At 39.4% G+C, this 72,089-nt stretch overlaps 1 protein-coding gene across 1 annotated transcript; it reads right to left on the reverse strand.

Moving 5' to 3' along the window:
- Positions 1 to 13,485: 13,485 nt before the first annotated feature.
- Positions 13,486 to 60,277, reverse strand: LOC311081634 (protein NLRC3-like). Its single transcript, XM_084112221.1, has 9 exons — positions 60,189 to 60,277; positions 40,973 to 41,257; positions 40,773 to 40,865; positions 38,194 to 40,009; positions 37,773 to 37,946; positions 37,496 to 37,669; positions 33,279 to 33,452; positions 14,658 to 14,704; positions 13,486 to 14,148 (listed from the first exon to the last, which is right to left on the reverse strand). Exons 2-9 carry the CDS (start codon positions 41,235 to 41,237, stop codon positions 13,613 to 13,615), a joined length of 3,279 nt encoding a protein of 1,092 aa, XP_083968347.1. The 5' UTR covers positions 41,238 to 41,257; positions 60,189 to 60,277; the 3' UTR covers positions 13,486 to 13,612.
- Positions 60,278 to 72,089: the final 11,812 nt, after the last annotated feature.

Genomic DNA, 72,089 nt, shown 5'->3' on the forward strand with positions numbered 1-72,089 from the left:
GAAGCTGGTACCCGGGCGTGGCAGGGGGGCTCAACAGCGCCCCCTTGGACACGGTCTGAAAACTTGGTCCATATATCAAACACGCTTGCATGAATTAATATGAAACTCGGTACACATATAGATCTCATCGGGCCGAACAACTTCCGCACTCTAAGTTTTTAGCTCCGCCCAACAGGAAGTCGGCTATTATGGGTTGTTTGAAAAACGCATGCTGTGGAATTTAATGTACTCATCCTAGAGAATTCATCCAATCGCCTCCAATCTCGGTCAGCATGAAGTCAAGACATTGAGGATTATAAATTCCGGACGGATTTTTGATATCTCGAACGGTTTGGCCGTGGCGAGGAAACAATGGCGAGAAAAGAGAAACACGAAGTAATATAACTTCTGCATACGTTAACTGATCTTGATGAAACTTCAGCAGTGTGTTCGTGGTAAGAGGCCGATCAGATGGATGTAACTATTGTGAGTCAAAGTTATAGCGCCACCAACTGGCATATATATATATATATATATCCCTTGTGTGGTGTTCACAACCCAATTACTCCTGTGGTGTTCCCGGTCAAAAATGACCGGACTATAAAAAATAGCTTATAAATCACTTGTTATGCAATATTATCACCCAATATTGGATTCAATCTTTGTGTCCACTTGTTCTCTTTCGGTTAGGACTGGTTTTATATTTCTATTTGCATCTGATTAATTGTAGGCCTCATTTATTTGATAGTAGGCATCTCATTTTTTGAGTAAAAAAAACATTATTTTTGAATAATTTTGGAAATATTAAATGAAATCTAAAGAAAATTGGCACTGTTGATCACACTAGTCTACTTTAATATTTCACCAGGAATTTTGTTTTGAAAAACTTTTATTTTGTACAAAATGGCACATTGTCACTCTTGTGGTGTTCCCGGTCAAAAATGATCGGACTACAAAAAATAGCTTATAAATCACTCATTATGCAATATTATCACCCAATATTGGATTCAATCTTTTTGTCCACTTGTTCTCTTTCAGTTAGGACAGGTTTTATATTTCTATTTGCATCTGATTAATTGTAGGCCTCATTTATTTGATAGTAGGCATCTCATTTTTTGAGTAAAAAAAACATTATTTTTGAATAATTTTGGAAATATTAAACGAAATCTGAAGAAAATTGGCACTGTTGATCACACCAGTCTACTTTAATATTTCACCAGGAATTTTGTTTTGAAAAACTTTTATTTTGTACAAAATGGCACATTGTCACTCTTGTGGTGTTCCCGGTCAAAAATGACCGGACTACAAAAAATAGCTTATAAATCACTCATTATGCAATATTATCACCCAATATTGGATTCAATCTTTTTGTCCACTTGTTCTCTTTCAGTTAGGACTGGTTTTATATTTCTATTTGCATCTGATTAATTGTAGGCCTCATTTATTTGATAGTAGGCATCTCATTTTATGAGTACATTTTTTTTTATTTTTGAATAATTTTGGAAATATTGAAGAAAATCTGAAGAAAATTGGCACTGTTGATCACACTAGTCTACTTTAATTTTTCACCAGGAATTTTGTTTTGAAAGACTTTTATTTTGTACAAAATGGCACATTGTCACTCTTGTGGTGTTCCCGGTCAAAAATGACCGGACTACAAAAAATAGCTTATAAATCACTCATTATGCAATATTATCACCCAATATTGGATTCAATCTTTTTGTCCACTTGTTCTCTTCCAATTAGGACTGGTTTTATATTTCTATTTGCATCTGATTAATTGTAGGCCTAATTTATTTGAGAGTAGGCATCTCATTTTTTGAGTAAAAAAACATTATTTTTTAAATAATTTTGGAAAAATAAAATAAAATCTGAAGAAAATTGGCACTGATGATCACACTAGTCTACTTTAATTTTTCACCAGGAATTTTGTTTTGAAAAACTTTTATTTTGTACAAAATGCCACAGAGTTACACTTGTGGTGTTCCACTGGGCCATTGAGGGCCACTGTTTCAATTGGCCATTGAAAGTGAATGGGAGAGACATGTGTTAGAAGTCCATGAGGAATATCTTTACATCTGAGTGATGGATTATGGTGAGTTTGGGCTCTTTTTAATCTTAACAATCTCCTGTAAATAATGATGTGCCATTTTCCACAATTTATGCATGCTTCATTGAGTTATGAGTTAAAACGCGACATAAGTGCTACAATTATATTCAAGGCTCTGTGAGCGCATGTGGGGGTTTGTGTGTTACAACTCAATTAGGAATATCTTTAGATCTGAGTGATGGATTATGCTGAGTTTGGGCTCTTTTTAATAGTGATAGTCTGCTGAAAATAATGATGTACAGTTTTCTACGAACTGTGCATGCTTCGTGAAGTTATGAGCGAAAACCAAACGCGAGTGCTTCATGAGTATATACTTGGCTAGGTGCGTCTGTGGTATTTTCTGTGTTAGAACGCCATGAGGAATATCTTTAGATCTGATTGATGGAATATATTGAGCTTGGGCTCTTTTTAATCGTGAGCTCCTGCTGTAAATAACGATGTGCTATTTTTCATGATCGATATAATTTTCATGAAGATACAAGTAAAAAGGCCAAGTCTAAGCTACCTTGATTGGCTACGTGAGTCTGTGCGTCTGTGATATTTTGTTGTGTTAGAACTCCATGAGGAATATCTTTAGTTCTGAGTGATGGATTATGTTGAGTTTGGACTCATTTTAATTGTAAGCATCTGCTGTAAATAATGATGTGTCATTTTCCACAATCGGAGCATGTTTCATGAAGTTACGAGCGGAAATGTGTCTAAAATTAAGCATCCATACATGGTTTACACATGGGTCTCTTGAAGGGCTTCTTTTAGAAAAACCTTGCTCAAGTTTAGTAAAAAAGCCTGAAACAATTATGCTTGTTGTATTCTACTCATTGAGACCTTTCAAATGACATATGACACAGGACTATCAGAGCTGTATGATGTATTTGACATATTGCTGAATGTAATACAAAAAAGTAGTTTATAAATTATGATTTTTTTTATTTTTATTTATCAGCAAATAACTCAGCACTACTTAGGAGTTTATCAAATTGGCTACATTCATTGTAAATTTCAGACTCTAAGCTTTCAAATGACACCTATTTTAAGTTGATCAAGGTAATAGTTTTGAAAAATATTATGATTATTTATTTCGCAGCTAGGTGGCGCCTGCGGGGGGTACACTCAGTTTTAGAGTGATAACTCAGCAGATGTTAGGAGTTGATCAAAGTGATTAGATCCATTAAAAAGCTGAGATTCTAAGCTTTAAAATGATACATATTTTGTGTTGTTCCATTCATTGGTTGCATTGGTCTCTCCCATTCACTTTCAATGGCCCATTGAAACAATGGCCCACAATGGCCCTCAATGGCCCAGTGGAACACCACAAGTGTAACTCTATGCCATATTGTACAAAATAAAAGTTTTTCAAAACACAATTCCTGGTGAAAAATTAAAGTAGACTAGTGTGATTAACAGTGGCAATTTTCTTCAGATTTTTTTTTTATTTTTCCTAAATTATTCAAAAATAATGTTTTTTTTACTCAAAAATTGAGATGCCTTCTCTCAAATAAATGAGGCCTACAATTAATCAGATGCAAATAGAAATATAAAACCAGTCCTAATTGAAAGAGAACAAGTGGACAAAAAGATTGAATCCAATATTGGGTGATAATATTGCATAATGAGTGATTTATAAGCTATTTATTGTAGTCCGGTCATTTTTGACCGGGAACACCACAAGTGTAACAATGTGCCATTTTGTACAAAATAAAAGTTTTTCAAAACAAAATTCCTGGTGAAATATTAAAGTAGACTAGTGTGATCAACAGTGGCAATTTTCTTCAGAATTTATTTAAAATTTCCAAAATTATTCAAAAATAATGTTTTTTTTACTCAAAAAATTAGATGCCTACTCTCAAATAAATGAGGCCTACGATTAATCAGATGCAAATAGAAATATAAAACCAGTCCTAATTGAAAGAGAACAAGTTGACAAAAAGATTGAATCCAATATCGGGTGATAACAACTGATTTATAAGCTATTTTTTGTAGTCCGGTCATTTTTGACCGGGAACACCACAAGAGTGACAAGGTGACAAAACTCCCCCTAAAAAATTAAGAAAATTGTCACAAAACATTTCAGAAGTAGTTATACCATTTGTGAATAAAGTAACTAAGTTTCAGTACAAAGCGATAACATTAACTAGTATTTTTCGGGAAAAAGAAAATCTTCTCCGGGTCAAAATGACCCGAACACCACATGAGGGATATATATATATATATATATAAATATAGCTGCGAGCAGCGATGGAGGGCCCAAGCCGGTGACACCGCCACCCCGGTGGCTTTAGTGTAACTAAAGGCACCAGGGTGGCGGTGCCACCGGCTTGGGCCCGCAATCGCTGCTCGCAGCTATATTTAGGGCCCAAGCCCTGAAAGGGCGGAGGCCCTATTGTTTTCGTAAGGATTATTTTTTTTAATTTTTTTTTTTATTTTTCTTTTTCTTCATTATTTTTTTTTTTGCCTTTTTGCCACTTTTGGGGCCCTTAACATGCTCAAAAACTCTTGAAACTTTGCACACAGGTCAGAACCCGCGGCCATCAGGGCCGGACTGAAGCTGGTACCCGGGCGTGGCAGGGGGGCTCGACAGCGCCCCCTGGAATGGGGTCCGAAATCTTGGTCCATATATCAAACACGCTTGCATGTAATAATATGAAACTCAGTACACATATAGATCTCATCGGGCCGCACAACTTTCGTGCTCTAAGTTTTACAAAAGCCCAACAGGAAGTCGGTTATTATACGTTGTTTGGAAAACGCATACAATGGAATGTGAAATACTCCTCCTAGGGAATTCATCCGATCGCCACCAAACTCGGTGTGAATGAAGTCAAGACATTGAGGATGAATTCTTGCGAACAGATTTTTGATATCTCGAACGGTTTGGCCGTGGCGAGGAAACGAATTTATGGCGAATAATGGGACACAGGAAGTGTGTTATAACTTCTGCATACATTATCTGATCTTGCTGAAACTTCAGCAGTGTGTTCGTTGTAAGAGGCCGATCACATGGATGTGACCTTTGTGAGTCAAAGTTATAGCGCCACCAACTGGCAACAGGAAGTGTGTCACTTTCAAAATGCTTTGAAATCACTTTCTTATTTTTACCCGATTTGCTTAAAACTTTATGTGTATAATGTAGACACACGGCAGATGTAGACCTGTGAAAGGATTATTGATATCTTAGATACTGTTGCCGTGGCAACGCATCAAACTTTAATATTCTTTTCGGATGCTTTTGAGACTCTTCACATGCTTGAAAATGCATGAAACTCGACAGACACATCACATTTATTATACAGTAGACATGTGCAAAGTTTCAGAAATGGGCGTGGTGGAATGGCTCAGTAGCGCCACCTTTAGTCAAAAATGGGGGCTTAGTTTTTCCTAGAATCACAAAACTTGGTAGGTGTATTGTTCTCATCAAGCAGGACACCTTTCTAATTTACAGTCATTACCTCAGATCCACAGGAAGTCAGATATTTTGGTTTGAATGTGGATTTTCTGGAGAATTTTCTCTCTCTCTCTGTGTGTCTGTGTGTGTGTGTTTGGGGGGCGGGGGATTTGTCTATTCCATTTAATCTTTGTTCTTCAAGGTTTCAGGGGCTTTTGGGGCCCTTAATGTGCTCAAAAACTCTTGAAACTTTCCACACAGGTCAGAACCCACAGTCATCAGAGCCGGGCTGAAGCTGGTACCCGGGCGTGGCAGGGGGGCTCAACAGCGCCCCCTTGGACACGGTCTAAAAACTTGGTCCATATATCAAACACGCTTGCATGAATTAATATGAAACTCGGTACACATATAGATCTCATCGGGCCGAACAACTTCCGCACTCTAAGTTATTAGCTCCGCCCAACAGGAAGTCGGCTATTATGGGTTGTTTGAAAAACGCATGCTGTGGAATTTGATGTACTCATCCTAGAGAATTCATCCAATCGCCTCCAAACTCGGTCAGCATGAAGTCAAGACATTGAGGATGATAAATTCCGGACGGATTTTTGATATCTCGAATGGTTTGGCCGTGGCGAGGAAACAATGGCGAGAAAAGAGAAACACAAAGTAATATAACTTCTGCATACGTTAACTGATCTTGATGAAACTTCAGCAGTGTGTTCGTGGTAAGAGGCCGATCAGATGGATGTAACTATTGGGAGTCAAAGTTATAGCGCCACCAACTGGCATATATACATATACATATACATATATATATATATATATACAGTGAGGAAAATAAGTATTTGAACACCCTGCTATTTTGCAAGTTCTCCCACTTAGAAATCATGGAGGGGTCTGAAATTGTCATCGTAGGTGTATGTCCACTGTGAGAGACATAATCTAAAAAAAAAAATCCAGAAATCACAATGTATGATTTTTTAACTATTTATTTGTATGATACAGCTGCAAATAAGTATTTGAACACCTGAGAAAATCAATGTTAATATTTGGTACAGTAGCCTTTGTTTGCAATTACAGAGGTCAAACGTTTCCTGTAGTTTTTCACCAGGTTTGCACACACTGCAGGAGGGATTTTGGCCCACTCCTCCACACAGATCTTCTCTAGATCAGTCAGGTTTCTGGGCTGTCGCTGAGAAACACGGAGTTTGAGCTCCCTCCAAAGATTGTCTATTGGGTTTAGGTCTGGAGACTGGCTAGGCCACGCCAGAACCTTGATATGCTTCTTACAGAGCCACTCCTTGGTTATCCTGGCTGTGTGCTTCGGGTCATTGTCATGTTGGAAGACCCAGCTTCGACCCATCTTCAATGCTCTAACTGAGGGAAGGAGGTTGTTCCCCAAAATCTCGCAATACATGGCCCCGGTCATCCTCTCCTTAATACAGTGCAGTCGCCCTGTCCCATGTGCAGAAAAACACCCCCAAAGCATGATGCTACCACCCCCATGCTTCACAGTAGGGATGGTGTTCTTGGGATGGTACTCATCATTCTTCTTCCTCCAAACACGTTTAGTGGAATTATGACCAAAAAGTTCTATTTTGGTCTCATCTGACCACATGACTTTCTCCCATGACTCCTCTGGATCATCCAAATCGTCAGTGGCAAACTTAAGACGGGCCTTGACATGTGCTGGTTTAAGCAGGGGAACCTTCCGTGCCATGCATGATTTCAAACCATGACGTCTTAGTGTATTACCAACAGTAACCTTGGAAACGGTGGTCCCAGCTCTTTTCAGGTCATTGACCAGCTCCTCCCGTGTAGTTCTGGGCTGATTTCTCACCTTTCTTAGGATCATTGAGACCCCACGAGGTGAGATCTTGCATGGAGCCCCAGTCCGAGGGAGATTGACAGTCATGTTTAGCTTCTTCCATTTTCTAATGATTGCTCCAACAGTGGACCTTTTTTCACCAAGCTGCTTGGCAATTTCCCCGTAGCCCTTTCCAGCCTTGTGGAGGTGTACAATTTTGTCTCTAGTGTCTTTGGACAGCTCTTTGGTCTTGGCCATGTTAGTAGTTGGATTCTTACTGATTGTATGGGGTGGACAGGTGTCTTTATGCAGCTAACGACCTCAAACAGGTGCATCTAATTTAGGATAATAAATGGAGTGGAGGTGGACATTTTAAAGGCAGACTAACAGGTCTTTGAGGGTCAGAATTCTAGCTGATAGACAGGTGTTCAAATACTTATTTGCAGCTGTATCATACAAATAAATAGTTAAAAAATCATATATTGTGATTTCTGGATTTTTTTTTTTTAGATTATGTCTCTCACAGTGGACATGCACCTACGATGACAATTTCAGACCCCTCCATGATTTCCAAGTGGGAGAACTTGCAAAATAGCAGGGTGTTCAAATACTTATTTTCCTCACTGTATATAAATATAGCTGCGAGCAGCGTTGGAGGGCCCAAGCCGGTGACACCGCCACCCCAGTGGCTTTAGTGTAACTAAAGGCACCAGGGTGGCGGTGCCACCGGCTTGGGCCCGCAATCGCTGCTCGCAGCTATATTTTTTTTTTTTTTTTTATTTTTTTTCTTCATTATTTTTTTTTTGTGCCTTTTTGCCACTTTTGGGGCCCTTAACATGCTCAAAAACTCTTGAAACTTTGCACACAGGTCAGAACCCGCGGCCATCAGGGCCGGACTGAAGCTGGTACCCGGGCGTGGCAGGGGGGCTCGACAGCGCCCCCTGGAATGGGGTCCGAAATCTTGGTCCATATATCAAACATGCTTGCATGTAATAATATGAAACTCAGTACACATATAGATCTCATCGGGCCGCACAACTTTCGTGCTCTAAGTTTTACAAAAGCCCAACAGGAAGTCGGTTATTATACGTTGTTTGGAAAACGCATACAATGGAATGTGAAATACTCCTCCTAGGGAATTCATCCGATCGCCGCCAAACTCGGTGTGAATGAAGTCAAGACATTGAGCATGAATTCTTGCGAACAGATTTTTGATATCTCGAACGGTTTGGCCGTGGCGAGGAAACGAATTTATGGCGAATAATGGGACACAGGAAGTGTGTTATAACTTCTGCATACATTAACTGATCTTGATGAAACTTCAGCAGTGTGTTCGTTGTAAGAGGCCGATCACATGGATGTGACCTTTGTGAGTCAAAGTTATAGCGCCACCAACTGGCAACAGGAAGTGTGTCACTTTCAAAATGCTTTGAAATCACTTTCTTATTTTTACCCGATTTGCTTCAAACTTTATGTGTATAATGTAGACACACGGCAGATGTAGACCTGTGAAAGGATTATTGATATCTTAGATACTGTTGCCGTGGCAACGCATCAAACTTTAATATTCTTTTCGGATGCTTTTGAGACTCTTCACATGCTTGAAAATGCATGAAACTCGACAGACACATCACATTCAGGCACGTGCACACATAGACATCAAAGGGGGCTTGAGCACCTGCCCTTTTTATTCCTGGAGAGAAAGTGCCCTTTTTTCTGGGGTGCTTTTTTTAAATTTTTGAAAAATAATATATATTCCTGTTAATAATATATATCCCAAATAAATCTACCAAATAAATAATTAATTTGACACAAAAAATTAATTTAATAGGGAGTTTATTGATTTAAACCCGATTGTATTGCTTCCGCTAAAGAAAATAGTACGCTCCGTCTCTACGGTTAGAAGAATCCTGTGAGTCCATAGCAACGCTCTGTTTTTCATGGCTGTTACTGTGTGTTCACGTGCGTTCACACCAAGGTTATTATAGTTTAGCATTTTTAAATTAGTTTTTTATTTTAATATTATTTTCAAATTTCCTATAAATTTCAGTTTAGTTTTAGTTAGTTTCATTAATGGTTTTGTTAGTTTTAGTTTAGTTTTTATTTTGTGAATGCATTTCTATTTAGTTTTTATATATTTAGTTTTAGTTTTAGTAATTATAGTTTAGCAGAGTTAACAGAACACTTCCAGTTAAACTTTAAGCAAAGTTTAATGTTTGCAGTTTACAGTTAACTCTTGTGAAAACCTCTTAATAATAAAAATAAAATAATTGTTTGAGGATGAACAAAGAACCAAACAAATGCAACTGAAAAGTAAAAAATACTCATTAAAAATGAAATCTTGTTAAACGTGGTGTATAAGAAAAAGATATGCGTATGATTATTCTGATTATTCTTTAAGGTTATTTCTGATTAATCCTTTCAAACAACATTCTTGTATTGATCCATTTATGCTTTTTGTCTATTGCATCGTTTAAAATCATATACTCATAGTTATACTCGTATTCAAATGTTCTATTCAGACCAGACATCTAGTATACTTCTAATCTGATCTATTTCTGGGCTCTAGACATGCTATTTGTTTTTTCCGTTTTCTGCTCAGTGTGGTCTCTTGTCTAATATGTGTGGTATTTTGTTTAGTTTCACATGAGATGGTTATATTACCTGGAATTAATGTACAGTTATTTTTGCATAAGGTCTAGACATGATGGAAACACTTATTTGGCCATTTCTGCTTCTTAGGGCTGGTTCACACAGAAAGCGGTTTTGCTTTGAAAAACGGAAAAAAGACGCGGGCAGAGGAATGGGGAAAAAGCTCAAGGTCTCGATACACGTCTTTTAAAAGTTGAACTTATTTTAACTTGAGTGCCGCGTTTTTAGAACGTTGTGTCTTGCTCGTGATGCTGCAAAAGACGAGACTCGAGCACAACGGTCATTGAAAAGTAAAGTAGCGCAGTGGAATGGAAAAAAGTGATTTTCCGGTACAGGATGAGAGCTTATTAATTACGAAAACGATTATTTATTTTTACTAATTATTATTTTGTTTCAGTTAGTTTTTCAGTAACTGTTGTTAGTTTCGTTTAGTTTTAGCTTTTCATTTATGTTGAAATTTTTATTTTATTTCAGTTTACGAAAATGTTTTTGACCAATAGTTTTAGTCTTAGTTTCAGTTTTCGTTTACGAAAATAACCTTGGTTCACACCGCCGCCGACTTGAGCTTCCAAAGTTACCGGAAGTCATTAATTTTCAATGGAAGCTGGCTTCTCTAAGCTGCAAGGAGCGTCAAATTCCTCGGCGTCGCGTTTTGGGCGTTTTGAGCATCAATCTGAAAGTTGAGAGAAGCTCAACTTTATGGTAATGAGCTATGACGCGGTTCAGCGGCAAGCAGCGGCAAAACGCCAGCAACCAATCGGAATATAGACGTCCTTCGCGCTGGCTGATTCCGGAGAAACATACGATGTAAACTTTCGTTCCTACCAAAACATTAGTTCCGAGAAAAAAATATTAATTGCAGAGTTTAACCATCATAGAGTGAAAGTGTATCATTTGCATGTGTTTTAAAGTCCTGTCAGCTTGACAGGGCATAAGAACGAGCAGAGAGAGAGAGAACCCCGGCCGCGCGCGCGCACTCACCCGAGCGCTGTCTTGAATGCAAGACTCTTGCTCTCTCTCTCCCTCGCGCATATTAATCAAAATCAATTGATACGATGGTGTCGAAAAAAAACTCTCCAGGGATGAAATGTTTTCTGTGTTGAAAAATCTTGCGCGATATCCTAAATTGCCGAATGCATTGTTTTTTCTGTTTACATTTCATGGTGTGACACTTCTCTTCTCCCATGATCGAACACAGAATGCTGCTACGTCAGAGCGGCCAAAGCGTCAACAAGCTTCCCCGTACTTTTTGACAAGCGTCTTTGACTGGGCGGCCAGAGCTTCTTTGCAGCTCAAGTCGGCGGCGGTGTGAACGTACAGTTATACTCCGCACAGCGGTCTGTTATCAAGAAATAACCTTTACAGTCTATGGAAATAACAGACCGCATTCTACATTGGAATTCAACCAAGCCAAGTAATAAAATAAGCATATATCACCACCAGGTGACATGCTTTAGTTATTTTGTTTATCCTATTTACCTGCATTGTCCTGTCAATTAGATGCAAGTGTGCGCATTTTAACTAGTTGACGCCTAATTTGCATACAGAACGTCCCCAGTAATGACTTACATCAAAAGTCTTTCCCCCTGAAATTTAGAAATCTAAATTGGTGAATTTAGAAGAAATCTACAGATGCAAACAGATGGAGGATACACTCTAAAAAATGTAGTAAATCTGAGTAACTGCATCTGGTACATTAATAAATAAAACTGAGTAGAAATAAGTTAACATTAAACATTAAAAATAACAATATTTATAAATTAACTTTTTATTTATGAGTAATTAATAAATTAGCAGATTTTGCTATCTGTAACAAAATAGCAGCAACAGCCCTCTTCAGTTTAGAGTGAATATTTGTGTTGATTTTAAAGTGTTATGTATTCTGATAACACCAAAATAATTAAAATGATGTAGTGCCTTGTGCAAAAATAAACAAATTATTAGTAAAACACGCCCCTCTGCTTGATGCAGTTATTTAGGTTATTCTAAATATATACTTGAAACTAGTAGCATAGAAAATGTTTTCAAAACATGCACATTGCGGAATGGTTTCCTTTGCTGCTCTATAAACCTAGTGAATACTAAGTAGACCATGGTTTCTGTGTGAACTGATTAACTTTTTAAATTATTTTTTTAAAAAGGAAGTCAGAGTTGCGTTAATATATATACTTTTTTGTTTAAAAAAAACAAAAAAAAACGTAATTATGAGAAGTGCCCTTTATTTCACTTGAGCCCCTGCCCCTCAAAATTTCTGTGCACGTCCCTGATCACATTTATTATACAGTAGACATGTGCAAAGTTTCAGAAATGGGCGTGGTGGAATGGCTCAGTAGCGCCACCTTTAGTCAAAAATGGGGGCTTAGTTTTTCCTAGAATCACAAAACTTGGTAGGTGTATTGTTCTCATCAAGCAGGACACCTTTCTAATTTACAGTCATTACCTCAGACCCACAGGAAGTCAGATATTTTGGTTTGAATGTGGATTTTCTGGAGAATTTTCTCTCTCTCTCTGTGTGTCTATGTGTGTGTGGGGGGGGGGGATTTGTCTATTCCATTTAATCTTTGTTCTTCAAGGTTTCAGGGGCTTTTGGGGCCCTTAACGTGCTCAAAAACTCTTGAAACTTTCCACACAGGTCAGAACCCACAGTCATCAGAGCCGGGCTGAAGCTGGTACCCGGGCGTGGCAGGGGGGCTCAACAGCGCCCCCTTGGACACGGTCTAAAAACTTGGTCCATATATCAAACACGCTTGCATGAATTAATATGAAACTCGGTACACATATAGATCCCATCGGGCCGAACAACTTCCGCACTCTAAGTTATTAGCTCCGCCCAACAGGAAGTCGGCTATTATGGGTTGTTTGAAAAACGCATGCTGTGGAATTTGATGTACTCATCCTAGAGAATTCATCCAATCGCCTCCAAACTCGGTCAGCATGAAGTCAAGACATTGAGGATTCTAAATTGCGGATGGATTTTTGATATCTCGAACGGTTTGGCCATGGCGAGGAAACGAATTTATGGCGAGAAAAGAGAAACACGAAGTGTTATAACTTCTGCATACATTAACTGATCTTGATGAAACTTCAGCAGTGTGTTCGTGGTAAGAGGCCGGTCAGATGGATGTAACTATTGTGAGTCAAAGTTATAGCGCCACCAAATGGTAGCAGGAAGTGTGTCACTTTCAAAATGCTTTTGACAAAAGTGGGGGGGTTACTTTTACCCACAGTTACAAAAATCAGTACGCATATTGGTCTCATCGAGCCGGACAACTTTCTAATTTACAGTCATTAGCTCCGAGCAACAGGAAGTCAGATATTTTGGTTTGAATGTGGATTTTTTGGATATGTCAGACTCTGAGTTTTTAGTTACTCCTCCTAAGTGGTTTATTTTATTCACACCAAACTTTTTCAACATGATAAAAATACATTAAAGAGATATATATATATATATATATATATATATATATATATATATATATATATATATATATATATATATATATGAGCAGCGATGAAGGGCCAAAGCCGGCGGCACCGCCACCCCGGTGCCTTTAGGTAACTAAAGGCATCGGGGTTGCGGTGCCACTGGCTTGGGCCCGTAATCGCTGCTCGCAGCTATATTTATATATATATTTTATTTATTGAATTTTCACAGAATCTCTCATCAGTCTATTCTCATTCATCAACACAGTTTCACTGATGATCCTTTATAAAGCCTAAACCCAGGATAGAGTGTGTGTGTGAATGTGGTCTGGACTGTGTGTATGAGGCTCAGTGTGTCAGAGACGCTGTAGAAGGACAGAGTTCCTGCACTGTGATCCACACACACTCCTGTTCTACACACTCCTGTTCTCCTGCTGATGGGCTTTACAGGGAGTTCAGTCTCTATGTTATTGTGCCAGAATGTGTAACTGGAGGGAGTGCAGTCCAAACTCCAGGACTGATCATTATATCCAAAACCACACTCATGACCCAATCCCTTCCTGCTGATGCTCTTATATGACACTGATATACAAACACCACCAGTCCACTCAATCTCCCAGTAACAGCGTCCACACACACTCTCTCTACACAACACCTGAGGATTATATTCATCAAATCTGTCTGGATGATCAGGATACGGCTGGACTGTGTAAGTGCGAGTAATCTCTCTGTTCTCCTCAGACAGACGGAGGTGTTTATTCACAGTGTTCGGATCCAGAGTGAACTGATGAGAATCTGATGGAGAGAAAACACACATCAGTGAATTACAGAAACTTTCTATCTTGAGTCTTCATTTCAGATCTGACTCGTTCATTTAGGATTGTAAGCAACCAATGATAATAAAGCACTAAAGAAATATCATTCTGTTACAGCTTTTGTCCTGAATGAGGTTCTGACTGAAATCGCCATGGTTACCAAACAGAAAACATAGGATTCTTATGTTCAAATATTTCTGTAATCAGGAATTATGAAACTGTCTGATCTTTTACAGTTTTTTTTAATTGCTTTGCCACAATTTTCACAAGCATTACATTTTCAAAACTCTTCGTACTAATATCACAACATCATCAGAAGTGCACTTTCCCCAAATATTCCAGCGTGTGTGTGTGTGTGAGAGAGAGAGAGTGATTGAGTGTGTATGTGTGGGTGTGTGTGTGAGAGAGAGAGAGTGTGAGTGTGTGTGTGTGTGTGCGTGTGTGAGAGACAGAGGGAGTGTGTGTGTGTGTGTGTGTGTGTAGACGTACATTTGTGTAGTCCTGCTGTAATCCAGATCTCTCCTCCATGATCCACACTACAAAACACACACAGTGACAATTAATCAGTAACACTCACACACACACTCTCAGACACACACACACACATTCATAAACACACAAACTCACTCACTCTCACGCACGCACGCACACACACACACACACTCTCTCTCTCTCTCTCTCTCTCACACACTCACACACACACACACACACACACACACACACACACACACACACACACACACACACACACAATGGCCCTCATTTATCATTCTTGCGTAGAAACGGGCGTATATATTGGCGTAAGATTATGCTTACACTCCTCTCATCGCCTGATTTATGAAGCTGTGCGTACCTTTGAAATCCAGGTGTATGCAATACCTGCCCTTGATAAATGCCGCGGCTGAAAACGATCGTCATTAGAATAACACGCCCCTATATATTCAAGTCTCCGCTTCCCCCACGCCCTCATTTTACGCCATGGACACACGGAAGACGGCAAAGAAGAGAAACTTCTTTGAGAAAGAGAAAGCGAAACCAGGGAAGTGGAAAGAAACAAAATTGATTTCTAGATTTTTATTATTAATGACGCTTATTGTTATTTAGAAGAAGAATGTCGTTATTATTATTATTTGTATTATTATTATTATTATTAAATATTATTTAAAAGAAGAAGAATGTCATTTTTATTATTTTGTCAGTCTGAATTATTTTTTTGGTCATTGAATGCCTTTCATTACTAAACCCAGTCCGTGCACATCTGCCGGGCCTAACCCTGCCTAACCATCGTTTCAAAGAATAGTACAACGGCGAGCGCGTCGAGTATAAACGCCTCGTCCGTTTGGGGAGGTGCGCGCGCAGTCTGCGGAGACTCGCGCTGCGGAGCCAGGCGAAAGTATAAACAAGGCTTGAAACGTCAGGTAAAGCGCACAGGCTCGCAACTTAAGGAATACATATGCCTACAAATCAAATGCTTTGGTAAAATCACACAAATTAAACATTGAAGTCCATGTTGCACAAAAATAAACACTGAAGTTTATAATTACTATGTTCTTGTTTTTTTTACAGTGGGTCATAATATATTATATCTTTTAGTTTGTCAGTGCGTTTTGTGGTGTTAGGAATTGTTTTTCTGCGCATTCCCGCACTCAAAACGTGCGTACACCACCTCCTGAGCTGGCGTAGGATTTGAGCGTGCCGTACGCCAACGTCCATATTGATAAATCTCAAAGTCACCGTGGTTTTGGGTGTACGCCAGGTGTACGCTGGAAATTTGGTGTAAGCACTTTTGATAAATGAGGGCCAATATCTCTCACACACATACACACACTCTCTCTCTCTCACCCATACACTCACACACACTCTCTCTCTCTCTCACCCATACACTCACACACACTCTCTCTCACACACATTCACACACACTCTCTCTCACACACACACACACTCGTGAATCAAAGAGGACACAATAAACAGCGTTTTGTCTCTTGTAAATGTGACAGATCGCTGTAGCGTCTCAGTTCAAACGGCACGTGAACCGATCATCTCTTCTTTACTACTATTACTAGTTACAGTTTTTCTGAATTGCTAAAACACATTTCCTGAAACCATCACTCACTTTCTCAAAACCTTAAACACAAAACCACATTTTCAAGCCACATTAAGAGAACCTCTGACTCTCCCGGCAAAATCACACAATCGCCTCAAAACCATTTTATCTGCTTAAAATCACACAATGCTCTCAGATCATACACACATCAGTCAATATTATAAACACTACAGATCATTCATTAGACTCTACAGAGAGAAATGGAGAACACACAATCCAGAGCATGCAGTTACAGGAAAAAAGAATATTGTAACAAAACACATTTTGCAATTATGTAAAAAAGTAAAGACAATGTACAGTAGTACGGTGAATAAATACTGTGTGCACTGCAATTACAGTATTGTGCTAAATGTGGTATAGCACTGAATGTCTGTATATTAGTTTTTCTCAATTGCTTGAACACATTTCTTGAAACTATGCCTCGTATTCTCAAAACTGTAAACACATCCATAACGTCTCACCCAATTCCCCAAACATCCTATTTTCAGGTCAAAATGAAGCTCTACACTCAAAACCATTCACTTTTGCTGAAAAACCAAACTTTGCCCTCACACACACACACAAGCCCTCACAAACACACACACTACAACATAGTTTTACACACTGGTGCAATACATTCAAAACAACATTTCCAAAACTGTTAAGTTATGTTGCTTGTGGTTCCCCGGAAGTCTCTTGATTTCCTTTTTTAAACACAACCTATCAAAATGCCACACTAATACATCAGTGCCTCACACACACTCCTCACCAGTGTTGTGCAAGTTACTTCCAAACTGTAATACATTACTGTTATTTAAAAGTAATTCTTTACCTAACAATATTACTGTCTCAAAATTGTAATGCGTTACGTTACTCCTGTATTACTTTTGAGTTACTTTCACCAAAATAACTACAGAAGTAGAACTTACAGTTTTTCTCGATTGTTTACACACATTTTCTGAAAGCATGCCTCATATTCTCAGAACTCTACACACAAATCAAAAAACACACACACAATGGGCAAAACCCCTCAATTATCCTGCAAAATGAAACTTTACATTCAAAACAATGTTATTTCTTCTCAAAATGATATTTTGTTTTCAAATGACACACACAAACCATCATATGAATAGACATTTATAAGAACCAGTTGAACACTGATGTGCTCAGTGTAAAACACTATGAAGAATGGAAAACACTTCTTCTCCATTCATCATAATGACTTTGGCCTTTTTTTGGTTCAGTGTTACACTTTCTACAGACAGTACATACATAAGTGTGTTGTAAAATATTTGAGAATATTGTTTTTATACTCAGAACGCACAAATACACGGTAACAAATATATTTTATTTTTCTCACAAAAACAATGTACATAGTGTACATCCCAACCAACACAAAGTTGTACATTCAGTGTGCATATTTGAATGGCAGTGTGTTCCTTGTGAAAACAAGAGATTTTCTGCATGAAAATTGTGCCAAAAGCAGAGAATTGTGTGTAGTGTTTTGAAAAAAGTGTGTTTTAGAACTGCAATTTGAGTGTAAAGCAGGAATTGTGCTTGTAGTTTAGTAGAATTGGTTCAGGGGGTTGGTGAATGAGTTACATGTTGTGGTCATTGTGTCTCAAGTACCAGTATTTGTGTGTAAACAATTGAGAAAAACTGTAACATTCTAAAATGACTAGGGCTGTATCGATATGCGATAAATGAAACCGAAATCGCGACACCTGTGTGAGAAGGCAGAATCGCGACACGTCCCTTCTAACCCCCAGATTTATCCTTCCCGTCCAGATCCAATGCTACCACATCTTTAAATTACTATTAGTATTATTTGAAACATTGTATTATTATAAAATACGTAGACCTACACCACAAAACTAGTTGAGGATAAATTATTTAAAATTGGGCAATTCCAGCGTTATGCACGTGACATTTGCAGTAAAAACTTCTCAGAAAATGCATTTAATACCAATATATTGAAATTTCTGTTTATATATCCATAGGCTACTCCCTTAATAAAGGAGTCCAGACATTAGAAAAATATCAGTCTACACATGCATTTTATATTTAATATGAGGGAAATAGACATGCATGCATGCGTGACACAAAAAATCTTTAACTTTTAGGTAGCAAAATATTTTTTAGTAATTCTGTAAATTACACTAAGCAAACCAAAAGTAATACTACCCACTAAATGAAGAAGGGTTGGCTCTCCACAGAACCTAAAATATTCATTTTATTTTATTTTTCGTGTTCGCATTTATGAGGAAAAAACAATGTTACGGACGTGTCAGTTCTCAGTTACGGACGTGAGCGCTCTGAAAGCGACACTAAAAGACTGCTTTTTAAAACTTTCACAGAGACCTCAAACAGAAAGCACAAAGCCTTTCTTTAAAGTGAATTTCGTTTTGTATTAATTGTATCTTAATTTTAAGCAATGTTTCATCAACCAATTGCCTGGATTTAATAAGAAGTAAATATAGTAGGCCTAGACAAGAGATAATCAGGACACGGAGGTGCTGGCGCGTGATCTGGAGCTCGTCTCATAAATGAACCGAAACTCAGCGCCTACTTGCCTCACAGACATGTCTACTTTTAAGCAGAACAATTCAAAACGAAAGAAAACAGACTGCTCTCTGCTTATGTAATCCGTATGAAATGTGCATTTCTCTCTGGCGCGTTCACTACTGCGATGATCATGAGCCAGCATCGTCAACTTCATCTTTGCAGCCGACACTGACACAGAAAACACTTGTTTATTAATAAACAATTAAAATGTCTCCTTGCTATATTTGACATATTCATAATCATAACTTTTGCCAGTTCTTTGTGACAGCTTTTAGGTGCTTTTATTGGCAGCGCCACACTTAAATTTACATGAACGCGTCACCACCGCATCAAAAACATGATTGCGTGATGAAAACATGATGAAAAACACCACCTAAACATAGCCTAACTAGTTAGAAAGAAAACACAGAACAAACAGAGTAATGCGCATACGTCCATCTCGCGAATGTACAGTCTTCTTCTACCGTATTCTCCCATTAGCCGCTTTTCCACTGGCCAGCGCGAGCACAGAGACCGAAATCATGCCTCGCTGCACTCCTGTAAAACCTGCCCAAAACACGCCTTTACTGGACTATGTCACACAATACAAAGGTACACCAGCAAGAGGGAGATGAATGAAATAAATCGCCATACAAATATATCAGAAGCTGTTATTTAGTCTTTATTTACAAACTTGGACACCACACGCGGCTATTGACTGACCACGAACAGGTAATAACTTGCATTTTTCATTCGTTAATGTCTCGCGGTCTTGCTGTTTTCCCCCCGTTTTTTTTTTTTAACAATTACATTTTGGGCTAAAAGTGTGTTGTAACGCAAGCGTTACTGAACATGTACCGAGTCAAATATTACTGAAAATTGATTAGTAATGCCTTACACTACTGCGTTACAGCAAAAAGTAATATGTCACTGCATTTCTTTTGTAACGCGTAACTCCCAACACTGCTCCTCACACACACACTCACACACACTCCTCACATGTGCAAACACTCATTGCTTTACAGAACACCCACCAATCAAGGCTTTAGAATAGGCCTATAAAAGGTTAAAGGTTGATTTATACTGTAGGACTGTGTAATTCTGTATTCACAACCACAGTTTTTTTACAGTAAAAATGTTTATTGTTTGGTTTCAATCTTACTTTTGTATTTACCGTGAATTTTTCAACATCTCTCAGCCAATTACTTTCAATGTTGTACAGAAATGTACATTGAAGCTCATGAAAGAAGAGCTTTAGGTTTTGAATAACTGTGTGTATATGATATATCCAAAATATAATATTATGGCAAAGGTGTTTGCAACGTAAGACAAATGTTTGCTTTTGAGATGTTTGATATTTTGAATGCAGTGCTTCATTTTGCAGGAGATGTGAGGCATTTAGCATTTTGTGTGTGCAATTCTTGGATTTGTGTGTAAAGTTTTGAAAAAAAGAGGCAACGTTTGAAAATGTGTGTAAGCAGTTGAAAAAAACTGTAAGATGTGTGTGAGCATCATATGGCAGTAAGAGACCACACACAAACCTTATTCTAATATGTAATAGTATTGGAGTGGTAAAGAGTGTTGGTCGTGACAGGAGGGCCTTGAGTGTAAAGCAGGAATTGACATTGATCTACCACAATTAACAAAAAGTGAATCTGAACAAATGAGTCAGCGAATAACACTTGAGGAGCTGTGTGCAGCATTAAACATTAAAAACAGCAAAGAAGGGGAAATCACCTGGGCCGGATGGGATCCCACAGAATTAATCTTACATTTTTGGACATATTAGGACCAATTACGCATGCTGCAATAAACACAGCAATGCAAAAGGGACACTTTTGAAAAACAACTGAATATAGCTCTTATCTCTTTAATTCCAAAAAAAGAAAAGGATCTTACTAAATGCTCAAATTTTAGGGTTTTAGGGTCTTAGCTTTATGTCTTGGAAAATATATCTGCAAATTAGTTCATAGTGATCAATCTGGCTTTATTCCACATCATTCGGCTGCAGAAAATATAAGTCGGTTTCTACATGTAATTAATGAAAGTAAAAATAAAAATGACCCCTGTGCAGTTTTATCCTTAAGCCTGGGACACACAAATGACATTTCATAAATGTTTAATAAATTATGTGTTACATTTTCTGTATGTTTTGCTCACATCAGGTGCACAGTGGTTAAAGACTCCATGTGTTTCAGAGAAGACAGCCGTCTATACCCTCACCAGTCAGCACTTACACTGCAGTGCACACTACACACTACACACTACAGAAGACAGCTGTCTATACCCTCACCAGTCAGCACTTACACTGCAGTGCACACTACACACTACACTACACTACACACTACACTACACACTACAGAAGACAGCTGTCTATACCCTCACCAGTCAGCACTTACACTGCAGTACACACTACACTCTACACTACACACTACAGAAGACAGCTGTCTATACCCTCACCAGTCAGCACTTACACTGCAGTACACACTACACACTACACTACACTACACACTACAGAAGACAGCTTTCTATACCCTAACCAGTCAGCACTTACACTGCAGTACACACTACAGTGTTCAACACCTGTTATAGATGATGTGTAAACGCATGAATAAATCATTTATAACACTTTCTGCATCCCCTAATCGAAAGTGTAAACTATTCATCCCTTCTAAATGTGTTACACATCATTTGTAGATCTTTCGGACATGTTACAAATGATCTGTACGTGCATAAAAGGCATTTACAACACTTTCTGCACCCTCTAATTGCTACACACATACAAAAAAATGTAACATAATTTATTAAACATTTATGAAATGCATATTCATGTTTTGTAAATGATTAGTTAATGTTATTGTGCCCGGAATTTTACAAACAGTCCCAGTTGTTTTAGCATGCAATATTGTATGTGGCCCCAATTGAAAAAAATAAATAAAAAAATCATTTTTTTTTTACAGTTTTTTTCTTCTATACTCTCTAATCTTGATAGTCATCACATAGTTATAGGGGGAGATTTTAATTTGGTTCAAAATAGAGGTCAAGGTTTCCAACTAGTAAAGTCTTATCTTTCTTTTCGCATGTTCACCGCTCATACTCGCAGATTGATTTTTTGCTTTTGGATGATAGAATGATACACTGTCAATTCCTGCGACTATCATAGTATAGTCATGGTGCGTTCAAGATCGTATTTAAAGAAAATCCCGAGCTTCCTACTCGTATTTACGACATTGTGGTGGCATCCGTGTGTTGTGAATTTGGTCCTTTTCCTTACTTTTACTTTTTTTCCCCCTATATATATTTGTACTACATATCCCACAATTCCAAGTAAACTACACTACTAAATCTATTTCACTACATTACCCATACACCCCCTGGTTAAGCTCTATAAGTAGACCTCAATTCCTTCCTTTGTTTCTTTTGCATTGGTGAGGTGTGGGTGTTTGAATGGACACCCAACCATGTCCTTTGAGTCCTTTCCTTAGGATGCATTAAGTAAGTTTGTTTTGCCAATTGTATTGTTTGAATTTGTTTATTTGAATTGTTTGGATTGAGTATATACATGTTATGTTTATCGATGAATTATACGAGTTTGATTTCCTTTATTGTATCGTTTGTAGTGACTTCAAGACCATCTTGTACATCCTGTTCATCCTGTCCATCCAATAACTCCTGTCCATTTACATCGTGTGAATCTGCTCCATGTGAATCAATGAATTTCAAGTTATGTGAATTACCCAAGACTTAATCATCCTGAACTTAAATAAAAGAGAGCAAAGGACTGGTATTTGTTATGTGTTTTAATCAGACACGCCATCAAGTTTCTGCAGCTCCAAAGAACTTGGGATATAATTAACAGCTGATATCCAACACCGTGTGCGTTCAACTCTTAAGCACCGATATTTACGAGTTGTGGGCGTGTCAGTGAGAAACATGGTGGAATACCACAATACTTAAAGGTATTTAGCAGTGATATTGTCAAGCTTTTCTATTTACAGCGAAGTAAGCTAATTGCCTGCACAGAATATGATTATAATATAACAGTGTAATATGTAACGATAAAGTTTTTTAGTGGCTTCATAAATTAATTAAAAACATAAAAATAATAGAAATAGAGTTTAAGAATTAATTAAGAGAAAGTACACTGCCATCTTACTCCGAGGAAAGTGACTTGAACGCAGTGCCGTAGTAAACACGAACTTCCCACTTCGTAAGTACATACTTAAGAGGACTTGAACGCATCATCTCCGATCATGACCCCACCTCTTTGGATTTAAGGTTTACACAAGCCAGAACTTATTCTAAACAATGGAGATTTAGTTCACATTTACTTTCTGATAACAACTTCAAATATTTCCTCATATCTCATTTAAATATATATTTTGAAATAAATTACAATATTTCTATTAGCAGCATCACACTGTGGGAGGCATTCAAAGCCTACATCCATGGACAAATAATAATTGTATGTGTGTCAGTTGAGGAGATCTGAGAATGCCAGGATGGCATCTGTCCAACTTTCTAAACTGCACCTCCGATATTCTCTGACCCCATCACCCACAAGGCCTGTGTCTACCACAGAAGTACAAGAGGCAATTCATTCACTTCAGAATGGCAAATCTCCTGGCCCTGATGCCTTTACCATTGTATTTTATAAGACTTTCTCCTCCGTTTTAACCCCAATTCTACAAATATAAAATAAGGCCTTTCTTTCAGGCCGGCTCCCAACAACCATGTCTGAGGCATCCATTTCATTGTTCCTTAAGAAAGCAAGCTATTGCTATTGGGAAACTCTTGAGTTTTTGGTTTCAGAACAGCTGAAATGAGTTAGTTCAATCAACTCTGAGTTGACCGACTCTGAGTTAAGCGCATGCACCACAACTATAAAAAGCCATTATCAATGGAGCGCAGATATTATGAGTCACCATGGCAACAGCGCCAGACAAAATGGGTGTAATTAATTACCAAGTAATCTAAATATTGTAATTTAATTAAAGGGCTTACTCTTAATTCTTCTGTAATTTAAAGTAAAATCTGATGTAAATGCATTAGACTATAGAACAATTCTGTATATTTAACATACATTTTTAAAAGGTATATTTTTATTGTAACCTTCTCCCTCTACACACTTTGGTCAATTCAAGAATAATTCATGCAATTGTATATTGTTTATTTGAAAGCATTAAAAGTGCAGTTTCTTGTCTCTCCTTGTTCAAGTGGTTGAGGTTGATATGGGATTTAGTAATTAGTAATAAGTAGACCAATACTTTCTAAAGATAGTCATTATTACATTAATATAATTCAGGGGTGCCCAATCCTGCTCCCGCCGATCAACTGTCCTGCACAGTTCATCTCCAACCCTAATCAAACACACCTGCCATTAATTTTCAAGTGATCCTGAAGACCTTAATCGACCTTAAAGACAGTCGATCGGCAGGAGCAGGATTGGGCACACCTGATCTAATTACACTGTTGAAGATGTAATTTGTAGTTAGCAATTAATAACTATTTTAGAGTAACTTACCCAACTGTTATAATATCAGAGGTGAAACTGGAAGAACAGTATGTTATTCAACCTAATTTTAATTTTCATGTAGGTGCAATCCTGCAGGTATTAGAAGAACATGGCAGCAGCTGAAAATTAAATGTAAAAACATAATTCAATCAAGTAAGGCTTGAGCATATCTCAAGCCTTACTTGAGGTGGTAGGTGTAGGCTACCTGACTTTACAAACAGTGTCTAGCAGTGTCTACCCTAACCCTAACCCATTCCTGGAGGGACTTCATCAGAGCCAGTCACTCCTGAAGAACCAAGGGCCTTCATAAAATGTAAGAGGTTTACATATGTGTTATTTTTTATATAGGCTATTTTTGATATTTCCATTTATTTTACATTGGGTTGGGTTTTTTTGTTGGCCCCAACAGATTCTGATGGTAATATCTGTCTTTTGGAGCCTCCTGTCCCAACAGAACCCCAGGCAGTTGTAAGTAGCCTACTCAATACACCAGAAATGATGACAAATAGTGTTATAAAGTGTACTCAACCAAATGCTCATCTTCACAGGACGATGGGGATAAAGAGTTTCTGCTGCCACAGAGAGGCCTACAGAGGTAATGTTAATATTATGTGTCTACACATCAAACAATCTACACATTCAGATTTTTTCACATTTTTATGTGGGGTAGCCTATAGAATCTAAGTTTAAATCTAAGTATAAACAGGTATTCTTATCTCTTCCCCCGCCCCCAGAGTGTGGAAGAACAGCAAGAGAAGGGTCCCATCAACTTCTGTTGCACAGATGAACACAGTTCAGTGATTTTCAGTAAATGCCACAGTTTAATTCTGTAGAATTTGTTTAGAACTACATTATGTAACTCTAATCTACTACTATATTTTCAGTTGCCAGTTAAGGAGTTATATAGACTTCATCTTATTAAAAAAAATAGAAAAAACAGCAGTAAAAACAGCAATGAATAAATTTACTGAAAGAAAGAATGAGCTGTTTTAACACCGCTTCCTCTTTAAAAAAGGGGAGGAGACCGAAAGAAACTCTGGGTTGACCAGGTTAGGTTCACAGAGTTAGTTAACATGGTAACTGACTGAGTATAAGTTACCTCTCTTTCAGAAATGGGCTTGACTTACTCTACTTTCTCAGGTTTGACATACCTCCCATTCTGAAACAGAAAACCCAGAATTCTCTAACGAGAGGTTCTTTCATATTGCGTAAGTTGCTTACGCTATGGGTAAAGTCATCTTTTCTCGAGATATGAAGCCAAAAAATTATCCTTAATTTTGTATTTATTGTCAACGCAGTGCAGCAGCTAGCAGACCTAGGCTGCCCTGCGGCAACTGCAGCAGCCTACCACTGAGCCCCGCGTGACGTCGCGCCCTCACGCATCAAAGCCCGCCAGAATGGGAGTGGCTTAGCGTATATAAGGAAGGGCTCGGGGGCTGCTTCCTTGATTTTCATCTCTTCAGCGAAGCTCTACGCATCGCTGGATCCTGAGAGAAGCCGCCGCCATTGAATTAAGCGACTAGCAAGCAGAGGAAAGCGTCTGAAGAAGCCGGTTGCCTTCGCCGCCTTCAGCCATCCGTGCCTGCCGCGCTATCCGGCGACAAGTATCCTTTTTTGCTCTGCTGTGTGTGTTCGCCGCTGCGACACACACTTTTCTGTCTAAAAGAGCGCAAGGCGTTTTTCTAAAAATGCCTCGCACTTCCTGTGGCTCTTGCCGAGCCCCGCTCAGCGCCGGAGACCACCACGTGATCTGTGCTCTCTGCCTGGGTCGAGACCACGCAGCCCTCGCTCTCTCCTCGGGAGGCTGCGTCCATTGCGAAGAACTTTCAGTGTCGACCCTGCGGGCTAAGTGTTCGACGCCGAAGCTGTCACGCCGCCCGTCTCTGCTGGACCGCGCAAGAAGAAGCGCCGCTCCCAGAGGCCACCGGAGTCTGATGCGGCATTCAAGAGCTCGCCGGATCCCTTCCCCCGAGCCTCTCTCTCTCTCCTTCTATAATAGAGGCGAAAGGGGGCAACCTTGGCGTGTGCCTCGATGAAGGGGAAAGGCTTTAGAAAGTGTAGCATTGCTCTGCACAGATGCTACAGGGGAGGAGTATAGTAATCGAATCCATGATAAAAAATTGGAGCTGAAACCAAATTTATTTAAACTAAAAAACAAATACTCCCACTCTACCCTGTCGAATGCCTTCTCAGCATCAAGAGTGGTATTAAAAAGTCTTCTGGTATTATAAAATGAGTCTCCCAGTCATGAAACCTGTCTGGTCAGGGGAAATAACAGCAGGCAACACTTGCTGAAGGCGAAGGGCAAGAACCTTAGACAGAATTTTAAAGAATATAAAGGATAAATATTCTGAATGTTCTGATCCAATCTGACTTCTGGGTCCTGTTTCAGAAAGGAGGTTAACCCCCTGAGGTCGACGGTATCGCCGGCGATACCAGCTCGCTTTTTTTTTATCAGTGTAAAAGAAACTCATGAATACTCTGTTGACTTTGATTTTCCATAGGAGTTCCATACATCAATCGATTCTGTTAAATGTGTATTATTTTTGTGTATACTCACAATAAAAACATAGTGTTGTGCTTTTCGACAAATAAAGAAAAATAAACACGAAGCGAGTTCTGCCTTCTCTCTGTCCGTGTAGTCCATTCTGAAACGCGTCCGAAAATGAACCATAACTCAGTGAATACTTCTCACACATACACGTGATATATGTCTTTATGAAGCTTGAAATCTCTTCTTTTAAATGAAGTAATTTATATAAAAAACAAATATTCTCATCTTGTGAAATCTGTATTAAAAGAGAGCGATTCCAGTCGACCTAATTAGAGCTAATTCAAATGTAATGTGACTCCGCCCACGGAGAGCGCACGCTATTCAAACGCAAATGGCTGAGGTAATCCGCGCAATCCTATGAACGCCCCCGTATCAGCTCGAGAAAACCAAAACACAAGTTTATTCAGAACATTACTTGCTTACACCGTCTCGCAGCGCTGTGAGGAATAATGAGGAATACAAGGAATACGAGCTGAGGAATACTAGTAAGTTTTTCCTTCTCGGGTATCTGTTTATTGACGAATGAACGGCATAGATGCGCGCTGTTTACCACAGCTGGCAAAAAACATATTACGTGACAGTTCTCCATTATGGACGCGAGCTCTAAAAAAAAAAACACTAAAAGACTTTCAAACTTTCACAGAGACCTCAAAACAGAAAGTACAAATCCTTTCTTTAAAACGAATTTCGTTTTGTATCAATTGTATCTTAATTTTAATAATATTTTCATTAACAAATTTCCTGGATTTAAAGTAAATAAGCCTATCGTCAACGAATGATGATGTTTTAGCAAACTGTATTGCTATACTGAGATGAGTAAAAATCGACTGAAATATGCAAATTAACATTTATATGCCCTAATATTTCATGAAAACAACTTTACAGTCAGGCGAAATATGAAAGACAACATTTTGTTTAGTAGATTTGGGTACAGTTTTTACTGTAGAATATACTGCCTCGTCAAATAAGCTTTTGTTTAGCAATTTCTATATATAAAATAGCCTAATATTTTTGTCAAAAATAAAGTCATCAACTAAGATGTTAGCTGTTCCAATGTTGGCTATATTCAAAGTAATGAATACATAGATAAAATGTAGGCCTATAATCTTTCTTTTTTTTTTTTATAAAGAAAGAGTACACTTGAAATATTGTTGAAATTGTAATTATTGTTGTAATTGTAACCTTTTTAATAAAATAGCACAACATATGTACAAGATAGATGTAAGCAAAATCTTAAATGGTCAATATAAGTCTTCTAAATATCTTTTGTCCTTTGTGGCTCAGCCAGTTTCACACCTGTGTGAATGGCTCATCATTATGCAGAGTGGGTGGTAATTCAGGTGAAAACCACTCCTCGTTCACGCCCCCTCGCATATTGGCTTTCCAAGCAAAACCTGTTTTACATCAATTTAAATCAATGTATGATTTTATTTGAACGATAAAGCAAGACTATTTTCACATAATTTTGAAGAAAAAACTATAGGCGAGGACATCCATTGGTCAAAAGTCTTATTGACCCATATTTACTATGTGTTTTGTGGCCTTATTTCAGAATTTTTAGTTTTTAGTTTTTTCAATATCCACGCATAAACATTATTCTCTCAAAAATTAAAACATGTACATACACGTGGCTCACATATTATGGTAGCCCTGTTTGTGCTTTATAGAGTGAATTTACACCTTTGCCATTAATATGTTTATAAGCAACTGAAAAAAGCACAAATGTCAGGGCATGTCAGAACATCTCAAGGGCCCAGAAAACCGCTCAGACTCCAGAGGGTTAAATGAAAACTCTGAGTGAAAACCCTGAAATGAGGGAAACGTACTCGGTTACCTAATGTAACCTTGGTTCTCTCTAGAAGAGGGAACAAGTATTGCGTAAGTTGCTTATGCTACAGGTAAAGTCATCTTTTCTCGAGATATGAAGCCAAAAAATGATCCTTAATTTTGTATTTATTGTCAATGCAGTGCAGCAGCTAGCAGACCTAAAGCGAGCTGTCTAGCGCGCTCATTGGCTGCCCTGCGGCAACTGCAGCAGCCTACCACTGAGCCCCGCGTGACGTCGCGCCCTCACGCATCAAAGCCCGCCAGAATGGGAGTGGCTTAGCGTATAAGGAAGGGCTCGGGGGCTGCTTCCCTGGTTTTCATCAACTGAAGTGAAATCAGCTTGTGGCACGAGCACGGCAGGTTATGCAATACTCGTTCCCTCTCCTAGAGAGAACCGAGGTTACATTAGGTAACCGAGTACGTTCTCTTACGAGAGGTTCTCTCGTATTGCGTAAGTTGCTTACGCTACGGGAACCCCTTGTCAACGCCGTGCGCGCCAAGCATCCACTACATGAGTCCCAGGGGAAGCCCAGGGAACACAGATAAGTGGGAATCAGGCGGCCAGCAACGCGGGCTGGCGCATGTACATAAGCACACCGTAGGGGGATACAGAGCGGCGCTGCCGGTCTATATTAAAGAATATCAAACCTTATAGTGCAGCTCAACCAGGAGAGCTAAAGTCATGTGAGAGTAGCCTGCACACGAACAATCTGGGCAGAACATACACACCGCTTAGACTGACAAAAGTTTAGCCTGCAAGGCGGGATCTTCCAGGTTATAAAACCTAACAAATGTAGAGGGGGAGGCCCAGCCTGCCGCCATACAAATGTCATGAATAGAAATCCCGCTGGACCAAGCCCACGATGAGGCCATGCCTCTAGTGGAATGAGCCCTGATGCCCAGAGGGCACTGCAGGTGTTTAGACGCATAAGCTGCTGCGATAGCGTCCACTATCCATCTGGACAGGCTACGTTTTGAGGCAGCGAGACCCTTGGTGCGCCCACCAAACGAAACAAAGAGCTGCTCCAAGCGCCTGAAGGCGGTGGAGCACGTAATGTAAACTCTCAGCGCCCTGACAGGGCAGAGGAGGTTATTATCGCCCTCGCTACCGGATGCTGGCAGAGCCGATAGAGAGATGACCTGCGCTCTGAAGGGAGTGCCAATTACCTTGGGGACATAACCATGTCTTGGTTTGAGGATGACTTTAGAGTCATTTGGTCCAAACTCGAGACACGCGGCGCTAACAGACAGTGCGTGTAGATCCCCCACACGTTTGACTGATGACAGGGCTATCAGAAAAACGGTTTTGAGTGAGAGGTATTTTAGATCCACGGAATCTAATGGTTCAAAGGGATGTGATTTCAGGGCCTCTAGGACCAAAGAAAGATCCCAAATAGGAACCAATGGGGGCCGCGGGGGAATTCATCCTCCTGGCTCCTCTAAGGAAGCGGATGATGAGCTCGTTCCTTCCTATTGACTGGCCGCGCGTCGACTCTGTGAACGCTGCAATAGACGCAACATACACTTTGAGCGTGGAGGGGGACCTGCCCTCGTCCAACAGCTCTTGAAGGAAGCAAAGCACCCACGAGACCCCACCAGTTCGTGGGTCTAGATTTTTGTCGGCGCACCATGAGGAGAACACAGACCATTTAGACGCGTATAGCCTTCTCGTAGAAGGAGCTCTAGACTGCGTGATCGTGTTCACAACCCCTTCTGGCAAGGCAACGGATATCCTTTGATTATCCATGCATGCAGAGACCAGCGCTCTGGATGGGGATGCCAAATTGAGCCGCCGGCTTGAGATAGAAGATCTCTCCTCACCGGAATCGGCCATGGGGCCACGTGTGACAGCCGCATCAGCTCTGGGAACCAGGTTTGGTTCTCCCATCGCGGGGCTATGAGGAGCACCGAGTGGCACGCTTCCCTGATTCTCTTGATTACCTGTGGTAACAGCGAGATCGGAGGGAAAACATACAGCGGGCGGCTGGGTCAGGTTTGGGCCTGACCCAGGCGTTGACAAGGGCCAACCACGGCGTTGACAAGGGGTTCCCGTAGCGTAAGCAACTTACGCAATACGAGAGAACCTCTCGTAAGAGAACGTACTCGGTTACCTAATGTAACCTCGGTTCTCTCTAGGAGAGGGAACGAGTATTGCATAACCTGCCGTGCTCGTGCCACAAGCTGATTTCACTTCAGTTGATGAAAACCAGGGAAGCAGCCCCCGAGCCCTTCCTTATACGCTAAGCCACTCCCATTCTGGCGGGCTTTGATGCGTGAGGGCGCGACGTCACGCGGGGCTCAGTGGTAGGCTGCTGCAGTTGCCGCAGGGCAGCCAATGAGCACGCTAGACAGCTCGCTTTAGGTCTGCTAGCTGCTGCACTGCATTGACAATAAATACAAAATTAAGGATCATTTTTTGGCTTCATATCTCGAGAAAAGATGACTTTACCTGTAGCATAAGCAACTTACGCAATACTTGTTCCCTCTTCTAGAGAGAACCAAGGTTACATTAGGTAACCGAGTACGTTTCCCTCATTTCATGGTTTTCACTCAGAGTTTTCATTTAACCTCCTTTCTGAAACAGGACCCAGAAGTCAGATTGGATCAGAACATTCAGAATATTTATCCTTTATATTCTTTAAAATTCTGTCTAAGGTTCTTGCCCTTCGCCTTCAGCAAGTGTTGCCTGCTGTTATTTCCCCTGACCAGACAGGTTTCATGACTGGGAGACTCATTTTATAATACCAGAAGACTTTTTAATACCACTCTTGATGCTGAGAAGGCATTCGACAGGGTAGAGTGGGAGTATTTGTTTTTTAGTTTAAATAAATTTGGTTTCAGCTCCAATTTTTTATCATGGATTCGATTACTATACTCCTCCCCTGTAGCATCTGTGCAGAGCAATGCTACACTTTCTAAAGCCTTTCCCCTTCATCGAGGCACACGCCAAGGTTGCCCCCTTTCGCCTCTATTATTTGCCTTGGCTATTGAGCCACTGACCATTTGGTTGCGAAGTGAGGAAAAGTTTGAGGGCATTACCTGGTTTTGAACCTCTTATAAACTGTCCAGTTATGCAGATGACCTTCTTTTATATATAATTATCCCAATTTCATCATTACCGCCAAGATTACCGTTACCACGTTACCGTTCCTCAAGATTTTTGAATAATTTGGCAAACTCTGGTTAAAAATTGTATCTTCAAAAGAGCTAATTGTTCCCTATCAATTTAGCAGCTGTGACACTTTCCCAACATAATTTCCCCTATAAGTGGGCTCAGGAAGGATTCAGATATCTAGGCGTATTCATCACTAAAAACACACAGATATCTTTAGAATGTTTTTTAATTCTTTAATTGATGTTTATAAGGCAGTATAGAGAAGTGGTCCTCTCTTCCTATTTCGTTAATTCTAGGGGTCTCAGTATCATCAAGGACCTTTATGATAAAGGATTATTTTTATCCTTTTCAGAATTGTCAGAAAAGTTTGATCTTCCTAAAACACATCTCTTTTTTTGCTTTGTTAGATCAGACATTTTGTACAAAATCAGTTTCCCCAGTTTTCTAACCTTCCTCCTGATTATAAAATGGACACCCTTACTCTTAGTTAGACAGAAAAGGGCTAATCTCTGTAATTTATGAATTAATAGATTGATTAAATCTTGACCCCTCTATTTCACTTAAAAATACTTGGGAACAAGAGCTGGGGTTCACTATACTTGAAATAGAGTGGGATTATAAAATAGATTTAGTACATTCTTCCTCTATATGCGCCCGGCACAGTTTGATGCAAAGCAAGATTCTTCTTAGAATACATTACACCAATGCCAGACTACACTATTTCACTAAACTATTGGCCAGGAGGCTCATTCTCTTTAAGGGGCTGTTTACACCTGGCCACTTCATGCATTTTCTGTGATCGAATAGCTATCCGATCGTGAAAAGACCAGGTGTAAATGCCGTCCGAAACGCATTCGAGACGGATTTGAATACGATTGCTCAAACCACATCAGGAGGTGGACTGGGCCCAAAACCCAAAAACATCATCATTAAAAGTAAAGAAACGAAATGATCTTACCAGGGCTGTTGCCGCTCTCTCTTATTGCGGTCTTTGATTTTGAAATTTTAGCTGATGATCAATAAAATACAGCTCATATCTGTTGCTTTCGGTGACGTGCAGATTAAATCTGCATATAGCGCAGGAATTGAAGATCGGATTTATATCCATTTTGCAAAAACACATATGTGACCAGGTGTAAATGGAACCGTTTTGATAAATCAGATAGCTATCTGATCTGAGAAAACACATGAAGTGGCCAGGTGTAAACAGGCCCTAAGTGGAAACATGCATGCCCTCCTTCATATGATAGATGGAGAAAAAAATTATTTTATTTTTACTGTAAATAATTGCACACCTTACAGTGTTCGTCAGCCAATCAGAATGAAGCATTCAACAGCCCCGTAGCATAACTAGAGCTAAACCTCTGTAAATTCTCAATAAGAACTTTTGTAAATGTGGTAATGTGAGTAATAAGTAAAGATTGAAATGCTGTTTTTGGAGTTGTTTAATCAACTCTTCATGCTCTACATACTTGAGTTTATCCAGTCTGTAGTTTGGATGGTTGAGTTTATCAGTGAGCAGCTTGACTCCTGAATCTCCTGGGTGATTGTAGCTCAGATCCAGCTCTCTCAGGTGTGAGGGGTTTGAACTCAGAGCTGAAGACACATAACCACAGCCTTCCTCTGTCACCATACAGCCAGATAATCTACAAAGACATACAGCAACAGTCCACATGACATTAGTTTGGCAATCAGACGTTACTATCACATACTGATCTTGGCTGCGTTTCCCAAAAGAATCTAAGAATAAATTACTTTTAATTACATTGTTTTGAATTGAAAATATATCATTTACATTTAGACAAGAAACATTAACAGTCATACAAATAACATTGAATCTGTGCATATTTCAAAATAATTTATTATTTGCAAGTATTTCAAATGCATTCATTTACAATTATAGTTGCTGTTACGTCCCGTAAGGTCCTGTATTGGGGTTATTATTTGTAGTCCCTGTTTTTTTTTTTTTTTTTCTCGTGCTCTCTCGCTCTCTCTCTCTGACTCTAGGTATGTGCCGGTGCTGTGATGTCAGTCTCGCAGCTGCAGCTGGTTATTGTTAATCAGCTGCAGGTATCAATCTCGCAGCTGCAGCTGGTTGCTGCTAATCAGCTGCAGGGATAAAGCCCTCAGGGCTGGAGTGAGGGAGAGAGGAGTCTGATCGTTTTGGCGTCGTGTCAGTGTGTGCTGTGCTGTGATCGACTGTCGAATCGGGTTGGCGGCGTGTCACCGTGTGTGCTGGGTGGTGCTGCCGCGATCTACTGTGGAAGCCGCGGGTGTCGGCAGGGCCGGCCCGAGGCATAAGCGAATTAAGCTGCTGCTTGGGGCCCCCAATCGAGTTTTTTTTTTTTTTACTACATATTAATTAACTTAAACAAGTGACATAAATGAGTGAATGAACGAATAATTCAAGACAAGAAAATTCTGATTTCATGATCAATATACCTGCCTACAACTGCTGCTGTGTTTGCCAGTGTTTGAGTCACGCGCACCTCGCGTGCATTGACAATTCGTGCGCAAAGTCACGGTAATGTTAAGCCATGCCACAAAAATGTGATTTGCCTCACATGATTGACATTTAAATCAATAATTTATCCTTTAAATTTAATGATATTCAGAACAGAACAAGAATAAAAAAATAACTGTAAACAAGCCAAAACGAAATAATTTAAAGCGAAAGTGAAAGTAGGCGTTGGGCTCACATATTGCTCTCGTCATTAGAATCAAAATGTTTCAACATTCGCGATGTATTTGGATGCTAAACTATTCTTTATTATAGGCTTCTTTGTACTTCACTCACGTTCCAATATTGATGGAAAAAATCATCCTCTTCACACGCGCAAAAATGTGCTTGGAAACATCACAGTGGAGCGGTGCTTATGCTGAATTGTACGAACTGTAGGCTACTACTGACTATTTGAACAGAGCAGTGTAATTTTTATATGTTAGGTTGACTATTTTATTATTATATTTTATTACGGCTATAATGAACAGGCTGCGATGTCAAGATTGCAATGCTGGAATAGGCTATGTTGTGTGTGTGTGTGTGTGTGTGTGTGTGTGTGTGTGTGTGTGTGTGTGTGTGTGTGTGTGTGTGTGTGTGTGTGAGGCGCGGGCGCGATCGAACAGTGGAAACATAAAAACATACTCCGTCACGTCATACAAGACATCATTCAAACTGCAAAGTGTTGCAAAACGTTGGTGGATATTTAGCAAATAATTTAATGTTTTGTGATATGTTTTACAGTTTGTTTTCAGAAGTTTCAAAGAGTTAGTAAAAGAGTAAAGAAAAAACTTTTTTATTTAAGTATCTATTTTTTATTAAGTATTTATTTTGAATTAATACATAACCTCATTGTATTAATTTATAATGTAACACTATAGCGTGACATTTGTGTCAATAATCGTAAAGCACAGGTGACTCTGCGTGGTGGAAGGGGGCCCCCAAATCAAATTCTGCTTAGGGCCCCCAAAAGGCTCGGGCCGCCACTGGGTGTCGGGGAAGGACGGTGTGCCTTAGATAAACAATTATTGCATGTCCCTGTTAGTGTGTATTAATTTTGTCCCTCTTTGTTATTTCACTGACTACCGTTTTTTTTTTTTTTTTCTCCTCATTCTCTATTTTTCCTGCAAGTTGTTTTAGCTGTCTCCTGACTGTCTCCGGTGGAGACCGTTTCTCCATTTGCTGCATATATATAATAAATCTCTGTTAAAATTTGAATTCATGTGTCGCCTGCTTGACTTTCCACCCCGGAAATTAAATTAATTGTTGGTCCCACATCCTTTGGATGCAACTTGGACGTAACAGTTGCTAATAAATTCTTAATTTCCCTTAAATATCTTCATTTATTTTTTTTAAATCTGTTTATTGACCTTTTACAAAATTACCAGGATACAGTACATATACAGGAGAATAGTAAATAAATATATGAAGCTCATTACATCTCTCAGCCAGTCATCAAAAGATTGAGGGAGATTTTGTTTCCATTGCAGAAGAATGTGCCGTCTAGCTAATAATGTTGAGAAGGCAAAAGCCTTTGAAGCATTTCCAGGCAAGCCAGTGACATTTGGAGAAAGCCCAAAAAGTGCAACCAAAGGGCAAGGCTCAATCTGTCTCTTTGTCACTAAAGAAAACCAATTAATCCAGTTCAATCCAGTTGTTTCAACTGGTTTTGTGGAGTTTTAGAATGTTTGAGTAGTGTGTATGATTGCCAACTATCTGGCATTATCTAAACATGAACTGTTGATGAAATGCGTTCATGCCAACTAAACTAAACGCGATCAACCTCGATTTATTGTAGCCTAAGGTGAATTCAACAAGGTATTATTTTTCTTTGAAGCAACAAAGGCTAAATAATTTGATACTGTTTTTTTTTGTAATTGGTGTGGATGACACGCAGTGAAATATACAGTATTTTCAGATGTATGATGTGTTTCTACCCTGAAACATTTAATTTCAATAGAGACCTGGCGCTCGCAATTTTCATTGCTATGGCCGGGTTTCACTGTCAGTCATCTCAATTTTTTGAATGATTCAAAAAACAATAATTTAGCAGATTATTAACTGATAATCTCCTTCAACAGCACCTTCGGGTTTTGTTGTCTGTGCAGCGCAACAGAGGCTCTGCTGGAATGTAGCAAATTCATGTAGTAATGTGCCATTAGTAATTAAACAAAACGCTTGACTTTAATAATATGTTACCTATTTAAGCATCAAGGAGGGTAAAACATAAACGCTGTTGGCCAACATCGGTTAACAGCATGTAGGCTACAATGTTATCATCTAAACGCCTATTAATAAAAATGACACAATGAATAACAAAGCTCCGAATTTTTTTCCGAATCAATAAATGAACATTTCAGTTTTATTTTTGACAAAAAGCCTATTAAACTACAAAAAAATTTGAGGATAGTAGAGCTGAGATTTGAACTCAGAACACTTGAAGCACCGTGACGCACATGTTAAAGCATTGACCACACAGCTTTCGTCTGACCTCTGTTTTATGAGCATGAGCCTAATGTCTTATGCTTACGCAAAGCCTCATTGATGTGACATTTTTCTATTGCAATGTTTTATGTTGAAATGTTTTCATTATTTATTAAAGAAAATTATGCTAATCATAACAACCTATACTGTTCGCCTATTTAATTCTTAATGAATGCTAAAACACAAATGCTGCCGACTTATATCGGTTAGCAAGTCCTGACAATGTTTTAATTTTACGATCATTTAGTTTAATTTATTTCACTGTTATGTTTCAGTTCATAAATCTAGGCCTACTAACAAATTAAAATAACACTAAGTATAAGACACATAACCTTGACATGCATAGCCTTTCTAAATTAGCCTATAGAAAAACTGGGCACACAATGTTAACATTTAGCCTGCTTTGCTTAAATTTGCTGCAATAATAGAAGCCTACATTTGTTTCAGTTCTAAATTTGTACTGATATTTCAGTATTGAGGATTATGAATTCGTTTTAACTATGTTTCACTTGAAATTATCTGCTACCAGTTCTTAACGAACCACGGCAGATAGAGAGACGCAATAGAGAGAATAAATTGACACTAAACAATTAACTGATTGTAGCGCCTAAAAGGCAGCAAATACACACCACAAATTTTACCGCCGCTATTATTATTCTGGTTGAGTACCAACTGTAGCATAGTTCATTATTTTAAAACATTCACTTCAGTATCTCCAGCTGACAGTTTGGACTCTTCAGTCCATCAGAAAGAAGCTTCACTCCATAATCCTGCAGGTCATTGTTACTCAGGTCCAGCTCTCTCAGAAAGGAGTTTGAGGATTGTAGTGCTGAAGAAAAACTCTCACAACACTGAGCAGTGAGATTACAAGTGAGAAATCTGAAGAAGAAAAACACAATGTAATTGCATACAGAATAAATTTTAGCAGTGGGATATTTAACAACTAACTCATTGCTATAAAAATAAAGTATTTAACTCAAACCTCAGAATCTCCAGCTGACAGTTTGGACTATTCAGTCCATCAGAAAGAAGCTTCACTCCAGAATCCTGCAGGTCATTGTTACTCAGGTCCAGCTCTCTCAGAAAGGAGTTTGAGGATTGTAGAGCTGATGATAAACTCTCACAGGACTGAGCTGTGAGATTACAGCTGTGTAGCCTGTGTAGAGAACAAAACAAAGAGCAGTAGTAATGCTTATTAGCGTTTATAATCTGGATCTTGAAAAAACCTTTAACTGTAGTGAATTAAGCAAAGCTAAAACAATTATCTCTTCATAAAACATCAAACCAGCATTTATTTTCACACACATTACTTTTATTATTTTTTCTGAACTGTCTAGGCCAGCAAGTCACCCATTTAAAATGAAGGCAATTACAAAAGACTAACGGTGTATACAAACTCTTACAGTGCTCTTCTGGTGTTTCTGATCACCGGCAGCAGTCTCACCAGTGCTTCATCAGATCTTCTGTATTTCTGCAGTTCAAACATCTCTTGAGTCTCTTCTGACATCTGGAGCACAAACACCAGACCAGACCATTGAGCAGTGGAGAGATTCTGTGCTGAAAGTTTTCCTGAGGTCAGATTCTTCTGGATGTCCTCTACAAAGTCATCTTTCAGTTCACTCAGACAGTGGAAGAGATTGATGGTTCTTTCCACTGATTTCTCTGTCTCTATTGTCTGTTTGATATAGTCAACAATGTCTTTAACATTCTGTGTTTTCAGTTCCAGTCCTGGCAGTAGTCCCTTCAGGTCACTCTGATTGGACTCCAGTGAGAGACCCAGGAGGAACCGAAGGAAAAGATCCAGGTGTCCGTTCTCACTCTGTAAAGCCTTGTTGACTGCAGCCTTATGAAGCTGAAACAGTGGCTTTTTGGACAGTTTCCATACCAGATTTTCTCTCCAGGATTGAAGAAATGAGTTTGTTTTCTTGTCTTTGCTCATCATAAACACATAAAGAGCAGCAAGGAATTCCTGTACGCTGAGATGTATGAAGCTGTAAACTTTTATTGCTGAAACCTTTTCCTCCTGAAACATTCGAGTGCATAACCCAGAGTACAACGACCCTTTTCTGACATCTAGTCCACATTCCTCAAGATCTTCTTTGTAGAAAATCAGGTTTCCTTTCTCCAGCTGTTGAAAGGCCAGTTTCCCAAGCTTCAGAATAATCTGATCAAAGGACACAGCATTGGAATTAGGTTCAGAGTCATCACAGTATTTTTCTTCCATCCGTTTCTTCTGAGAAATTAAGAAGCTGGTGTACATCCCTGTGAGAGTTGTGGGAGTTTTGTCATTGCTCTCTTGAGCCAGTAGAGGCTGAAGAACAATAAGAGAGATCCAGCAGAAGACAGGAATATGGCACATGATGTACAGACTCCTGGATTTCTTGATGTGACTGATGAGGTTTCCAGCAACCTCAGGACTGCTGTTTTTGATGAAGTATTGCTCTTTCTGCTCATCATTAAATCCTCGCATCTCTGTCACTTGATCAATGTAGTTTCGGGGGATCAGACTGGCTGCTGCTGGTCTGGATGTGATCCAGATGAGCGCAGAGGGAACCAGATGTTTCTTGATAAGGTTTATTATTATCTTACTCACTGTTGTTTTTTCATTTACATTTATAAATGTGTCATCTTCTTTAAAGCTCAAAGTAAAGCGACATTCATCCAGCCCATCAAAGATGAACATAACTTTACCATCACCTTGAGGAAGAGAGGGCAATTCTTCAGTACCATTAAAGACATATTTGTTTAGCAGTCCCATGAGACTGTACTCTTCTTTAATCGAATTCAATCTACGGAATGGAAGTGGAAATATAAAGACAATATCCTGATTTTCTGTTCCTTTAGCCCAGTCAAAGATGAATTTATTGACAGAGACAGTTTTTCCAACTCCTGCGATTCCCGTTGTCAGCACTTTTCTGTTTCGTCGACCCGTGTCACACTGGACTTTAAACAAGTCATTACACATGATTGGCTTCTCCTTGGCAGTCGGTTGGTTGTGATTTGATTCGATCTGTATCACCTCATGGTCGTTCACTCTTCCTCCAGTCTCATTCCCCACCACATATAAATCAGTGTAGACATCGCTCAGGTATTCCTTATGACCCGTCTCTGAATTACCAACCAATATCTGCTCGTAGTCCTGTTTTAATTTGTCCTTCAGTCTACGGCTGGTCTCTGTGTAATCATGAAGAGTAGCTTCTCTATTGTCTGCAGTTGAGCCTTTAAGAAAGAGGGGAAAAGACAGCAAAAAGTAAGTGATTGTGTTTTTCATAAATTCCTGCTTCTACTATATTCAAATGAATCACACTCTTACTGCAATAGTGTTTACATGCACATCTTACACTGATTATGCTGAAGTTGCAACATAGAAATGCCTTGATTTAAACTTGAAGCAATTGGAATTGGATTTATCGGATTGTCACAATTGGACTCAGATCAACTTAAAGGAATAGTTCTCACCCTCAAGTTGTTTCAAACCTGTATGAACGTATTATTTTTTTTCTACTATAGAAGTCAATGAGTTTGGGTCATCAACTGTTTGGTTACTAACATTCTCCAAAATATTTTCCTTTGTGTTCAGCAGAAGAAAGAAATGCATACAGGTTTGAAACCACTTGAGGGTGAGTAAATGACAGAATTTTCCTTTTTAAGTAAACTATTCCTTTAAGGCCACACTGACCAAAATTATTACACGATTTTTGATCAAACCATTGACATCTAGCACACCAAACAAGACATGAGACTGTATTAGAGTTAGGTTGGGGTTATTGCAATGACCCTGCGTATTTAGAAGTTGCTTGTAGAAGTTTTAATTCAGGGTTTAAGACTCTTGTAAACCATTTAACCATTCGTAAAAAATGAATGGACAGTCTGTTATAATAAATGTACTTGTATAAGATCTGCTGCTGTTCTTCTTGGCCCTGTAATTGTTGCTTGCGGTTATATTTTCACTTTTTTCCATGTACAGACAGGGATTATTTACCCCTGATCTCTTCTGAATGAGCTCCAACAGCTGCAGACGTCTTCATATTGCCTTCAGCCTGACCTGAGTGTGTGAGAGAGAGAGGATCACTCACTGGGAAACATAAGTCACACAAACACATCAGTAGAGCAAAGTTTAAGTCAAATCTTTACATTGGTAAACAATCAATCACATTACAGTCAGAGTGAACTAAATGTTACTTTGCTTGTGATTGTTCTCCAGCTGCTCAGCCAGATTGTTCTGGTTCATCTTCTTCAGGATCTTCACCATGTTCTTCACAGCTTCTTCTGGCCCAAAACATGATACCATCGTATCCACTGTGTCTAAGATATCTGCATTCTTCATATCAGACTTTTTTATACATTCATGATCCTTCTTTAAGTGCCACTTAAACTTCTTCCATTCAGCTTCGTCCAGATCACTCAGTGATTTCTCAAGCAGATCTTCAACTTTAACAGATGCCATCGCCCTTCACAGATTCACAGCTGCAAGATAAAAAGAAGTTTCACTCTTAACATGTTGACATAAGCGCTTAAATGTTATTTGGATTATGAAATGAAGCTGTGATCGGATCAGGACTTTCATCCAAACTCATCTGTTAAAGGGGTCCTATAATCTTATTTCTCAGCAGCTAATCACTCTCACTCACTCATATCCAAGGAAAATCATCAACACTATCATCCTTTATGTGGCAGGATAGGTGATGTTGCCCTCCTATTGGCCCTGGTTAAGTGTGGCTTTGGCAGACCAATGAGGTGGAAGTGGCCGCAATATTTAAAGGGATACTTCACCTCTGGAAAGATGAATGTGTATTTAAAATGGGTCATTTATGTAGAAGAAATGTGAAATTATTTTTGAATTTGGAGCTTTCTAGACTGAGAAAAGCCAGAAAATGTATTTTTGGCTTATGTGGATGAAAGGGCCCTTATTTTTACGGGTGTATAGGTCCTCGTAAGTCTGGGTTCTTCCCTTCCTGGCATTCTCGTTTCCGCTTGGTTATTCTGGCGGGTTGCGGCTGGCAACATTTTCTTTGTTTTGTTTGTTTTGCACACATGCATCTGTGCTGCTGGTTTAGAGCTTGGATATTTTGGCGGGTCGCTTGGACTGCTAGCATACAAGCATTGTGTCCACCAGGCTGCCTACCAGTTTTATTTTTATTTGTTTAGTTAGTATAGTTCAGTTTGTTTCTTTTTGTTTGCGCTGGGTTGTTTTCAGTATTTCTTTTTTTGAGTGTGATTTTGGTTTCTTTTTCTAACAGTGGGTTTCTTGTGTTGTTAATTAATTCTGTTTTGTGTTTATTTTTCTGTTGATGTGGTTTTGGTCTATTTTGCAGAATGTATTTTTATTAGCGTTTATTTCCCTTCATCCTGTCTTGTTATTCTGGTGCCACGTAGGCACTGACTATCTGCCTTTGCTGCAGAGGGAGCTGAGTGTGTTGACAAAACTTCCATATAGTGTGGGGGCGTGGAGTCTGATTTGTGGTGACTTGAGGTGGGTTTGGACGACCTCCTGAGTTGCAGCCGGCCTGCCCTCCCTTACGAAAAAGAAGTATACTTCAAGTTCATTTTATGAAGTATACTTAAGTAATGTTCAAGTATATTTTTAAGTATACATTATGCAGTAAGTATACTAATGTCAATATGTACTTGTAGTAAACTTGTAAGTGTACTATTTTAATACCGCTTGGGACTAAATTGGCCCACTTTTAGTATATAAAAGTATATGTTTAAGTGTACTATAAGTGTAACAGTATTAAACTTCAAGTGCACACAAGTTTCTCTATTGTACTGCAAGTGAACTTATGGGTATAGTAGTAGTTTACTATTTTAATACTTGTAGCAAATTTTTAATTTATGTAAGTACACTTTGAAGTATACTTTCAGTAAACTACTAGTTTAGTAGTTTTATACTACAAGTTTTCTTTAAGTGAACTTAACATTATACTTGTAGTTTACTAATTATATATTATTTTTGCTCTTTTAGTGTACTCTCAGTAAACTACTAGTTTAGTAGTTTTATACTGCAAGTTTTCTTTAAGTGAACTTAACATTATACTTATAGTTTACTATTTAATAGTTTACTACTTATAGTTAACTGAAACATGGCATAAACAAAATGACGGTCTCCTCTTCAACCAGATCACTCCTGAGGAGTATGGACTGTTTGATCTCCCGCGACTTACTGGTCGAGGTGGGGGAATTATTGTGGTTCATAATCTGCAATCTAACATCAGCGCTGTGTGTGTACCACAGTTCTCCTCATTTGAATGCCTTATTTTGAATATTTCTGCTCCAAAGGCAATTACCATTGCTACTGTCTATCGACCACCAAAGGCAAATTAAGCTTTTATGACTGAGTTTGCTGACTTGTTGTCAATGTTGTGTTATAAATTTGAGAGAATCCTCATTCTAGGGGACTTCAACATACACACTGACAAAAATGACTGTGTGATGGCAAAGGACTTCCTATTTTTATTGGACTGTTTTAGTCTTAAACAGTTTATTAGCGGCCCTACACATAACAAAGGTCATACTGTCACAGGTCGGGAGTATGGTGGCACCGCGCCAACCGACCTCCCCGTTAACCCCTTGGCAGTGCCCTTCCGAGGAGCTACCCCACAGCCCAGAGACGACAGACAACAGAGTAACAATTTAAAAGACTTTTATTATTTGAATGATTCTAAAATTAGAAGCTGCTCCGAATGTGGACGGATGGTAAGTATCTGGACGCCCAGGTCAGGTCCGTTGGTGGGCGAGTATGGCACTGGGGGAAAAGCTCTCGAACACAGTGGCGCAGGTCCTCACCCCTTGTGGCCGTTCCGTCTCTTACAAAAGGGTGGGTACAGGGGACTCGATGGAGGTACTATTTACCGTTGTTTTCTACTTCACAGGATCAGGATTCTGCCAGCCAAGCTAAGCACCACTTCAGGAGACGGGAATTCTTCCGAGGACGGGCCGGAACCAGCAAGGGAAGAACAGGAAAGCGGCAGCACTAATTCCACAGCAGCAGTTGAATGAGAGTAAATGCACTAACGTTGAGCATCTGTTCCACAGGGTCAGCCTGGACCACGGCCGGGAAGGATCGTCGACTTGGGCAGAAACGGCACTACAGGAGGCTCGGGACAGCGTCAATGTGGGTAAGTAGCTATATCCTCTATTCTTCGGCTTTTGTGTTTCAGGATCAATGCACCACCGGAACGGCCTCGGGCTCTGTACTTGGGCTGTACACCTCTTCGAAGACTGCGTGGAGCCGCCACTCTGACCTCTAAAGATCTGAATCGACTCGGGTCACCGCTCCAGGTAGGCAGAGATCGTAGTTCGAGTAGTCAGGTCAAGCCGTCAATGGGGGTGCTTCGACGTAGGGGACAAGGCTCTTGGAGGTAGCGGCTTCAAAGCATACAGCTTACGAAGAAGGACCTTCAGGCTGTTCGGGATAACTTCAAGAGAGAGTACTCACAATGGGCGTTCAGCTGTAACAAAATGGACGTTCAGCTGTGGTGGCTCAGCATAGAAGTCAGTGCTTTAGACTGTGGCTCAGCATATAGGTATCAATGCAACAGCCTGAAGAGAGGAGACATTCAGAACGTTCAGTGTAACTTCAAGAGAGAGTACTCACAATGGGCGTTCAGCTGTGGTGGCTCAGCATAGAAGACAGCGCTTTAGACTGTGGCTCGGCATATAGGTATCAATGCGACAGCATGAAGAGAGGAAACATTCAGAACGTTCAGTGTAACTTCAAGAGAGAGTACTCACAATGGGCGTTCAGCCGTATTGACTCAGCATAGAAGACAGCACTGTAGACTGCAGTGACTCAGCATATAGGCATCAATGCAACGGCATACGGAGAGGAGACATTCAGAACGTTCAGTATATCTTCAAAAGAGAGTACTCACAATGGGCGTTCAGCTGTAATGACTCAGCATAGAAGACAGTACTTTAGACTGTAGTGGCTCAGCATATAGGCATCAATGCAACAGCATAACGAGAGGAAACATTCGGAACGTTCAATTTAACTTCAAGAGAGGGTACTCACAATAGGCGTTCAGCTGTGGTGGCTCAGCATAGAAGACAGCGCTTTAGACTGTAGTGACTCAGCATATAGATATCAATGCAACAGCATACGGAGAGGAGACATTCAGAACGTTCAGTATAACTTCAAGAGAGAGTACTCACAATGGGCGTTCAGCTGTAATGACTCAGCATAGAAGACAGCACTTTAGACTGTAGTGACTCAGCATATAGATATCAATGCAACAGCATACGGAGAGGAGACATTCAGAACGTTCCGTGTAGCTTCAAGAGAGAGTACTCACAATGGGCGTTCAGCTGTGGTGGCTCAGCATAGAAGACAGCGCTTTAGACTGTGGTGACTCAGCATATAGATATCAATGCAACAGCATGAAGAGAGAAGACATTCAGAACGTTCAGTGTAACTTCAAGAGAGTACTCACAATGGGCGTTCAGCTGTGGTGGCTCAGCATAGAAGACAGCGCTTTAGACTGTGGTGACTCAGCATATAGATATCAATGCAACAGCATGAAGAGAGAAGACATTCGGAACGTTCAGTGTAGCTTCAAGAGAGAGTACTCACAATGGGCGTTCAGCTGTGGTGGCTCAGCATAGAAGACAGCGCTTTAGACTGTAGTGACTCAGCATATAGATAAATGCAACAGCATGAAGAGAGAAGACATTCGGAACGTTCAGTGTAGCTTCAAGAGAGAGTACTCACAATGGGCGTTCAGCTGTGGTGGCTCAGCATAGAAGACAGCGCTTTAGACTGTAGTGACTCGGCATATAGATATCAATGCAACAGCATACGGAGAAGAGACATTCAGAACGTTCCGTGTAGCTTCAAGAGAGAGTACTCACAATGGGCGTTCAGCTGTGGTGGCTCAGCATAGAAGACAGCGCTTTAGACTGTGGTGACTCAGCATATAGATATCAATGCAACAGCATGAAGAGAGAAGACATTCAGAACGTTCAGTATAACTTCAAGAGAGAGTACTCACAATGGGCGTTCAGCTGTAGTTGCATTCAACTTAGATGCTTGGATCCTCCGTCCGTCGACACGTCGTTGTTGCACTTTTTCCCTCGCTGCAAACACTGTACTCCGCCCCACACGTGCAATCACCGCAATATCACTCTCATTAATCGTGCAAAGTTCAGTAGACACCGCAGTAACACTCCAATTCCCCAAAACTAGAACAATGCTCAAGTCCAGCGAGTTATTTCCATGCCGGTCGATGGCGGACATCTAGTGAAACAACACAGCTTTATTCCTGATACAGTCAAAGATGTTCCTCTACTGTCGCCTTGTTTCTCACACCACAAAGTGGAACACTTATCTTTCTAGTGGTAGCTCCGATGTATAATCCTTCCCTCCTCAACTCCACGGCTGATAATTCATCACCACATGCACGGATTCACTGGAAGAAGCTGGCCAGATGTACTGAGCACGTCCTCTCAACACTGCACTTGTCGATTTTTCTCAGGAAAAGCTCACGCCACAAGGTATCAACGTCACAGCTTACATGCCACACTCCTGTAGAACGCTGCTTTTATATCCTTCTCTCGCATATCAGTCGCGTCTTTGTTCGCTCCCACAGGTGCGGCCAATCTCTCATCATCAACATGAGCTGTCTCGAGCTCATGCGCACTAGCCACCGGAATCAGACTCGGGGTTTCCGGAAAGACGTCCGGGGGGAAGGGGGAACAACAAAAGAAAAGTTCCGGCTTTTAGTCACCCCGTGACAATACATTAGACCTTGTGATTGCAAATGAAGCAATTATATCACAGCAGTGTTCAATTGATATTGGTCTCTCTGATCATCTGGCAGTCTTTTTTAATCTGGAACTGCCTCTTCCTTCTATGTCTTCCTCACACTCTGTTAATATCCGTAAATGGAAATCAATTAATCCGTCAGATTTTGCAGACTCTGTTGTTTCCTCTCTTAGTGGTCTTCCGTCAGCTCCTCTGGAAGAAAATATTTTACACTTGAATACTGTTCTTGAAGTCACGCAGAGTCTCTTTTACTCGTTCTGCCCCTTGGTATAATGATAACCTGCGCTTTAGGAAAGCAGCTTGCCGTAAATTGGAGTGCAAGTGGCGTGACTCAGGCCTGAATGTATTTTATCAAGCTTGGAAAGATCACCTGGGGGAATATAGATCTGCAATTGAGTCTGCCAGATCTGTTTATTTTTCTCAGATAACAGATAATAATCAAAGTAATCCAAGGCATCTCTTTCATACTATAATCAGACTTCTCACAGTTAATGTTGGTACCTCTCTGCCTGTCTCAAATCAGGTGTGTAATAATTGTCTTCATTTTTATAGCTCTAAAATTGACAATGTTTATCAAATTATTCATGCTATACCTGTTTCCTCTTCTGTACTATGCTTGCCTAGTTTATCTGGCACATCCTTTACTACCTTTTCTAAAGTTGACTCTGAGCTGCTCACTAGGGTGGTATCATGTATGAAAGTTACTACTTGCTTACTTGATCCCCTCCCTACAAGCTTGTTTAAATCATGTTTTGACCCAGCTGTTCTTGGCATTGTTAATGAATCTTTGCGTACTGGTGTTGTCCCAGCAGCATTGAAAACTGCTGCTGTAACGCCTGTTTCGAAGAAGCATGATGCAGATTTGGATAACTTAAATAATTATCGCCCTATATCAAATCTTCCATTTCTGGCAAAAATTTTGGAACGTGTTGTGGCTTTGCAGCTACACAGTCATCTCACAGTAAATAATCTTTTTGAGCCCCTTCAGTCTGGTTTTCGAAAATTTCATAGTACTGAGACCGCCTTGGTCAAGGTCACCAATGATCTGTTAATAGCCTCAGATTCTGGTTCTCTTTCTATTCTTATCCTTCTAGATCTTAGTGCCGCTTTTGATACCATCAATCACAATCTTTTACTAAACCGTCTGGAAACTGTCTTTGGTGTTTCTGAGACTGTTTTAACCTGGTTTAGATCTTACCTCTCTGATCGTCAACAGTTTGTCTGCATGAGTGGTTCCCGGTCTGAGTGGTTCCCCGTCTTTGTCTGTACGGGTGTTCCTCAAGGTTCAATTCTAGGCCCCTTACTTTTTAGCATTTACATATTTCCACTCGGACTGCTACTAAGATCACTTGGGCTTAATTATCACTTTTATGCAAATTACACTCAGATTTATATTCACTCTAAGCCTGGTCAAAATCTGGATGTTCCTTTTTTAACACATTGTATTTCTGAGATAAAAACATGGATGTCCCAAAATTTCTTGTGTCTCAATAGTGATAAGACTGAGGTCTTGCTTATTGGCACCCCTCATCAGCTTCGTAAAGCTGGATCAATAATTTTAAACATAGATGGCTGTGATGGCTAAGGCCACACAGGGTAACATCACCTCAGTTCTAAACATTTGATTACCGTTTTATTTCATTTCTTTAGTTTGTTGCACTAATTTTTATTTACAGTCATCTAAACTATGATATCTAAATAACAAACACAATACAGTTTTTTGATTTGGTTTATTTTGCTTTACCTTTACATTGATTTACAGGGAGTGCACTAATCACATGTTTCTTTGTGTTGAGTTACCTGGACCTGTTGGGGGCGGTCCCTTCCTGGTTGGGCGAAAGGAGTGGCTAAGGGCTGAGGAGACCTATATTCGGGAGCCAGCTCATTAGGCCATACCATGTCTCACCATGTGCCAGGGGGGATTTTGTCCTTAGTTAGCTCTTGAGTTTTCAAGTGTTAGTTTGTTTACCCCTTCTATGTTATTTGGTTGTCAAGCCGTTATATAAGCTCCATTCTGTGTCTTTGTGGCAGGTCAGTTTTTTGTTCAGTTAACCTTGTGTTATGAGTCTATGTATTTGAGCCTATGTTCAGTTACTTTTTTGTTGACCTCTTTTTAAGGCCTAGTTATTAAATTTGGTCCTTATGTAACTTTTTCAATATTTTGGGTAATAAACCCTCCTTTTTTGAAAAATAGTCTCCTGTGTCCTCTTGCCTCACTGCCTTGGTCCCTGACAATGGCTCTGATTTGGAGGCACAGACTAAACTAAAAAACTTGGTAGTTATATTCGATTCTAGTCTGTCCTTTGACTCTCATGTGCGGTACATTGTTAAGAACTCCTTTTTTCATCTCAGAAATATTGCTAGACTCCGCTCTATGTTATCCCTCTCGGTGACTGAAAGGCTTATTAATACCTTTGTTTTTTCTTGCATTGACTATTGCAATGCACTTCTTGCTGGGGTTCCTAAAACCACACTTAAATTACAATGTGTACAAAATTCTGCTGCTAGGATCTTGACTGGAATCAGGAGAAATGAGCATATTACACCGATTTTAAAGTCTTTGCACTGGCTCCCAGTCAGGTTCCGGGTTGATTTTAAAATCCTTATGCTCACATATAAGGCACTGCATGGTCTGGCACCTCAGTATCTGTCTGCGCTTTTAACTTTATACACACCCAAGCATCATTTACGCTCCTCACAAGCTGGTCTATTGGCAATCCCACAGACTCGGTTGCGTACTGTAGGGGACAGGGCTTTCTCATACTGCGCTCCTAGGCTTTGGAATGCACTCCCTCCAAATATCAGAGATGCACAGTCTCTAAGTAATTTCAAATCTCATTTAAAAATGCATTTTTTTAGGTTAGCTTTTACTTGACTTTTTATTTTATTTTATCTTTGTTCTATTTTTTTTCTCTGTGTGTTGTATTTTAAATTGCTTGTTCTATTATGTAAAGCGCCTTGAGAATCTGCTTTAAAGGCGCTATATAAGAATAAAGTTATTATTATTATTATTATTTATATATTATTTTTGCACTTGCAGTAGGCCTAGTCTGTACCACTATGTTCAAATTTTATTTTTTATACTTGAAAAATACCTTAACTGTACTTTAATTTTAAAAACATTTTATAAGCTTCATGCATCCTTTTTTATCAACACTTGAATGTTGGTAAGTTTCATAAAGAAAGGCAACATTTTAAACAAAAAAGTTGAGAAAAATCACACTTTTGTCAAAGACTACGCCTTGATCAGATTCAGAAACGTGATCAAAACACAGATGGAGTAGATCGAGTCCAACACCCCCAAAGCTTCACAGTCGTTTTCTCTTCATGGGTTACGCTTCATTTCATTTGGTAATATTAAGCAGTTTTGATTTAAACGCTGTTTAACCCCCTGAGGTCGGCAATCACGCCGGCGTGATCTGCTCGCTTTTTTTTTTTATCAGTGTAAAAGAGACTCATAAATACTCTGTTGACTTTGATTTTCCATAGGAGTCTCTCTGTCAGTTAAGTCCATTCTGAAACATGTCCGAAAATGAACCATAACTCAGCGAATACTCAGTCAAACAGTCACACAGGCATGAAGCTTGAATTCTCTTCTTTTAAATTAAGTAATTTTTATAAAAAACAAATATTCTCAGTTTATGCAATCTGTATGAAAAGAGAGAGATGTCAGTCGTTCTCATCTCAGCTAATTATTTTTAATGTGACTCCGCCCACGGAGAGCGCGCGCTATTCAAACGCAAATGACTGAGGCAATCCATGCAAACCTGTGAACGCCCCCATATCAGCTCGAGAAAACACATCAAGCTTATTCAGATAATTGTACTTGTTTACACCGTCTCGCGGCGCTGTGAGGAATAATACTATCGAAATAATAATAATAGAAAATGTACCTCAGAAGTGCTGGTATTTCGAGGACAACGGATCCTGAGCTATGGAATACTGTAGTAAGTTTTTTTTTCATTCTCAAATGAATCGCGTTCCTGAGTGTGAATGAATGAACGGCAGAGATGCGCGCTGTTTACCACAACTGGCAAAAAGACGTTTAAATTTGAGTCACGTTTCTGTGTGTGAATGAATGTTTCGCTTTTAGCAAACTGTATTGCTATACTGAGTAAAAATCAACTGAAATATGTTGAAATAAAATGTATTTGTATATTAAAACATATTGCAAATTAACATTTATATTTCTTATAATAAAAACGAAAGACCTATGTTACAGACATATGAAAGACAACATTTCGTTGATTAGTTTTGGATAGATTATACATTTTTACTGTAAAATATCTGCCACATCAAATAAGCTTTTGTTTGCCAATTTTTGCTCATATGTTAAATATAGTATGTTTTGTCAAAAATAAAGTAATCAAATAATATATTATAGTGTTTATTCCAATGTAGCCTAGGCTATATTCAAGTAATGAATCCTTAACTTTGAAATATGTATGATAAAATGTATACTTTAGTTTTTACAAAGAAAGATTACACTTGAATTGTTGTTGTAATTGTAACCTTTTTAATAAAAAAAAAATATTTACAAGGTAGATGTAAACAAACTATTAAAAGGTAAATATAAGCCTTTTCTTTAAATAATTTTTATTGTGTTTTATTAGTGACAAATTTGGGGAGAGGATAAATATTCCAAAACTGAAAATACAGTATGAGAATTAACTGCACAATTACTAGACATGTTTTCCTTGGATATTATAGGCCAATTTTGCAAGCACAATTTGTGGAAAAATAAAAAAAATTGAGATGCTTCCAACTGTTGCTCTTTCATTCTTTCTTGTGGCTCAGTCAAACACCTGAATGAATGGCTCATTAAGTATGCAGGCCCCATTGTCTCCTCAGGTGCGAACCACTAAATATGCATGATGGTGTTGGAGTGTTGACGCCCACTTTGCATATTGCCTTTCCAAACAGAAAGTGTTTTGCAAAATTTAAATCAATGTATTGTGTTATGTGAATGATTAGGGAGGATGATTTTCACATCGTTTTGAAGAAAAAACTCTAGGCGACATTAGTCAAAAGTCTTATTGACACATATTTAGTATGTGTTTTGTGGCCTTATTTCAGAAACTTTAGTTTTTAGTTTTTTCAATAACCATGCATAAACATTATTCTCTCAAAAATGCAAACATGTACATTCATGTTGCTCGCATATTATGGTAGCCCTGTTTGTGCTAAATAGAGTGTAATTACACCTTTGCCATTAATATGTTTATAAGCAACTGAAAAAAGCACAGGGCATGTCAGAACATCTCAAGGACCCCAAAAACACATTAGACCCCAGAGGGTTAATGTTTGATGATCACGTTATTTTACATTTGAGTGAGCAATCTTCTATCACTTGTTTCAGCTTCTTCTTCTCCTGTGTTTTGATCCGGAGATTCTATACTAGAAGATGTCATATAGCGCCCCCTACCGTATAACAGTGAAAACATGGATAGCTGGAAAATTCAGTCAATGGCGGGGAAAGAGTAAAGTAGAATTAAAGTAAATTTCTATACATTACCAGTGGACTAGCCTAAACAAAAATTCAGATACACAGAATTAGAAACATATCTGTATTATATCTATATTTTAATCAATATTTTCAAACAGTGTAAGTTTCATAAGACTGTATATGAAAAACTATATAAAAAAGTATATTTAATAGGCTACTCAAGAGTTAACACAACTACAAGCCAAGATTGAGTTCAAATACAGGCCAAATATACTTGGACTTTTCTGTCAGTATAAGTCAAGTATACTTAAGTGCAATTTGAAGTATATTTCTGATAAGTAGCCTACATAAAGTATATTTCTGAGAAGTACATTAAAAAGTAGACTGAAAGTAAACTTTCTTATTTTTAGTTTAAAATAAGTATACTAATAGCACACGTGAATAAACTTCTTTTTCGTAAGGGCTGTTCCCACTAAGCCAGGCCCTGGAGAATTATTCCTGTCATGTTGGGAGATTCCTGAGAGCGAGAGAATTTTATTGGTGCTGGTGATTTTATAATAAAGTGTATTTTGTATTGCTCCTCACGTTATCTCTGTCTCCAAATGGTAAAACTTACCTGTGTGTCCTTATTTGGGAGTTATTTGTCCACCAACCCGTTTCGACCTAAACTGCCAGTATAAAAATGCCTTATGTCCTCTATCAACCTGAGAGTTTGACTGGGAAAGTCAGGGAAGAGCAGAACCAGGAAATGAAGCAATGATGATAATAAAAAAGAGCAGAGTTTACTGAATAATCTTAGTTGCGTACGTTTCAATGCTCAGACTTCATCTAGATGTTACACTTTGTCTGACCAGTACAATTCCAACAAGTGTTATTATCAAGAGAAAAACAATGGTAAATTATTGCTTCACAACATCGTCCTGTGACGCTAAAAACCTTGAAATGGAGACATTCTCTCATCTCTAACTCATGAAGACAAACATCCCTCAAACCACACAATCATGAGATTAAACAACAATAGCAAGCACTGCAAGAGCAGGGAAATAGGTAATATATAATATGTAATAACCGACAATGACAAATTAATATAAAATAAGAGATCTCATAGCATCTCATGGTGTTCGCTTCTGTGATTCGGGGAGAAAAGTTTAATTCCAAGTCTAGACTAGTGCCAGTGCTGCCAACTCTCAGACATTCAGTGCGAGACTCACGCTATTGACACTGTTCTCACACTTACTCACCTTACACAACCATATTCTCACGCAGTGAAATTTCACAGAGCAAAGACACTGATTCTGACATACAAGACAGAGCAGATTACTTTGATATGAAAAAGTCTCAGCTTTCAAATTCAAATTTATTACAAAATTCTAACAATAAATACTGCTCTATAATTCTCACATCAAGCTTAACTCAAAACTTGGCAGCCCGGCTAGTGCTAAGCAATAAAAATAAAAAAAACTGTATAAACAATGTGTCAATGCTGTTTATTAAGTCTAGATCAATGTGAATGGATACATGACACTTTTAAATCTATATCTATTAGTATTTTATAAAATAGTATTTACTAACCATGAATAATGACGATGTGGTGTTGCTTGTTCCTCCACTGAACTTGAACTGTCTTGAGCAGAAGTTACTTTGAAACTCCTTTAAACGTGCATTTTCATAAAGTACTGTGGAGTTGTTTTCTTCAGAACTCAAACCTGTTAAACCAGAACTCTTTCAGTAAAAGTTCTTTACACGCCTGGACTTGTGGCACTGCCTTTATAAGCTTTTTCCGGGATTTTTTTTTGCTCTGTGGCCTGATTTCAAAGCCCTTGGAGATCTTCCTGAAAGATGATCCTCATTATTGATATCCACCGTTACAGCAGTGTCAGCTTGACAGATGTGATTGTTCTCATTGGCATCTTCAGTCAGGGTGGCATTGCTGTAACCAGCGGCAGATTTCATGCTAAGGTGGCATTTGTCAACTGGGGAATCCTCTTTATTTTCCCCTGACACTTTGCACAACAAAAGTGAGGAGCCACTCAACTCTATATTATTACTTCTAAAAATCTTGAGTCTCACCTTATTTTTCAAAACTTTTGCGGGTTCGGACAAACACTTCCTGTTTAATCCGTGTTTCAGACAGCTTTGTACGTTAACAATGGAGCGGTTCATAGAGTTTTATTTTGAACTTGGACTTAAGTATAAAGAAATACGGACAGTGCTTAGTTAAAAGGAGTTCAGTAAAGTTATTCATAGATCTGAACTTCCCAGATCAATAAATCGTGATCTAAACGTTTTTAAAACTCAATTGACACCTATTTCCAATCCGTAGATGACAAGCTACAACCTCATTTGCCTCAAAACGAGCCTTATAATATAAATCGATCTCCGTGAGACCGTCTGCAAAGTGCAAAACCCAAAAAGCGCTACTACAAATATTAGTCATTAACTTCAATGTTACACACTGTAGTGTCACCAAATTCAGTTTACACATCAATGGTTTGTGGCAAGATCCATTTCCATCTTTTGAGACGTCCTTCAACTTTTTCTAAAACATTGTCCCAATTTTTACACACAAAAGTATCATCTCCAAGATAAACACCAAGATATTTAAACCCACCCTTGTTCCAAATTAACCCGGCAGGGAAAACAAGTTTTCTACTTAATTCATCACTGATTGTTACAGCTTCACTTTTCCCCCAGTTAATTTTAGCAGAGGACAATACACCAAAAACATTAATATTTTCTACAAGGGTGTCAATATCTTCTTGTTTTTTGACAATGACAACAACATCATCAGCATAAGCAGATAATTTAAAAACTGTTTCACATCCAGGAAGGTTTACACCGAAAAGAGATCGTCTTAATTTGTGCAGAAGAGGCTCTATGGCCAAGGAGTACAGCATACCAGATAATGAACATCCTTGTCTGACCCCCCTATGAACTGTAAAAAGAGCACTTAAACCACCGCTGATCTTTAAAATACTCTCAATGTCACTATACAAGACTCGGATCATGTTTATAAGGCCAGAGCTGAACCCAAACGTATCTAACGTTTGCCACAAATACTGGTGTTCGACTCTGTCAAAGGCCTTTTCTTGATCAATTGAAATCAGGCAAATTTCAAAACCCAATGAACTGGAGAGGTCCAAAACATCACAAATTAAAATGATAGTCAGATATCAACCTATTGGGTATACAATAAGTCTGGTCAACATGAATAAAATGCTCCGTAACTTTTTTCAGTCTCATTGCCAACACCTTTGACAAAAGTTGGTAGTCAGTGCAGAGCAGAGCAACTGACCGCCAGTTCTTGATCTCTTGTAAATCCCCTTTTTTGGGGAGAAGAGTAAGGATTGCTCTCCTGCAGCTCAATGGTGAGTGTCCTTTACTTAAACTGGCTAAGATTTGTTGCTTGTTCTCAGAGACAATCACAGGCCAGAAAACTTTAGGGACTTTAGACTCTACAACGCAGAATTTAGTTCATCAGCAGAGATCGGTGCATCCAACTCTGCATTATCCTCCTCGGAAACCTTAGGTAAACCCTCATAGCGCCACCTCTGGTCTCTCCATAAACATTGATGAAAGTAATTTTTACACTTTCAAAATTAAAGGTTGTATTTTGTTAAGTGACCTTCAATGATTTCCTCAGTAACACAAGAAATGGATAAAAAAAATCTCTAGAAAACAGGATGCCAACTCCACCACTGTTATAATAATAATAAATAATAATAATTTGTTACATTTATATAGCGCTTTTCAGGGTCCTCAAAGCGCTTCACATATGGAAGGGGGAAATCTCCTCAACCACCACCAATGTGCAGCATCCACCTGGATGATGCGACGGCAGCCATATTGCTCCAGAATGCCCACCACACACCAGCTTACTGGTGGAGAGGAGACAGCGATGAAGCCAATCAGTATATGGGTATGTAGGAGGCCATGATGGATAAGGGCCAATCGGCAAATTTGGCCAGGATGCCGGGGTTACACCCCTACTCTTTTTCGAAGGACATCCTGGGATTTTTAATGACCACAGAGAGTCAGTACCTCGGTTTAACGTCTCATACGAAGGACGGTGCTCTTTGACAGTATAGTGTCCCCATCACTATACTGGGGTGTTAGGACCCACACAGACCACAGGGTGAGCACCCCCTGCTGGCCTCACTAACACCTCTTCCAGTAGCAACCTGGTTTTTCTCAGGAGGTCTCTCATTCCAAGTACTGACCAGGCTCAGCCCTGTGTGACAGAGCGGTATAGGCTTTTAATAAATAATTTAGCTTATGGTGATAATTGTCGACTACGCCACCCTGAATCAATCAGGGAATAGCTAAATAACCCAGTAATGAACACTAGGTCACACAGGTCCGTGTGTGCCAGGGAGGTCAGAGACACAAGTGCAAATAATTTAATAAGCAGTCTTTATTAGTGTAAAAAAAAATAGTTAAAATATATGTTCTGCTTTAAAAGGCGCCCAGCGCTACATTTACTAAAAATGACACTTAGCAAGAGAAATCATCAGAGGGCAGTATGAAACGGCAGCACCAACACAGTCTTCTACCCACAAGGGTAGGAGGAGTCTCAAGAAAAGAAGGTCTGCAAATATAACTCACAGGTCAGACAAAAAAAAAAAAAAAAATTGTACCAAACAACCAGGCTGAGTCTACCGGCGGAAGGACCACTTAATGGCTTTTCCAAAAGTGCTCACACACACACGTCACCATGCACTTGGATCACACACGCAGGCACTTCAAAAGTGTCACCCACTGCAACACCACACCACTACAACACTGCAAGAGAAGGTCCTTCCGCCTGGGGCTCGTTCTTCGTACGTTGCTTATTACATCCGAGATCAAATGACACATCCAAGATGATATCATCGTGCTAATCATGATCTGGCTAACTCGGTTCTTCGAACACACTTGCCGGATTAAAAAAAACTGTTTTTTAAACCTAAAAGCGCCAGGTAAACTCCGAATGACACGACAGACAGCAAAAGGAAAGGAAAAGAGCCACTCGCAAATAATCTTAGGGCAATGCAAACAGTTTGTGCTGTAGTTAAAGCCCGACTCCGACAACTCGAAAATAAATGTGCGTTTCCAACAAATTAATAATGTAAACGACAATCTCACGAGTCACGAGAAAAAAAAATATATATATATATATAATAATAATAATAATAATAATAATAATAATAATAATAATTATTAAATAAATAAATATATATATATATATCAGAAAGTGCTGCGCTGGACTTCCCGTATCAGCTCCGCTTATGAAGCCGGGATCTAATCATGTTAACATGAAATAAGCTGCTCCTGAGCAGGTTTAAGATTGCGCACCTGTTGCTATGACAGCAAGTCCAGGATGAGCTTCGAAGAACCAAACAATCTAAGATCATGCCAAATCGCCAACAATCAAATCCAGCTAACTGAGTTAGCGACGTACGAAGAATGGGCCCCAGGTCACCTCAGTTCCTGGGAAAAACAAAATAAGCAAAATAAATAAACAAAATAAACAATTGAGTTTTAGTAAAACCCCAAAATAATAAAGAAAATATCACAGCCAAATTACACATATACAATAATCAAGGTCAACAACGACACACTTAAATAAGAGAAATCTAAACAAAATACACAAGGCTGAACTAAAGAAAAGAATAACAAAAAAATAGAGCTGGTGCAGCACACACACACTGATTCTCATACACTAACAGTCAGATTAACATTATAACTCTTGCTGTCACTCTAAAAGGAAGGAAGTAGATGATAAAAATCCTGTTGACGTGTTTGCTGGCCCATGGCGCGATCACAGCGCAAACACCATGGTTCTCAAAATGGACTCAGGTTATACGTAGCAATCACTGCAGAAACGAGAGGGAGATCGTGCTGAAGATCAGAGAAACGGTCCCGAGGGAGAGAGAGAAAAACCGTCCGGAGGATGAGCGAGAAGACCCACGCCTCACGAAAGCCACAAGAGGATATCCCTCACATATAATTCCCACAGGCTACTGTTTACAGCATTCATCAAAACCGCCGATTAGCTGAAGGGTAAGCAGACACTCACTCCGAGCTGATATTTAAAGGAAGAAACCTGAATAAATAATATGGAAAAGTGCTAATGGAAAGCTACAATTTGAAGAGATGACAACACATCAGTAGTGTTCTTAACACAGGATTTAAACCAGCCGCTACCAACACATACCTGAGATTCCAGTGAATGACGCACGAGGGGGGCGGAGCAAAGACGTGACGTATCTCAGGACACAGCCAACCCGCATTAAAAAGACCATACTCTCCCCTGATAGGACACCACAACTGTCAATCACTTAACTAATCCTGTCACACCTGCTTAGCTTCAGTGGACAACCAGTCTTAGGCTACAGGGTGATATGGCTGCTGTTACTACTCTTATGACTGAGAACAACTTCCCCATCACAATCTTTCTTCCGCGCAGGTTCATTTTCAACGGTGCTATGCGTTTCTTGTAAAACAAATGACATTTAATTTCTTAACTTTAAACAAACTGATAAGGGGAAACTCTCTTTGCATCCTCTCTGGCACCATTGATGTTTAAAGAACCCAGCTTTATGTCACACATAGCAAATGTTAATTTGCATTTTAACAAAACAGAGAGGATAACAAACAAAGAAAAAGAAAAACAAAAGACACTTAACCATCATTAGCTATTTGTGCTAACTTTTATCATATTTTTTTAGACTGTAAAGGTTTTTTGGTCTGTAAAGGTCAGTTGGCCGGGGTGTTCTGTATTTTTCATGAATAGTTTAACTGAATCAAGGAACAACTTTAGATCTGGGAAAAATGTATCAACTTTAACTGATCTCAAGCCTTTGGTTCTTTGTAAAAAGGACTGAATTTTGGTGAAAGAGTAAGCACTCTCCACATCCATCTGTGTGTCTCCACTAACATCACTTTCAGACTCTTCGTGTTCATCAACCCATCATCTGACTGAGAAGAACAGCTCATGGGATTCGTCTTTGACACTTTTGTAACTTGTTCAGTGTTTGATTTATTTTCTGGATTTGTTAAATTTGGAAATGTCAGTGTTCAACAAAACCTCTTCCTCATTAAACAACACTGACTCAGCTACTCTAGTCGCAGTTTGACCAACATTTAATTCCTCTTTTAAAACATCTTGTGCATTTTGTTCACTCACTACATTTTCTATCTGCTCATTCTCCTGATCGCTATCATCTCAGTTTTCTTCCTGTACAGTTCTCTGCGGTTCGCCAGGTAAAGAGGCTCCGCTTTCGGCCCGAACAGGCGGCGGGTCCGCTGCATTAACAGCCGCGTCTCACCTGCTCTCTCTGGGCATGAGGGAATAACATGCCCTACAGTCCCACACCCAAAGCATTTCATCGTCTCTGATGTTACATGCACAGTGTAGTCAAAGTCATCAACCTTAAACTTAAACACCAAATTCAAATCTTCATCTTTTTGAGAATCATGTGTACATGTCTCCTAAAAGACACAATGTGTTTAAGATGATGAGATTTACAGCTGATAGGAATCATCTTTATCGGAGACACTAGTTTTCCGTGTCTATGATAATGTGCAAATGAAGGAACACAGACACATTTGACCAACACAACCTACACAAGAGCAGCAGAAATGAAAAATAGCGATGTTTTGGAAAGTGATATTTTCAGGTAAAGTCTTCCTCTGGCGTTCCACATAAAGGAAGACGAGCTCAAATCTATCTATCTATCAAAATTTAAACTACTTCAAACTATACTTTAAACTTCTTCAAACTTTCTTATTCAAACTTTCTCAAGCCAATTTAAAGTTTGTCTCAACAAACTTTTTAATCTAGTTTATTATTATTATTATTGAGCATTTTCACATAGTGAAATAAAAACATTAAATAATATATCATATTATTTATTCGGGTTTCTTCCTTTAAATATCACAATCCAGACACTTTAATTGAAGAGTATAGATTTTCTGTAGCCATCAAAAATACATCTGTTTGTCATAATCGATCTTCTCACTAAAGCTGATCGTCTGTGAATCAACGCCTGGCCGACAGAAGAGCAGAAGTGTTGAACATTTACATGTTTACTTTCCACCTCTGTATATTTCAGATTGTAAAGAGTCTGTAAATTAATCTAAACTAAAGCAGAATCCCTAGAGCTCGATATCATTATAATCCTGAAGATTAATTCCTGAAGACTTACCGTGATGTGATATTTGTGCCAGTGTAAAATATGTTTTGGCTCTCTGTCACCCTGTTTGAGTTTGCATTCTGTGATCTGTCTACGCTTCCTCTTCCTCTCTATGGTTTTCCTGCCTGCAACTTTGACGCAAGCAGAAAACAGGCTAATGCATGTATGGACACATGTATCCTCTGTCCAACTGTATTAAACTGAGAAACAACTGAGCAGCAATCTGGTCTCTGTGTCTCTTATTTGGTTCTCCAACACTGTCAGGCTTCACGAGATTTGGAGGGCGTTGCAGAAGACTGTAGATGATTTAATAATAAAAAAAATTGACTGGTTTGGGTTTTGTTTTCACGTTTCATGTCTTTAATTTTGTGAATGTGTCATGTTAGGTGTGTTGGACATCGGCTGCGGCTGGATGTAACCGATCGGCGAGAGTAGGGTTTCTACGGGGTTTGGAAAAGTATGGAATTTGATTTGAGTAATTTCCAGGTCTGGAAAAGTATGGAAAAAATAAATCAGAGTATGGAAAAATATTTATGTTTCCAGACTATTGTCCCTATTTCGTTTTCTAAATATAAAATTAAGAATTTCTAAATGTATATAATTATATATAATATATACAATCGTTTTTTTCATGGCGTTTGGATCAGTCTGCCAGCGCTGCCAAAAGATCGTTTTTACACTTGATCTGCTGGAGTCTAGGTCTGCAGTGATTGGTTGTTACGTTGTTAGGCGGCAGTTGCCATCACAGCGCCCCTACCTCAAACTGCTTGACTAAAAACACCTGGAACGTTGTCCTTGATTTTTACATTTGAGTGTGGACTTCACGGCAAACAAAATGAGAAAATGCAAGTTTTCCGAGGGCTGGCTTGCCAATCCTAAATATAAAGCCTGGTTAGCCAAAGATTTTAAATTTACAAAGAAAGCTATTTGCAAACTTTGTGTCAAATAATAGAATAGAATAGAATCATTTGTCAAATCATTTGACATCTCCAACATGGGGGAGGCGGCAATTGTAAGCCATATGCTAGGCCAAAAGCATCGTCGTCTCATCACAGCATCCACCACACAAAGTCTCACAGGGTTTTTGGCCCAGACTAAGGTGGGACCAAGACCGACCACATCAAGTCACGAAGCCCATAATGTACCGATTGATCAAAGGTGAGCATTTGAACTAGTCAGTCTAACGTTATCCTTTAATTAACTTAATACTTAACGTTAGCAGGAAGTCTAGAAAGCTGACGATCTAAAGCTATTGTCAGCTTATCAATGCAGTAACGTTACCACACCAAGATAATTATGTGAATATAGTGTTGGTGAGAAGATAAAGGCCATTTCTAGTAGGAATATGGAGTTTTTGGAGCTGCAGCAGTAGTCACATCTGGGCAATTTATCACTCTTATCAGGTGCGTTCACAGAGTGCAATTGCGTTTTCGTGTGACGCGGCGTGAGTGTTGTTTCTCTTTAACGTTACTGTTATATTTGATATTTTCTAGTGTATCAGTGTTATAAATTAAAGTTGTGTATTTCCATTTCGCAAAACTTCGATATTTACTAGAGTATCCAATCTGGGCCGTTGAATGAGCACGCGCATCCGCGTCACACAATCAAATAAGCAAAATATCGAGGGAGCACGCAATCATTAAGATTAGATTGTGTTTTGTTGTTAAGTGATCTATTATGACCAGGGAATTAATTCAATATGCGTGTAACGTTATTCCTATTACACAAGTTTGTCTTTTTCCAAAAACAGTTGTATTTTGACCTTCGTTAAATGAACGAGTGCGCGCATCCGCGTCACTCAAACCAGCAACAGATAAGGGAGTGCATGACATGATCAATTGACTTTAGCTCTATTTTCTAATTTTCTGGTTAATTGTACATGAACATCCCTTCTGTTTCTGTAGGGGTTTACAGTTATTTAAATGTACAAAATTACAAATATGAATAACATTGCACTGTTTTAGCATTGGAGTTTTAATAAAATGCTGTGCTTTGAACTTGACTGGGTTTGGTGTTAAATTGACTTGTACGAGCAACAGTAGCTACAATTTTCAAATTTACAAATTTAACATATAGAGGTTTTGACTCAGAGTGTAACATACTTGTCGGCGCCGATAGCATTGTGGGTAAGTGCGTCGGCATGTAGCGCTGTTGTGCTTCGGGAGACCCGAGTTCGAGTCCTGGCTCATGGACTTTTCCCGATCCCGCCCCCCTCTCTCTCCCACCTTACTTCCTGTCTAGCTACTTTCCTATCCTAATAAAAGGCAAAAATGCCAATACTAAATCTTTAGAATGTAACATACTTGTTAGCAGTTGAATTTTAAAACAATTTATCAGATCAAGTTAAATATAGTCAGAAAAATCTGTAGGGAATTCTGGAAATTTGAGTCTGGAAAAGTATGGAATTTTGAAATGAAAATTGTGTAGGAACCCTGTTGAATAGACTTAGTAGAAACATGATAATAACCCCTACAGAACAAAAATGTATTGAAGAAAAAAATATATCAAAGCAACATAAAAACGATGACAATGAGAAATTAGAAAAGAAACAAAAATAATGACATAGCACAGTGGGAATTAAGACAATTCATGAAGGAAAATAAAAATAGAACTAAAATACCTTTTAAAATAGATCCTAAAGGGTACTCGGACGCAATTTGTCAATACAGGGGTATACCTAATTAATTTAAGGCTAAGGCAAGATTTTGGTTTGATTCAATATGCTTTTGACTAATTAAATATATATCTATGAAGGTAATATGATGCCATAAAGAATCGCATGCGCAGGGTAAGATTTGTGAAACTGTACATAAGATTGCAAGTGTAAATTAAATTTGCATGTGCAAGAGAAGATTTTTAAAGGTGTAAATCGCCTTAAAGTGTAAGAAAAAAATATTTGCAGCATTTTACTGTTATTCATAAGTGTAATCCATGTATTGTGAAACTGCAGCTTCATGCTAACACAAAATAAATAGGATCTGTATTCTTCTGACTTCCATTTTTCCGCGCTTACACTTTTGGTTCAGTTTTTGCGCACAAATACAGCCAAAAGTATTGCAGGCCTATGAACAGCAATTTGCAACTGAAAGCAACAGAGTCAGGAACTGCAAAACAGATTAATTGCGTAAAATCAAACTTTGTGTAAAAAAATAAACCGTTGCAAATGTCTAAATGACTTGTTGTGTGCATGGGGCAAAAAAGTTCCCGAAATAACCCGATTTGTACAGTTGCGTCTTTCTTTTACATGCGCTTCCAGTTTTGGCACGATTCTCTCACTCATTGAGTTTTGCAAGCGTGAAGAGGAGGGCGGGTCCACCTTCTTCATGTAGCCAATCAAATGAGCTTCTCGCTGACTCTAGGTTTACTCTTATCTGATTGGTTCAATGAACACGCCAGTCACCAGAACACATCTTATTCTTCATTTGTCTCAGAACCGTTCTCGTTGCCGAAATGATACTTTTTTTCTATTTAGCACCAAAAAGGGTTCTGCTATTGTTACAAGCCGAAGAACCCTAATTTGGTACTGTTTAGAAGTATTTTTCTTAAGAGTGCACCTACGGCTCCACCGGAGATCCTCGGACGTGCAGCTCTACCGTTTATATATTATTTTATAACTGTATCCACTGTATGTCTGAGTGATTTCACTGTATTCCTCCTTTTGATTCTAAACTGAACTCAAATGGCACTGAGAATTGGATAATAGACCAACATAAATGACTTAATTGGGGAACGAATGAGAGATGAAACCATGCTGATGGCCTGGGTCTGTGTTGGAGTAGTGAGTTTGATGTGATTAAACTCGAGGTACTGTAGGGTGTGGACTGGGCTGACTCCATTCCTAGAGCTTCCCAACAAATCTTTGGGGTTTGGACTGATGTGGCAGTGAACCCGAGGTTACCCCGTAAGTCAGTCCTAGAGCTCCTCCTGTCCCATTTTAGGGGAAAATCGGTCCATCGGAGACGTCCAATAGATTTCTTAGGCGCACCGAAAGAACACCACAGACACAGTGTAATCACCATGGTAAAATCTCACAGTAAAACTAAGAGTTGTGAAAAATATTGTCACCGATGTCAAGGGCCGAGGACAACCACCACTCCGGAGGAGCTACACCAAGAACACCAAGAGACAGACAACGACGTGATGTAAAAGCTTGATTCTTTTTATTAGGTATAAAAGAAAAACACTTGGAAGAAATGTCTCTGCCACAGAACAGTGATGACAGGCAGCAGTGGCAGTTAGCAGTCTCTCTTTGTTCACAGAACAGCAATGGTGAGTTCAGAATCCAGCAGTTAGCAACTGAGTTTTCGTCCCACAGGCCAGCAATGGCAGCATACAATGGCGGATAACAGTTTCTCTTTCTCAGGACAGCAATAGCAGGATGCAGCGGCAGATATCAGGATCTCTCTTTCAGTTCATAGAACAACATTAGTGCGTACAGAATCCAACAGTTACAACTGAGTCTTCTTACCACAAGGTAGAAATGGCCGGATGCAGCGGCGGATATCAGGATCTCTCTCTTTCTGTTCATAAAACAACATTAGTGCGTACAGAATCCAACAGTTACAACTGAGTCTTCTTACCACAGAGCAGTGATGGCAGCATGTAATGGCGGATAGCAGGATCTCTCTCTTTCTGTTCATAAAACAACATTAGTGCGTACAGAATCCAACAGTTACAACTGAGTTTTCTTACCACAGAGCAGTGATGGCAGCATGTAATGGCGGATAGCAGGATCTCTCTCTTTCTGTTCATAAAACAACATTAGTGCGTACAGAATCCAACAGTTACAACTGAGTCTTCTTACCACAGAGCAGTGATGGCAGCATGTAATGGCGGATAGCAGGATCTCTCTCTTTCTGTTCGTAAAACAACATTAGTGCGTACAGAATCCAACAGTTACAACTGAGTCTTCTCACCACAGGGTAGCAATGGCAGGATGCAGCGGCGGATATCAGGATCTCTCTCTTTCTGTTTATAGAACAACATTAGTGCGTACAGAATCCAGCAGTTACAACTGAGTTTTCTTACCACAGTACAGTGATGGCAGACGGCAATAGCAGTTAGCAGTTTCTCTTTGTTCACAATAATTCGTAGTTCTCCACCGGGCTGGACAATCTCCCACTGAGCTTTAGAGTGTTGGCAACGTCAGGTTTTCAAATATTCGTGCATGTATCAAACCACTTAAAATCTTCACACGTGTTCACTTCAATCGTCAGACACTGCAATACACACCACTTCAAAAGGTGAAAAGGATGCCTTCACCTCAACTCGTCGGGCCGGCAGATCCACTATGATGACAAGTTCGAAGGAATCGTCGAGTTCCATCAACAATCCATAATTCTCAGCACACTTGTGCCTTCAACTGCCGTTTCTCTCTTCTCGATCCGCCGCAATACTGAACTTTTAGGCCGCCGCCCACACTTAGCTCAACCGCCCCACACACTGAACTCCTTCTCACAATGCCGCTCTCCTCCGCCTCCGCCTCGGCCTCGGCCGCTCTCTCTCGACTGCTGCCCGCTGCTTCCGTCCCGCCCTTCCGCTTGACTCACACTGCCCCCGAACGCTGCACGCCGAACGTTGAAATAGCCACTTCATAATTCACTGCAGCTGTCGCTCATCAACACGGGCGGCCATGACAGGCCACCGGAACCGGCCTGGTGTCCCGCCGGAACTGCTTCCCCAAGGGAACTCGCTCTGTCCATAAGGTTCCTTTTTGTCACTCCGTGACAATATACACCATGTTTTGCCAGATGAGAAGTTTATCAATGTATCATGTTTTTACTCTTTTAATTCATTTTATAACTGTATCATATATCTCTTTAATTCCTATTATAACTGTTTATAACTGTTAATTTTCCTTGCTTTTATTTTGTGATTATTTTAGTTCCTTTCTGTGTAAAGCACTTTGAATTGCCATAGTGTATGAAATGTGCTATATAAATAAACTTGCCTTGCCTTCAGTGCCAGCGACTCCGCTCAGTACCGCCGGTCTTCCGTCTTTGGATCCACCAGCTCAGTTTCCCTCGCTCGTCACCCAGAAGTCCACAGCCTTGCCATCAACATCTGGGCTCGTCCCTCAATGGACTCCACCGTGGGCTGTTGGCTCTGTGTATGTGCCATTGGCCAACCACCATCTTCACCACCAGGGGTTCGGGTATCATCATCCCATCTTGTCTGTGCTCATCACTCCTTCACCATTACCTTGCCCCCCTCCAAAACCCAATATGTCACCATTATGTTCTGTTAGTTTCTGTTTTCAAGGACCTTCAGTTTGTTTTAATTTGTCACGTGTCTTTGGTTACGGTCATTATTAGTTCATTTGTGTTCCATTAATTATCTCGTTTGTGTTTATTAATTTGTACCCTTGTATTCATTCTCTGTGCGATCACCGTTACGTTTAGTTGTGTTTGTCTTTTCCTGCCTGAGGTATTGTGATTAAACTTTGAGTGTTATGAACTTGATCTGTCTGTCTTCGTCATCCTGCCTGAAACACCACTGTGACATGTAGAGCTCTTATTATAGGATTGATCTTTACATTAGTTTCTATTTTTATATTATTTTCAACTGAATTTCAGTTTTTGGAAATTAACTCTAGACAACTAGTTATTGAGAAAATGTTTTGCACTTTATAGCAGGTTTTGCAGGTCTTTTATGTGTCCTCCATTGAAGCATCATCAACCATCAGTTGGAGAGTCTTTGCCCTATTCGACGTGTGCGGATCCTTTTCCTACTTTATGACTTTTTTTGGCTTTTGACTTTTTTTTTACACAGTAAGCTTATAGTCCTTACAGTAAGGACTGTATATACATTTGGCTCTACACCACTTTCTTCATTGTATTTAAGTTAACATTTATTTCGAGTAAGGAAAATGATTGATATGAACTGTTGACAGTATGAATGATCATGAATGTGACGAGAGATCAGCAGAATGAAACACAGAGACGATCTCCTGATAGAGTGCTTTATTTTTACACACACTGTCTGACACTAAATGAATTGTGCAGATCAGCGACGGTACGCACACTCACAGTATCGCTGTTAAACACAGATGACAGATGATCATCTGTGCCACCGTGACAGATGATCACGGTGTAATTCCAGTCTTTCAGGAGCTTCAGAGCTCAATCTGCTGCCTTCATCACCACAACATCTTCTTCTGAAATGATGGTGTTTTATCCTTTATTAGATCTCCACAAGCACAACAGCTTTACATGACAGGAGCGACACACACACACACACACACACACACACACACACACACCAGCCTCTGTGCCTCAGCTCACACTGAAACTTCTCCATCATGAACATGACAAAGTCAAGATGATATTTGTGTGTGTTTATAATCAAAGACACACAGAAGGTGTTCAGGGTCAATAAGACAAACTGAAATTTCTGATTGTAACGAATCCTCCTCAGATTAGACAGAATCAGCTGGAAGGAAGACATCAGATATCAGCGAGTGTTTGTTTCAATCTCAACAAGCTTTGATTCTCAGTAGAGACTGTAGTTTCAGACTCGGCTTTATTCAGTATTTCTTGGATTATGTGGCATTCGTGTTTTTCATTCTCTCAGTTATTAATGGTGTCTGTGCTGCTCTTTATTTCAGTGAATGGAGACAAAACCAGCGCTCGCAAAAGGAGTCTGACAGGAGCTTTTCTGAGGGAAACTTTATCACAAACTCTGTGCTTTTACTTCACGACAACTGACTTTCAGGACGTTATAAACATATGTGATAGTAATGTCATAATTTTTAGGTGTAGGCGGATAAAAATAAGACTAAAGCTCTGGTAATGTGGCGATTACTGAGATTTATATATTCTATATATATTCTTCACTAAGCTACCTTTTATAGCTTAATAAACTCCCCACTGGAAGGGTTTTCAGGACAAGTACGGCGGATACAACTCGGGTCACTTTATGAGCTTTTATTGCGCACACATACACAATACTCTCTCACACACTAGCTAGCTTGAACGCTATTGCTACGCTAGCCTGTCAGTGACGTTAGTTAGGTTAGGTTGTAAACCTGCAATGAAAACACAAACACAAATACCAGAATTAACTAATAAACTACACACTCAAATGTTATTAAATATCAACCCAAATTACTAGAAATGTTAGTTTACAGTCACTCACCGGCAAGGCGTACCAGTCCTGACCATCAACTAAAATGAAAATGAAACCTAAACTAAAGGCGCCTGCGCACTTACTTATTAAGCATACACAGACTTTCTGGTGACCAGGAATGATAATACAACAAACCTGTAACCTAGTAAGATTATAACATGAATTAAAGCTGCAAGCAGCATTTATCGGGGTTCAAGCTATTAAGGCCTTTGAGGGTTTTTAAGCACAATAGCATCAAAAGACATTACGTTTTATTTAGCAAGCATTTAACAACTGCCATCATAGATGAAAAAGTCAATTTACAGCCAATACAGGCAGTTTACCATAGGAAATATATGGTTTTAAAACGTTTTTACAGTTATAGCACCTTTTTGCCTGAGTCTTCTTACAGTCTTGCCTGATCTCCACCACTTTTATTAGTAGTACTCAAAGTGTGCCCATAGATATGTGTCAAATTTGTTGTAAATATGTAATTTTGATAAGGAGTTTAGACAATTATATTCAGTGGCGTAACGAGCCAACACCGGGCCCTTAAGTAGGATTATCAAGGCGGGCCCCTTGATGACGCAATTGATGACATTGATGACGCAATGTCCGCGAGTATGCTACCATGAATAGGGCAGGATATGATCATACACAGCATATAAGAGATGAGATGACTAACAAAATCAGGAGGAGCCTACGCTCACCAAAAAAACAAAAAAACAAAAAAAACACTGGTGACAGTGCACCATAACACATTGTTAGGCCTAGGTCCAAATACATAAAAAAGATGCTCTCTTACATTATAGCGGGATTTTCCGGGCTTTCCTATGTGCAACTGCAAAGTTGTCAATTAGATCAGGATTGTGTGCACGGGCATTCTCAATTGACCCTTCGCAGGGAGTTTGATTGAGAGGCGATCTGACTAATCATAATCCGCCATTTTGTCCCACAAAGCAGTCAGGAGAGTTAGTAGATTAACATTGGAGGATTTAAATTTGGAAAACAAAGTATGCTGACGTCTTAGCACTTTAAAACAACATTCCTTTTATGTTCATTCATGTTTATTTTAATGCTATAAATTAACTAGAAGGAAGAGATGATCGGTTCACGAGCAGCTTTAACTGAGCCTCGAGTCTACAGCGATCTGTCAGACACATAAAGAGTCACAAAACGGTATTTATTGTTTAAATGTCTCTAAAAAAATGACTACAATTGAAAGGTGAGACTTTTGGCGCTTTTCCATTACCAGTACCAGCTCGACTCGACTCGGCTCGGCTCGCTTTTCGCTCCGTTTTCCATTCCACAATAGTACCTGGTCGTCATAGCGACGCCGCAGGAAACTGCCGTGACTTAATCTTCTACGCGAGATACATCCGCTGCCACACACACAGGACAATGGAGGAAATCGAGTGTATGCTGTTTTTGGATGTTTTTGTTTTTGTTGTTTTTTATTCAGGATACTCCGTCTGGCGCGTGCAATGATGACGCAGTGAATAGTGACGATTCTCTCTGACCAATCAGCAGTCTGCCGTGTTTTCACGTCACATTTTAGTATCGCCTCAGCTCGCTTAGAACCTCGCAGGAGGTGGTACAAAAAAAAGTACCTGGAAGCAGGTACAGGTACAACTTTTACACAGTGGAAAACCAAACAAAGCTGAGTCGAGTCGAGTCGAGTCGAGCCGAGCCGAGCCGGTACTGTGTAGTGGAAAAGCGCCATTTGTTTCATATCAAAAGTACTTGTCTGTCAGCGCGCTGTCTCAGCTTGTCTGTCTCCTCTCTGATCCGCAATGTATTTTTCACTGCGTGAGAACTTGGTGTGGTGTGAGAGTGGCGTCGCTTGTCAGACATAGCAACAGTAACTAAAGTGGGCGGGTCTTTGCGAATGGTCATTGACAGTATGGACGGGGATTCGCCGGTCCCAATTCAAAACAAATTTCATCATAATCCATCATTGTTCGTTTCAAACATGTGAGAGCATCAAAATGATCCATGGGTGAAATTGATTGGATTTAATTCATTTTTTTGTCAGTTCCTATCATAATTTTAACATTTTGGCATTATTGTTTAGCTATTTACCTATGTTTTCAAATTTCCTTTGTTTTTTTGTTGTTGTCTCGATCGGACTAACAGCTTTGAAGATAAACACAATTTTTTAAAGCTCTAAATGACACTTACAAAAACCATAAGGCGAAACCTGGCATGTTTGGTATTGTTGGACTCGGCAAGGATTCAGGAGTCTTAGGAGGTCACTCCTGTGAAAAAACACTGGCTTGAAACTTCTAAGGCTCCTTCAAGGCATTGTGCCAATGACGTATACTGAGTTTTTTGAGATACACCAATGTTCTCATAGACTATCATGGCACCCTGGACAAAGACACTGAGTGCCAATTTTCAGTAGACTAACAGTTGGGTGCGCTTATAGCTATTTTCATGATTTTTTTCACTGTTATAGCGCCACCAAGTGGCCAATTGTCACGATTTTTTTCATGTCAACTCAGATTGAGCTTATGAACATGTGTCCCAAGTTTAGCGAAAATATCTCTTTCCGCTCACAAGTTATAACCATTTTATAGTGCCAACAAGTGGCCAATTGTCATGATTTTTTTTTCACGTGACCTCAGAATGAGCTCATGAACATGTGTCCCAAGTTTTGCGAAAATATCTCTTTCCGTTCACAAGTTATAACTGTTTTATAGTGCCAACAAGTGGCCAATTGTTGCGATTTTTTTCAAGTGATCTCAGATTGAGCTCAGGAAGATGTATCCCAAGTTTAGCAAAAAAATCTCTTTCCGTTCACAATTTATAACCGTTTTAGTAAAAGTGGCCCTGGTGCCATCAAATATTTTGGTTCCCCTTATCGACCGTTAATTGAAATTTTGAATTTTTTGGATGATTATTGATTGTCAGACTCCAGAGAATATTCTTGCAGTGGTTTGGTTCTGATCGGGCCAAAAACCTAGGAGAAGTTCGCAAAAATAGGTTTTTCAAAAAAATGCAATTTACTCGAAATTGGCGCCAAAGGGCGAGCAAATCGGAGATAGCCATTCTGTCCGCCTTGAGCCAAGGATTCCAACGATATAAGACACTTGATCCTGGGACAAACGGTCTAAGAGTTATGAGCGATTTTGAACTTTTGGTTGCTGTAGCGCCACCTATGGGCCAATCGGGGTCATACTCTGATAGGTTGTCCCCACATTGAGGCCTACCATCTGGCCAGGTTTCAAGTCTCTAGGCCTTACGGTATGTCCTGCACGATGCGTTTTACGAATCCTTACAATTACAATAGGGTTTCAGCATTTCATGCTTGAACCCCTAATCAAATCAAATCAAATCAAGTATATTTGTATAGCGCTTTTCACAATACAGATTGTATCAAAGCAGCTTCACAGTATTAAAATAAAATAATACAACAAAGTTTGTTTCTAGTGGAATTTATTGATTGATAGAATAAAATTAAATATCCCCAAAATATCCCCAACTGAGCAAGCCAAAGGCAACAGTGGCAAGGAACCGAAAAACTCCATCAAGTGACCTAATGGTGTCCTAAAACTCCATCAGGTGACCTAATGGAGAAAAAAAAAACCTTGGGAGAACCCAGGCTTAGTCGGGGGCCAGTTCTCCTCTGGCATTTATGAACTAGAGGCCGGATTGTAGTTTGAAACTGTGAGATTAACAATATTATATGAATGCCTGGCTGAAAAGATGCGTCTTTAATCTAGTTTTAAACTGGGAGAGTGAGTCCGAGCAACGAACAGTATCAGGAAGACTATTCCAGAGTTTTGGAGCCAAATGTGAAAATGC

This window comes from Abramis brama (genome assembly GCF_963993115.1).
Source record: "Abramis brama genome assembly, chromosome: 4".
In the NCBI taxonomy this organism is placed as follows: domain Eukaryota; kingdom Metazoa; phylum Chordata; class Actinopteri; order Cypriniformes; family Leuciscidae; genus Abramis; species Abramis brama.

What these genes read in the sequence shown, in the direction of transcription:
- LOC311081634 (XM_084112221.1), bottom strand. Translation starts at nt 41,237, where the DNA reads ATGGCATCTGTTAAAGTTGAAGATCTGCTTGAGAAATCACTGAGTGAT. An exon ending in TCATTCAGAAGAGATCAGGG is followed by an intron (nt 40,010 to 40,772) that starts GTAAATAATCCC and finishes TCTTTCTTAAAG; the next exon opens with GCTCAACTGCAGACAATAGA. An exon ending in TACAGACTGGATAAACTCAA is followed by an intron (nt 14,705 to 33,278) that starts GTATGTAGAGCA and finishes TGTGTTTTGTAG; the next exon opens with TGTGGATCATGGAGGAGAGA.